Source organism: Glycine max, chromosome 3 (genome assembly GCF_000004515.6).
Source record: "Glycine max cultivar Williams 82 chromosome 3, Glycine_max_v4.0, whole genome shotgun sequence".
Lineage (NCBI taxonomy): Eukaryota > Viridiplantae > Streptophyta > Magnoliopsida > Fabales > Fabaceae > Glycine > Glycine max.
The window spans coordinates 7,056,125-7,128,213 of NC_016090.4; the positions used below are offsets into that span (position 1 = coordinate 7,056,125).

General features: G+C 32.5%; 2 protein-coding genes across 2 annotated transcripts; both read right to left on the bottom strand.

The window, feature by feature from the left end:
* Positions 1-9,756: 9,756 nt before the first annotated feature.
* On the bottom strand, positions 9,757-39,251 carry LOC100801314 (disease resistance protein RPV1). Its single transcript, XM_041014356.1, has 10 exons — positions 39,175-39,251; positions 38,737-38,856; positions 38,546-38,647; positions 37,962-38,066; positions 37,794-37,877; positions 34,511-34,618; positions 15,619-16,723; positions 15,086-15,361; positions 12,117-12,947; positions 9,757-11,030 (listed from the first exon to the last, which is right to left on the bottom strand). The coding sequence occupies exons 2-10, from the start codon at positions 38,847-38,849 to the stop codon at positions 10,740-10,742; spliced, it is 3,015 nt and encodes a 1,004-aa protein (XP_040870290.1). The 5' UTR covers positions 38,850-38,856; positions 39,175-39,251; the 3' UTR covers positions 9,757-10,739.
* On the bottom strand, positions 39,208-40,732 carry LOC121172720 (disease resistance protein RPV1). Its single transcript, XM_041014357.1, has one exon. It carries the CDS (start codon positions 40,055-40,057, stop codon positions 39,482-39,484), a length of 576 nt encoding a protein of 191 aa, XP_040870291.1. The 5' UTR covers positions 40,058-40,732; the 3' UTR covers positions 39,208-39,481.
* Positions 40,733-72,089: the final 31,357 nt, after the last annotated feature.

Sequence of the window (72,089 nt, forward strand, 5' to 3'; positions counted from 1 at the left end):
TATGGGCATCCAAGGTTCTACTTGCTCCTCACTCGATCAAAATGATACGAAACCTTATGCTTCAAAGAAGGTACTTTTGGCTACGAATTTCAATTTAATCTCATTTTGGTTTTGAAAGTGCTTAAGGATAATGCCATATACTAATTCAGTTGTATAAATAACTTGATCTTTCTGGAAGAATGTTCAAGAAGTTGCTGTATTTTTTCTAAAATCTTTTTATTTGGAAGTTTAGAGTTTGGACATTAAAGTTTTGTGTGAGTTTGTAGCAGGTTATTATTTATATTGTTTATTATTATTATTTTTTATATGATCCCTTACAATTGCGTTCAGAGCTTTAGAGTACTCATAACTTTGTGAATTTGTTTCATCTTTCCTTAGTTTGGACATTAAAGTTTTGTCTGGATTTTTTGCAGGATATAATTTATATTGTTTATTATTATTATTATTATTATTATTATTATTATTATTATTATTATTATTATTAAAGACAACCCTTTTATTTATTTATTCAAAAGAAAATCTATCTATTTGTTTGCCCCTAGAATTTGTAAATCTATCTTATTTTGGTTGTGTTGTGAGCTTGTGGCACAACTATTCAAGGGAAAATGTCTGGGACATCCAAGGTTCTGCCTGCTCTCCACTCTATCAAATGATATGACACCTTATGCTTCAAAGAAGGTACTTTTGACTACAAATTTCAATTTAAGCTCATTTTGATTTTGAAAGTGCTTAAGGATAATGTCCTATACTAATTCAGTTGTATAAATAACTTGATCTTTTTGGAAGAATGTTCAAGAAGTTGTTGTATTTTTCTAAAATCTTTTTATTTGCAAGGTTGGAGTTTGGCATTAATGTTTTGTCTGAGTTTGTTATAGGATATTATTTATATGATTTATTATTATTATTATTTTTTATATGGTCCCTTACGATTGCATTAAGAACTTTAGATTACTCATAACTCTGTGAATTAGTTTCATCTTTCCTTAGTTTGGACATTAAAGTTTTGTCTGGATTTGTTGCAGGTTATTATTTATATTGTTCATCATCATTATAATAATAATAATAATAAAGAGAACCCTTTTTATTTATTTATTCAAAAGAAAATCTATCTATTTCTTTGCCCCATAAATTTGTAAATCCATCTTATTTTGGTTGTGTTGTGAGCTTGTGGCAGAGCTATTTAAGGGAAAATGTCTGGGACATCCAAGGTTTTGCCTGCTCTCCACTCTATCGAATGATACAACACCTTATGCTTCAAAGAAGGTATTTTTGGCTACAAATTTCAATTTAAACTTATTTTGATTTTGAAAGTGCTTAAGGATAATGTAATATACTAATTCAGTTGGATAAATAACTAGATCTTTCTGGAAGAATGTTCAAGAAGTTGCTTTATTTTTTTAAAATCTTTTTATTTGCAAGTTTGGAGTTTGGACATTAAAGTTTTGTCTAGGTTTGTTGTAGGTTATTATTTATATTGTTTATTATTATTATTATTATTATTATTTATATTACAATTGTGTTTAAAGCTTCAGAGTACTCATAACTTTGTGAATTAATTTCATCTTTCGTTAGTTTGGACATTAAAGTTTTGTTTGGGTTTGTTGCAGGTTATTATTTATATTGTTTATAATTATAATAATGATAATAATAATAATAATAATAATAATAATAATAATAATAATAAACAAAGAGAATCCTTACTATTTATTTATTCGAAAGAGAATCTATCTATTTGTTTGTCCCAGAAATTTGTAAATCTATCTTATTCTTGGTTGTGTAGTGAGCTTGTGACAGAGTTATTTAAGGGAAAATGTCTCAGACATCCAAGTTTCTGCCTGCTCTCGACTTTATCGAATGATACGACACCTTATGCTTTAAAGAAGGTACTTTTGGCTACGAATTTCAATTTAATCTTATTTTGATTTTGAAAGTGCTTAAGGATAATGTAATATACTAATTCAGTTGTATAAATAACTTGATCTTTCTCGAAGAATGTTCAAGAAGTTGCTGTATTTTTTAAAAATCTTTTTATTTGCAAGTTTGGAGTTTGGACATTAAAGTTTTGTCTGGGTTTGTTGCAGGTTATTATTTATATTGTTTATTATTATTATTATTATTATTATTATTATTATTATTATTATTATTATTATTATTATTTATATTACAATTGTGTTTAGAGCTTCAGAGTACTCATAACTTTGTGGATTAATTTCATCTTTCCTTAGTTTGGACATTAAAGTTTTGTTTGGGTTTGTTGCATGTTATTAGTTATATTGTTTATAATAATAAACAAAGAGAATCCTTACTATTTATTTATTTGAAAGAGAATCTATCTATGTGTTTGTCCCAAAAATTTGTAAATCTATCTTATTCTTGGTTGTGTTGTGAGCTTGTGGCAGAGTTATTTAAGGGAAAATGTCTCAGACATCCAAGGTTCTGCCTGCTCTCAACTCTATCAAATGATACGACACCTTATGCTTCAAAGAAGGTACTTTTGACTACAAATTTCAATTTAAGCTCATTTTGATTTTGAAAGTGCTTAAGGATAATGTCATATACTAATTCAGTTGTATAAATAACTTGATCTTTTTGGAACAATGTTCAAGAAGTTGCTGTATTTTTCTAAAATCTTTTTATTTGCAAGTTTGGGGTTTGGACATTAAAGTTTTGTCTGTGTTTGTTGCAGGTTATTATTTATATTTTTTGTTATTATTATTTTTTATATGGTCCCTTACAATTGCGTTCAAAGCTTTAGAGTACTCATAACTTTGTGAATTAGTTTCATCTTTCCTTAGTTTGGACATTAATGTTTTGTTTGGGTTTATTGCAGGTTATTATTTATATTGTTTATTGTTATTATTTTTTATATGGCCCCTTACAATTGGGTTCAGGAGCTTTAGAGTACTCATAACTTTGTGAATTAGTTTCTGAGGAGCAGTGACATGATTGGATCAGGTAGTCCAGGAAATGATGCTTTAATAGGGGAGGTTGCTAAGGAAGCTCGGGACCGTGCTGCTGACATGGGTGTTTACAATGAGGAGTTAGTGTACAGCAGAAAATGTGTGTCATTAGAATACAGGCCATCGATTGTTGATGAAGACTTAGAATCAATTCCACTGCCCATCCCATCACTTCCAATCTCCTCTAGAGAATGCAGGAGGAGTGATACGACACCTTATGCTTCAAAGAAGGTACTTTTGGCTACAAATTTCAATTTAATCTCATTTTGATTTTGAAAGTGCTTAAGGATAATGTAATATACTAATTCAATTGTATAAATAACTTGATCTTTCTAGAAGAATGTTCAAGAAGTTGCTGTATTTTTTTAGAAGCTATGAGTCTCGGTTGGCAGAGAGAGAGCGGGTGGCATTGATCTTTTTGGTTTTTTTACGTTCATAGTTTAGGTTCTTCAATTCATTATTCTATTCTCTACGTCTTCATTCTTCATCGACATTTTTCCTCTCTCTTCATCTCTTCTTTACTTTATCAACACATGATATGTCTTCTAAAGCGTAGGAGGGTTCCAGATGCGTTGTGGTGGGCATTGTGTTGTGTAGTGATTCTTCTCTTTGTTTATATTTTGAGCAAAGGGAACAACATTGAGTCCAGATCCGCTTTGTCCAAGGTATTGTTTTGTTTCTCAATTGGTTTGATTTTCATAGATTTGTCCTGTTAGGTGTAGCTCAGGATTTTGAGGGGTTTAACTACTGTTAAGTTATTTGATTTTCAGAATGGGGGGTCTCTGAAAGAGTGAATCAATCCTCTCAGTTGGTGTTGCATTTTCTGCTGACACTACCAAGGAGGTAAGCAGAAATTAAAATGGCACATCTGCAAGAAATAGATCGAGTCAAGAATGAAGTTATACATTTAGAGTGCGAATTTGTCATTTCCATTCTGAAGCCTAGGCTCATAATGACACTGGGCAAACTTATTGGTAATGCAATTATTTAGAGTGCGAATTATGTATATATTTTTTAATTTAGAGGAAGAAATTTGGCTTTCAGAGTAGTTTTTGAGTGCCACAGTAAACACTTTTAGTTTTAACATTGCAATTATTTAGAAATCACCCCAAATATTATAAAAGACTATAAATTTATCATATCTTTACATTTACCATATGAATTATTTACTCGCATTTTAATTGTACAATTGCAATCTCTTAAAATAGTTTCTTAAATTAATTTTACAACGTATCTTTCAAAAAGATTTCACACAGGTGAGATAAAAAAAATAGAAAATAAGCAATTCAGTATTTTCTTAAGTGTTCTTTACATATCACATAAAGTGAGAAATTGGAGTTGTCCTAATGAGTATCCACATTGCATCAACTCATAATAGTTGCTTTCAATGGGATCTGCGTGTATTGTGTTCACATAATTTTTTTTTTCAATACAAGTAACTCTGGACAAGAGCAATGTTAAATATTTCCCTATTAGCTTGAAAATTGTGAAAATTATTTATACAATAATTGTTACTTTACCAGGATTCCCTAAGAGCACTTGAGGCTGATACACAGCACACCAATGCTTTGAGTTTTTTTTTTCCTCCCCTATAAGTTTTTTGGGTTGGTTTAGGTTTAAGGTCAGCAAAGAGGAATGATGGTTGATTATGAATTGATGATTATAAGTGTTGGTAGAGTGTGTGAAGGTATGAACGTATTATCAAACCCTTGGGGGAATAGTTTTTTAGATCCTAAAAATAGGGACTTGGGTGTATAGATATTGAAAACCTGAAATTTTTGTTTTTATTTTAATTCTTTATCTTTCATTGGTAGTGCTATGCAAAACTTGCGACATGAACGCCAATGGAGGTAATTTGATTTTTCATTTTTTTTCCTTTCTCTTTCGTTGATTTTGCTTTGTAATCTTTTTGAAAAAATTAGGCTTTTATTTATATTTTTAAGATACTTATAATAAGAAAATTTCAATTTCTCACCTTTTAGAAGAAAATTTAAAATTTCCATTTTTATTTATTAAAATTCTGTTTTAAAATTTCAAAAATTTAAATTTTTCATAAGAAATATCCAAACAATGAATTTTAGATTAAAGAAATTTAAATTCTCTGATAAATTACTTTCTTCCGTTAAAATTTTCTATCCAAACTCACTCTAAATATAAGTAACACAAACTTGTCTAGAGCAATTCGATTCTTTATTGGTAACATGAGGAAATTATCTGAATTGAATCTTTCTAAATGTGGATTTAGCAGGACAATTTCCAATTCACCGTCAAACCTAACAAAACTTGTCCAAATTGACCTGAGTTATAACTTTTTTTTACTGGGAGGATTCCTTCATCCCTTTCTACACTCCCATCACTGCAAGCAATTCAACTTTCAGAAAATGAGTTTAGTCAATTGGATGAAATGGTGAATTTGACATCCTCTAGACTAGAGAGCCTTGATATAAGTAACAATAATCCATCTAGGAGGGTTCCTAGATTCCTTTTTACTAGCCGATCAATTCAGCTTTTCCACAATCATTTTAGTCAACTAGACAAAATCAGAAATGTGTCTAGATTGTACAGCCTCGATTTAAGTAGCAATGATCTATTCGGGCCTTTTTCAACATCTATCCTCCAACTCAATACACTTTTTGTCCTCCATTTTTCTTCAAACCAGTTTAATGGGTCAGTACAGCTGAATAAGCTTCTTGAGGTTAAAAGTTTAACTGAGCTTGACCTTTCATGCATCAACTTAAAATTGATGTGAATGTTACAAATGCTGGCTCGTCTTCCCTTCCCAGCATTTCGTATCTAAACTTGGCATCCTGCAACTTGAAAACCTTTCTTGGTTTCTTGAGAAACTTGTATGCAATAGTTGTTTTAGATCTTTCAGCTAACAAGGTTCAAGGAACGGCGCCCCATTGGATTTGGCTACTACATAATCTTCAAGCCCTTAATATTTCCCACAATCCGTTCATTGATTTCGCAAAATCTTTCTTTCAATTTATTAACCCTTGACCTTCATAACAATAAACTTCAAGAGCAATTACCTATTTTTGCTGAACAAGAAAATTATTTGGATTTCTCAAGCAACAAATTTAGCTCTTTTATCACACAAGATATTGGTCATTAGCTGTCTCTGACATCTTCTCTCTCTTTCAAACAATACTTTGGATGGCAGCATCCCCAATTCCATCTACATTGCTTCATCTCTCCAAGTGTTTGATCTTTCCTTGAATAACATTTATGGAACAATAATCTCATGTTTAATGAGGATGAGTGGCACACTTAAAGTATTAAACTTGAAGAACAACAATCTCACAGGCCATATTCCTGATGCAATACCAGCTTCGTGTAGTTTATGGATTTTAAATCTTCATGGAAATCTATTAGATGGGCCAATTCCAAATTCTCTTTCGTGTTGCTTGAAGTTAAAGGTATTGGACCTTGGATTAAATCAAATTATTGGTGGCTTTCCATGCTTTTTGAAGAAAATATCCACACTTGGTATCCTGGTTTTGTGGAAAAACAAATTTCAAGGCTCCCTAAGATGTTCGAAAACCAATAAGACTTGGGAAATACTTCAAATTGTGGACATCGCTTTTAACAATTTTAGCGGTAAACTGCCAGGAAAATATTTCACAACCTGGGAAAGATATATAATGCATGGTGAACAAGAAACTGAATCAAAGTTTATAGAGAAGGGGTTTCATGCACAAATGGGTAATGTGTATTATCAAAGACGGAGTGACAGTTATCAACAAAGGCTTACCGATGTAGTTGGCTAAAATTTTTACAATCTTTACATCTATTGATTTCTCATCCAACCATTTTGAAGGACCTGTAACAAAGGAGCATATGGATTTCAAAGAACTCTGTATCTTTTTGTCAAAAACTGCTTCGTCTAGTGAAATCCCATTATCCATAGGTAACTTGAGACGACTGGAGTCTTTGTGCCTTTCACAAAACTAGTTGGTTGGAGAAATTCCCATGCAACTTGCAATTTTGTCATTTTCTTTTCATATTTAAATCTCTCATTCAATCATTTGGTGGGAAGGATCCCAATTGGTACCAAATTCAGTCATTTCCAGCTTCTTCCTTTGAAGGAAATGATAGGCTATACGGTTTTCCATTGACTGAAAATCCAGAAGATAAAAAGCCAGCAACGCTAACAAAGCTAGAATTGTGAAGACTGACTTGGAAAATTGACTGCAACTTTGTTAGTGTGGAATTGGGAATGATTTTGGGCGATCGAATTATTATTTTTTTTTCGCTCTTGATTTGGAAGCGGTGAAGGGAATGGTATTGGCAACTTATTAACAAGATTCTTTGTTGGATCTTTCGTCCGATGCATCTAGAATATGTAACCAAGAGAGGACAAACTTATGCAAATTTAAGGTGGCAAGTGTTAGTGATTAACAATGAATGTGCAAGTGAAATCATGACACAATAAATATCCTCTTTTTCAAATTTTTTTTTTTTAAATTCATGTTTTAATGCTAAAAAATAATTTTGCAAAGGCATATCTAATTGGAACTTTTAATCAATGAGTATTATGATAAAATATGGTCATCTATTGATTTAATAGATATACCATTTAAATACCGTACATGAAAAATTATATGTCTAAGACTTAATTCCTTAAATGTTGTAAAATGTGATTTTTATCATCCAAACTTTGCACTATATCTATATATTAGTAAGATTTTCTGAATCAAATTTTATTAAAATTCATTGAATAAGTATCTAATTAAATCATCCATATTTCAATATATTTTAAAAAATTTATATTTTATCGACTTTAATCTATATGAATGAGGTAACAAATAATTTTAGATTAACATGAAATTTTCATATATATGATTTACGTGAAAATAACTTTCAATCTAACAATAGATTTTAAAAAAAATATTATTCGGTTATAAATTATTCAATGGCATAATAATTATTAAGTTACACCAGTGTAATTTGATCCTTCCACTTCATATATATATAGCATGGAGTTTGATCAATCACAAATGTGTGATTTATGTTTTCGGATTCCATTATTATTATTTCACATAGTTCATAAATTGAAATACTCTCATACCTGATGTTGTCTAAGCATCTATTTGATCGTTCAATCATTTGTTTTGTATATGAATTCTTACTTTTTAGAACATTTTTTATATCAAATCTTAAGCTCAAGATCTAATCTTTAATAGATCTCTCAATAAAAGAATTGGACAGATCTCCAATATGGAGAATGGGTTCTTGTACAAGAACTCTCTAGATCTCTATATTGTTCAAAAAAAAAAATTACTCTCTCTCCCTAACAGCAAAATGCAGAACTAATAGAAGGAGTACATAGTAAAAAAAACAAACAGAGGGGGATGAAGAAAAAGAAAGCAAAATAAACAGATAAAAAAAACAAACAAAAAATAGACATACCCGGGGGGTCATGGTGGAGGGGAAGGAGGAAGGGTGTGGGTCGCGGTAAGGGGAAGGGAAAAAGGGGTGGGCCACCAAAGAGGGAAAGAAAGAAGCAACTTATAGATGAGGAGAGAGGGAGTTGAAAAAAAAAAAAAAAAGCAAACAAAGAAAGAAAGAATAAGCACAATATGAGATGAGGAGAGAGGGAGGAGAAAAAAAAACCAACGAGTGAATATTTAATTACTTAATTATAATTAATTTAATAAATATTTAAAAATAGCAAAAAATTATTTAAGATCCAAACATAAATCTACCACTAAAACAACTTTAGTGATAGATTCCAAATTAGGATCTTAGACTCTAAAGACCCTTATTTAAAATCTAAAATTAAAGTTGCACTAAAGGAAAAAAATGATAGAGATTTTGAGAGATCTTCAATTGTACGTGATCCCGTACGATCCCTGATTTAAGTTCTCAATTTGAGATCTTAGACTAAAAATGCTCTTAGTATACTTTAGATAGTATTCTATTTTGGGACAACACAACATGACATAGAAAGCAAAAAAAATCAAGCTCAAATAAGAATCCAACCTATTTCTACTTGCACAAGTAGAATAACAACCTTCCATGACACAAGTCATTCATTCAAATAAAAATAATTGAAAAACTATCAACAATAAAATATTTTTAAAAACAAAACGTATCATATAATTTCAAAGATGTTACCAAAATAAATAAGAAAATAAAATTACAGTATTGGAGGGCCACTTTCATGTGAAAAAAGGGAAACATAAAAAAGATCTACAGGGTATGCAAATTTATTTATCAACATCAAATATATCTATGGTGTCAATCCAAGTTTGCTAATTAACAAACAATCAGGGGCACCAAGTAAAGTGAAAAAGGCATTACCAGAGATGCCAATAATATCCATGTCGAGGAAGTCAGGTTGAAGGAACCAAGAATCTAGCATAAACAATCTTTCCCTTAATTTGGAAATCATGTTCATCCCCGCCACATCACTGCGTACGTGCTACAAGTAAATATAGCATAAACAGTCTTCTCAGAAATAGAACACTTCATAATTTGAACCCAGGAAATCTACTCCACTTGTATGGAGAACCAGAAACAAACATCATTTCTTTTAGTAGAAATTGAAATCTTCCACAAACAAAGTTCTAAAAATTGGGATGAATTGGATTTCCCTATTCCAAAAGAAATCCAAATTTCGGTCTTGTATTCCATATTCTTTTCACTTTATTCTTTTCCAATTCAAAGAAATAAATCCAAACTTGAAAGACAATAAACTACAATGTGCACGTGGTAACTCGCCAAAAAGAAATGAATAAATCCCAATTTCTAGATACAAATTCAAATTTCAAACAATAAACAATACATGATCTCACCAAAAAAATATATTTATTTGAAGATAACTAGATTAAATTTCAAAAGATCGAAGAATTACAGCAGACGCACACTAAGCAAGATCTCTCATAACAGTATTACCATAATAGGAGTCATGCATCTCATGCCGCAGGAAATGAAACATAGGTACATACTTAGATTGCCAAGGTTATCAACTTGTTTGATGACTTCTCTAAAAACGCAGTTGATCCACCTGCCAATTCTATTTAAGCATACTATTCATTTGATTGATCAATTGTGAAGTATTTGGATTACACATATCTTTTTCACTTCAAAGGATTAAAATCAAGGGCATCAGAATCAAGCACAAGTTGGACTCCCTTAGAAACCAAGATCCCAAAACAAGTGGACCTTCCCCAAGTATCCATTCTTTAGCCATCAGATTTAGAGAATTAATAGTAGCCACCAATCTACATGTAAAACAAATCATCCACTGCCCAAAGCAATCTCTGTACAAGCAACAATACAAGATTTGCAGCCACCATAAGAATCAATTGGGACCTGACATTCTTTCACCATATTTTAACCTTGATTTTTCTTATTTTCTGAGTTTGCATTACAAAAGTATTCGCATGATAAGAACTTATTCAATAAGCGCTTAATCAAGCCTTTTTTTGAAACACACCTTAAGTCATCTATGGATTCCACTTGAGGAGAGAACGGCCTGACAACACATGCATTTTCATCACTGCTGGAAACAATTGCATTCTTATTTGATGCATGACAATGCTCCAATATGTCATTTGTTGGCTTATATATGGATTCTACTTGAAGAGAGATGGTCCCAACAACACATTCATTTTCATCACCACTAGAATCCATTACATTCTTATTTAGTGCACGGGAATGCTCTATTTTTTCATTCATTGGTTCATATATGAGATAAATTGTGGTCTTGTCAACAGTTAATTTGCTCCAGAAGACAACAACAATTTGCACTTTGTTTCCAGGCTCTATTTTTTATAGTACCCCCTGCCACTCCTCATCTTCAAAGGAGACTAATGCATTTCTCTTATAAAGTTGAATGATGGCCTTTGTGTGATTTATCACCAACAAATGTTTCAAACCATCTGAAGTTATATTTTCCGGGGAAGAATAATGGACATGGCACATCATTTTCTTCAAGTTACGCCCATTCACTTGAGGGATTTCAAAAGTCAGGGATGAACCTTCGATGTTGAAGGTTAACCAATCTGGATAGCTATCACCGGGGAGCAAACAACCACCACCACCATCACTAGTTGTCATATTCTGTAAAAATGAAGATATATGCTCAAAAGTTTATCATTCAATGTATTAGTACCACCATATAATTAATTCAACAATTTAAGATATAACAAGATAATAACTCATTTTCTCATCATTTAAAATTATGATCTTGATTACCCAAAAACTACTCAGAACAATCATAAATGTGAAAAGTAAATTGTTAAATTATGCATAAATATATTTGCTTGGATAATTTAAACAAAATCCATTGGTCCAAGTAAGAGTTCCATACCCGTAACAAAATAAACATAAAATGAATAAAAAATAGTTCTATACCAACCGAAAAAACAATGAAAAGTGAGAGAACATTTTCAATTTAATATTGAATTTTATATCGTGACAATAATAAATTGTACCTCGCATTAAAGTATATGTATTTTTTTAAATTACGTAGCATTAAATTAAATATGCACTTTGAATGTGATAGCAGTTATTGATGAAATAAAGTATATACAAAAAAAGATGTTACTAGTACCTCACATAAAGTATATATATTTTTTAAATTACCTCGCATTAAAATATGCACTTTGAATATGATAGCAGTTAATGATGAAATAACGTACATATAAAAATGATGTTACTAGTACTACACTTAACTAATGTAAAATTTAGATTTATGTTGGATTTCGTGCTCTTACCGCAATGACAGATTGACTAACACATGATTAGAAGATAGTTTTAATTACTATATACTCGTATCGTAACTTTCTTTCTTAATTGGGTATTACTAACAAAGTTTTCCTTTCAGCAAGACTATATTTTTTAATTTTTCCTTTCAGGTATAACTAATTCCTAAACACAATTACAAAAGTAATTAAAGCCAAGACAACTACTAATAGCAAAATATATGATGACTGTGTCAAAAAAATCTATGTTGGTGTATGACCATTTTAAAATGACATGTTTATATATATATATATATATATATATATATATATATATATATATATATATATATATATAACGTATAATAATATACACTTCCACATATAATCGATATATTAAAAATAGTTCTATTGTCAAAAGATAAGGAAATTAGATACATAAGAGAGAAATTAAGGGTAAAACCTGTAAAATTCTCTGTTTCAGAATATTGGTGACTTGACAACTCGTTCCCATTTGAATTAAAAGTGATCTCCTGAAATTTTTTGATCCTAAGTTGTGTACTTGATTGTTGCATTCAATTAATGTTAAAACATTCATATTATGCATTTGCGATGTGGCTGCAGTTGATTCTAATTCTTCAAAATTTGTGGCATATAAAGCATCCAAAATATTTGCAGCATCTAGAGAAAGTTGAAGTTCTGAGCCACACTCTATACAAAGACTTTGAAGCAGTGGAAGGTCCTTAGAAATATATGATAGATGATTGGAACTACTATTTGGCACGTCTAAAGAAACGAGAGATGACACATCTAGAAATGTTTGAACGCGGGATGAGAGACTATTTGTTGGTGACATCCAAGACCAAATGATTGAAGGAAACACATCACGTGAGAATCCTTCATAGCCGCACAAAGAGATATATCCAATTCTTTTTGATCTAACTATTGAAAATGGCACTCTTGTTATTGCAGTCTTATCCGCAATAAGGGTTGTCAAAGACTCCATTTGTTCCAAATCCTCTTCTAACTTGTCAATCTTTAAACATCCTGAAAGAATGAGTGCTTTAAGAGATTTCAACTTATAGATACTTCTTGGAAGCTTACGAAGGCTAATACAATTTTGAAAATTTAATAGAAGAACTTTATTGAGATGTCCAATGGTATAGGAAATCTCGGACAACCTTGGACAATCTACGAGTAATAGCTTTTCAAGATTAGGCAAATTTGAAAAGTCTGGAGTCTGAGTTAAATAATGAGAATGACTGAGATTAAGAATTTTCAACTTCTCCATTACCTACAAGAAAAAAACAAGCATACAATAGAGAAAATTAAAGTTAGAGGTAAAACTCAAAACATAAATAGAAGCAATTACATTGTGTTATGAGCATCTCAAGTAGAAAGTGAAATATTTATACTTGTGTAATGCCATTTCTTAGTGCCAATATATTTTATATTTTGATAAAGGTTTATTTTTCTTTTGAAGTCTTCCATCCCAAGGATATATATTTAATGTACACACTTCTATTTTTTTTAATATAAGTGAGTTAACAAACTATAACTAGTGAATGTGTCTTAAAATACATCAATAATGTAACTTGTTAACATACTCATACTAATAAAAAACAAGACATCAATTCCACAACTATTTACTAACACACATCTTTATTTTTTAATATAATCATTAGATTTTTAAAAAATACATCAAACAAATTACATCCTAAAATATCTTAATTATCATTAACAATAATTGAAATATCGTAGGATGTGATTTATTTGATAATTCTTGTAAAAATGTAACGATTATATCATTTTAATTTTAATTTTTATATATTTTTACATATTTTAATCTCAATCATCTATTATTTTTAATCATATTTTAATAATTATTCTTACGTAAAAAATTATTCTAAGAGGAGCTGTGCTCTCTCTATATATAAGTTGTTTATGAGCATTTTATGGCTTTTTTTATCAGTTAGTAAAAATTGCAACTCCTACCTTACCTCTCCTTTGTTTTTATCATATTTAATTATTTGAAGAGGAAGTCATAAGCTCCGTCTCTTATGTTTTAACAAAAAACTATAATGTAAGTTCATAATAAACATACAAAATCTATTTGATTAGATAATAGATAATCTTTAAAAAATTGAATTTTGAATTACATTGAGTGTAAAACTTTTAATTTAATGTATCGAGGTTTTACTCTTATGTAATGAAAAAAGACTTTATTGTTGTTATACCAAAGTTTCATACATACAATCATTAGGAAGAATTTTGAATTTTTATATGATGTGGCAATGCAATTTTTTTTAATTGCTTATGCATGTTGAGGATATCACTACAAGAGGAAAATATTCGTAAACTTTAGCATTGGAATTAAAGTTCTGATGCATCATTAAATGGTGGTATCACAAGTAAAGAATAAAATAGCCATAAAATTTAACACCAACACTACAATGCCTACACTATCTATTATAGCATAGCATTGACTTAATTCAGGTCAAATAATCGCTATAGATTGCATATAAATTTATTTTTGTCAGCTATGCCAACACAAAAATGGGGATGATTCAAGGTTTAGATTTGTGCTTGCATGGTCTAACCTTACACTATTAGCACCAATTAAGTCAACACTAAAATTAACATAATCTAATTTGACACTAATAAATGTCGTCTAGTAAATACCACAAATACAAATAGACTCTTAATAGTGTCTGAAGTCAACTTAGTTGACACTATTTAGTGTTGGCTCAAGCACAATTTTTTTTTTACTAAATGTTCATTTAGCCTCAATTTTTGTGGTTTATCATCATTTTTTTTTGCTAAATGTTCATTTAGATATTTTAGGATATGAAAAAAAAATAAATGTTGGTATCTTGATCATTTCCTTTTTTAGGCTTACTGGTTTACGGTATAAAAGGGAGGCTAAAGCTTGTATTAGAATATGAATATACAAACGTTTATTTTATTTAAATTTAATTATTAATTCGATCTCTTTATTTATTTAGAATATTCAATTAGGTCTTTTTATTTTTAAAATTTTCAATCAAATCCTTTTTTTTTAAACTGTCTCAATGTGATTCTTTTCAAAGAATTTGCAACTTAACGTCGTTGTCAGTCTCAATTGGACAAAAAAAAAAATCACATTCAGACATTTAAAAAAATAAAAGACTTGATTGAAACTTTCAGAAATAAAATGACCTAATTAAATATTCTAAATAAATAAAAGGAGCATATTGATAATTAAATCTTTTATTTAAACTTAAACTTTTACAGAAAGTACTAGCAATATAAGAGAGGCTGAGAAAAACATAGATGAAATTTGTCTAAAAGTACTATATAGTGAAATAGTATTCATATTTGAGACAATTTAAATTACATCGATAAAGAAGAAAGAAAGAAATACTCATGAATTGCAAAAAACTAAATTAATACCTGGGCTTCTTTCCACAAAAGATTAACACTGCTGTTTTGTAGCTCAATGGAAACTAGACTTCCTTGATAAAGGTTTGTTGGTATGCATGCTAAAGGAAATCCATGCCAACAAAGCCATCTAAGATCTTTGGAAAGATACTTGAAATCTCCAACCAGTTGTACACCAGCAAGTTGAAGCAACCTGAGTTTTTTCATCTCCTTAAAAGCTTTAGTGCTCAAACATTTTGTATTATTTCTTGGTAACTTCAAAGCCAGACCCTCAATAGCTTTTGTTCCCTATGATAGAAAAAACGAAAGGGTAAAACATGCGTAGCTAAAAAGATATATGGTAGTTAAAACTCTTGTGAGAAAACCCATCATTTGTTTTAGGAGCTAAGAAGCAAAAACCAATTCACAACCAAACCAATTTTCAAAATTCTTGTGACAATCAATCGCACAAATGAATATTAAGAACTGACTCATAAATGTGTTAGTTGTATCCATTAGCTTTGGATGGATATTTTAAATAAAAAAATAATAGATGGAAGTCTTACAGTTTCTTTTGATAATACATCAAGTGCATCTTCATGAAAACATAACCTACTACGCTCCTCAAGCTCCATTGGTGTTTCTGAACGAATGATTTCTCTTCCCATGTCTCGCAGCAAATCATGCATTCCAAGCTTGTTCTTATAATCTACAGTTACAAGGCTTCTTTCTACCAAGACACGTATTCCATTTTCTGCACAAAGCCCACAACCATTTAAGATATGTATAACATCATTCCGGTCCATTCCGATAAAGAAACAAGCTATATCAAGGAATATTCCTTTCTCTGTATCATCAGTTAAACCATCATAGCTTATTTTTAATTTCTCTTGTACTTCATCATTAGGAATTTTCTTGAGTTTCTCCAATACATTCTTCCACTCTGTTACCTCCATATCAAACAAATAGGACCTAAGGACTTCAAGAGCTAGTGGCAATCCCGCAGAATAAGCAACTAAATTTCTAGAAAGTTCAATAAAATCTTCTCTTGGACTTGCTTGCTTAAATGCATGCCAACTAAAAAGCTCAATAGATTCATCTTCATCCAGTCCTTTCATTCTGAACACTTTGTCAACTCTTCTCCCTCTAAGTATATGCATATCTCTAGTTGTGATGATTATTCTACTCCCTGAACCAAACCATTCACGACTTCCACACAAAACATTCAATTGATGCAATTTATTTACATCATCAAGTATAAGAAGTACCTTTTTATGGCGAAGTCGTTCTTTTAACATAACTTTTCCTGATTCAACATTACGTATCTTTGTGTTTGTTTCTTTTTCGATATCAAATAGAAGTTGTTCTTGTAGATATACTTGACCAGCATCTTGCTCCCAAATTTCCCTAATATGTGCGAGGAAGCTTTTTCCCTCAAAATTGCGGCCAATCTTATTGTAAATGGCTTTTTCAATAGTTGTTTTACCAATGCCTCCCATCCCCCACATCCCGAGTAGTAGAACATCGTTTGATTGTTTTTGGCCTAATAGTTCAATCATTTCCTGGACTCGTGGTTCTACGCCGACTGGATTATCAGCAACGAACAACTCTGTCTTGTCTAACAAACGCTTAACATTTTCAACAATAGTTTTGATAGCCTCACTTTCATTCCTATAATAAAAAACATAATAAAAACAAAGAAAAGGTGTGTCCATACATGCATCAAAATTTAAGAGAAATTTGAGTAAAAATTTATAATTGTACAAACGTCTGTTCTCCATTAGGTTCATCCATTGCATGGTACTTACTAACATTTCTATAATAGTTCTTAGAGTGTGTCTTATTCTAATTTTATTTTTTGGTTTTGAAAACTTTTTTTGCCGAACATTTGTCAATACCTAATGCTTAGAATGGGGGAAAATAAAGTTACCGAAGGAAGAAGATGAAGCAACAAAAATAAGAAATGCTTAAATATAATTTTAGTCCACCTGCAATTTTGGTCCTCCTATATTAAAATAAAAATATTTGGTCTCTTATTTTTAAAAAAAATCCACAATTTCTGTATATCTTTGAATTTTGCCTACATTTATTTCATTCACTTTAATTAATTAAAACATTTTTATGGTACCATAAAGGAAGACGTTAGCTCGAGGATTTCATTGAGGACTTTTTAAAATAGATGAACGAAATATCTTTATTTTAAAATAGATAAACCAAAATTACAGATTCAAAAAAATAAGTGGACCAAAATTGTATAAACCAAGAATACAAGTCATTAACTAAAGAGAAAAATCATAAATTGTTCGCTTTCAATTTTAAAAACTAAAACCAAGATTATTTTTGAAAATATTCCAAATTACTTTTATCAAACATTTTTTTTTTGTTATTAAAAAACAAAAAATAAATGTACAATAAACAAACAAGCTCTTGTTTTTGTACTACTTTAAACAATGTTTGCTTGATGATTTCCTAAAAATACAGTTAACCATCATTATTGATATCTAATTAATTATAAATATTAGTTAATTTGAAATTTATGTTTATAGTGTTTTAATCTCCCTTTGAAGGCTTTGCTAGAGTTTCTCTAGTTGTGAGCAGTAAGGCTTTTCTCAAATCTCAAGACAACTGTTCTTGTCTTTTCTCAGGTCTGCCTACTTGAATTTCACAAAATGATGAAAGATGTTGATTTCGAGGAGGAGGGGGAGATAGTCACAATACCTGAAGTGGGAGAAAGGATTAAAGATGAGGGTTTTTGGTTGGTGGGAAAGATTCATACGAAAGAATCTTCCAATGTGATGAAGGAGTTCAAAACTACAATTGCCCAAGCATTGAAGAAGAAAAAGGGGGTGGAGATAAGGAATTTGGAGAGAAACCTTTTAGCGTTCAGGTTTCTATCAGTAAACGATAAAGAGGCAGTGATAAAGGGTTGCCCACGAAATTTTGATAGAAGATTGATTGTGCTGAATGATCTGATGCATAATCGGAACCCTAACAAAGTAGACCTACCATGAACTCAATTCTGGGTGCCTGTCTATGAAATCCCATTAGGGTTCTGTACTAAAGAAATAGAAGAAACCATTGGAAACACTTTGGGATCCTTTATCAAATGGGATCAGTCGGAGGAATATCGAGTGGGAAAGTCCATGAGGGTTAGGATTTTGATGGATATTACTAAGCCACTCCGAAGAGGAGTGATGATGAAAATAGGAGTTAAGGAGGCAAGGGAGATTATTTTCAAATATGAAAGGCTTGGTAATATTTGCTACATGTGCGGATTTCTGGATCATCTTTTGAAGGAATGTGAGGATGATGAAGACGTTGATATCGATAACCTTTTGTACGAACCATGGCTGAGGGCGTCTCCTGTACATCAAAACGAGGCTGCAGGAGTCTGATATGAAGAAATTTTTGGGAAGGTAAAACGTGTTATTGTGTTTGAAAATGAGGTAAAGAAGAGGGGCTATAGTGGAGAAGGAAGCAAAAGCGATGGAGGAAAGTGGGTCTGCACGTGAGGAGGAGGCATAAATGTGGCAGATGTAACTAGAATTTTGAGCCAGTGTCATCTATCATTAGGAGAGGAGGACCAACATTGTCAAGGGGCACCAAACCCGAGGTATGCAAGGAGGACGTAGAAGAGACATATCGTGAAAAGCATGAAGTGGAAAAGGATGAAGAAGGTCATAGCGAAGTGAGAAGCAGAGGACATGCCACAACTGCTGTTATCTGAACCACCACAAAAAAAAAAAAAAAAAAAACAAAGTGGAAAAGGATGGCTCGTGAAGGGGAGACTGTTGTTACCTCTGGATTGCATCCAACAGAGAAGAGACACATTGATGATAGGTTGATGAAGAGGGGGACAAGGAGGGACCAAGGGTCTATTACAAACAATCAAAAAAGGAAATGGTGGGCACTGCTGACCAGCCCCGCCAAGAATCTTGAGAACCTTAAGCTGGAACTGCCATTGGCTTGGGAACCCATGGGCAGTGAGAGCTCTTCGTAAGCTCTTATCCATTGAAGTTCCCACCATAGCTTTCTTGATGGAAACAAGGAAAAAAACTGCAGAATACATTTTTTAAAGGGTATGACAAGGATGGAAAACTTCCATGGTGTTGATTGTGAGGAATTGCGGATCTAGAGGTTTGGCCAGGACAATTCATAAGCTTATACAACCACGTTTTTGTATGGATTCCCAGAATAAAACAAGAAGCATCAAATGTGGGATATTATGAAGATTCAGAAACCTCATGATGATAGCCCTTGGATGTGTGTGGGGGATATGAACCAAATCTTTCATGTTGATGAGAAGAAGGGGGAAATGCTCCAAATATTCGAAGTATTCAACAATTTCAAGATACGGTGGATTATTGTGGTTTGGTGGAGCTGCAAGTGGAGGGCCAATGCTTTACGTGGACAAACCAGAGATAGGGGGATGATTTAAGAGAAGAAAAGCTTGATAGGATTTTGGTTAACCGTTCTAGGCATGATAACTAGAGGGATAGTTGGGCATCATCGGTAGTACGCTTCATCTCAAACCTTAATCCTATTATTCTGCTTGCATCAAAATCGAAATTTGATATAGGTTTGAAGCATTTTGGCTTGATGATGTGGAGGAAGGTGAGGAGGCAATAAATGGGATCTAGAGAAGAAGGGGTGATGTTACACAAAATATTACCTAGCTAGGGGCAAATTTAGATGAGTGTGGGTCACAAAGGTTTGGAAATTTGACTCAAAAAATCAAAAGGTTTTGAAAGAAACTGTATAAGATTCAACGCAACCCCTGGGTCAGTTTCTTAACAAACACAAAAGTTGAGATTGAAGGTGAGTTGGAGGAGCTTTTAAGGCTTGAGGAGGTCCTTTGGAAGCAGAGGTTGAAGGTGGAGTGGTTGATGTATGTGGATAGGAACACAACTTTCTTTAATAGAAAAATATCCCACCGAAAGCAAGTCAATACCATAAAGAAGATTCAGGATGATGATGGAAATGTGTATAGGAATGTAGAGGACATTGGTGAGGTATTAACAAAGTATTTCTCTGATCTTTTTACCTCATCTCCACCTCATGACATGACAGAAATTGCAAGCCTTGTGGAGGGGAGAAATTATGGAGAGATGTGATCCTTTGTGGATGTGGAGTTTTCAAGAGAGAAGATTTATGAAACCTTAGAGTAGTGCACCCCACCAAAGCTCCTGGGGAAGATGGCAATCCAGCTTTATTTCTATCAGAAGTTTTGGCATATATTATTAGAGAGGACGTCACAAACATGACCCTGAATATTTTGAATGGTGATCGACCAACACCCTTGTGTGATAAATAAGACTCTTATTGTCTAGATTCAAAAGGTGAAAAATCCCTCTCATGGTGTTTAGAGAAGGAGGAAACAACGATTCATGCTTTGATTGGCTGTGAGGGTGTCAAGAGAATATGGTTTGCATCAAATGTGGGGGTATATCCTGTTGGTAAATATTTGTGTTTTAATTTAAAATTTATAAATATATATTAATTCTATTTTATAAAATAAAATATTTATTTTAGATTTTCTTAAGATTTTGTTTTAATGAGTCAACTAGTTTGTTATGTTTGTTGTGACAACTGTAAGTTAGTTTTCAAACGGTCATATTTCCAACGGTCATATTTTGTTATTGCAAAATGCCTATATATCTCTTTCCTCTTTTCTAAAAAAAGAATATAGAGCAACATCTGGTTTCTTTCTCCCAAAAAATTATCTCTTTCTTTTTCCTATAAAAAACTTATTTTTGTGAGAGTAAGAGCATTGGTGTTCAGAAGGTTCGGGGATCCTTTTGCTGCATACAATCGGAACCAACGGGTTGTCGTATCTTGGGAGAGGAGCGCAATCAAATTTTCCTGCCAGTGCAGTGGGGCGTTTTTGTTAGAAATGATAGTAATTCTGACTTTGCTTGTTAAGCCTTTCTAATATAGGAAGTTAGTTGGTTAGTTAATAATGATTTGTTAGTGAGGGACCAAAATGCAAAATACAATTCAGTCCTTGTCCTTCTTGTATAAATACTGTTTCATTGTTCTTTCAATAATAATTTTTCAGATTCTTTCATTTTCCTTATTTGTTAGTTTTGCTTCTCTCTAAACCTCTCTTACTTTTCTCCATCCTCAAGTTACCTCTTTTGATTGTGTGTGTGAACAAGAACAGCAAGTTCTAACAGTGGTATTTCAGAGCTAGGTTCGAAAAAGGGACCAATTCTCCAATCATGGCTTCCAATAGTCATTTTCCCTCAAATCTTCCAATTCTAACCGGCAAGAACTTCAACAGATGGAGTGTGCAAATGAAAGCCTTGCTTGGATTTCAAGATTTGATCGATGTGATTGAGAATGGAATAGAAATTCCAAAAGAAGGAGCCTCAGATTCACAGAAGAATGAATTCAAGGATATGAAGAAGAAAGACTGCAAAGCCTTGATGATCTTGCATCAATGTGTCGATGATTCTCACTTTGAGAAAATCGCAAATGCTAAATCCGCAAAGGAAGCATGGGACATTCTGAACAAGGCTTATGCAGGAGCTGATAAGATCAAGAAAGTGAGACTTCAGACTCTTCAAAGGCAATTTGAATTGCTGTAGATGGAAGAGACTAAGAGCATTGGAGATTACTTTGGAAGATTGCAGGTTCTTGCAAATTCAATCACTAGTTGTGGTGATACAATTACTAATCTGACGTTAGTTGAGAAAGTTCTAAGAACCCTGAATCCAAGATTCGATCACATTGTGGTTGCAATTGAGGAATCAAAGGATTTGGAATCATTATCTGTTGATGAATTACAAGGATCACTTGAGGCACATGAACAAAGATTGCAAGAAAGATTGCAAGAAAGAGCAAATGATAAGGCTACAGAACAAGCCCTGCAAGCACACCATCAGTCAAGAAATGGTGGTTCTGATAATCGCAGAGGCAAGAAAGGAAGAGGGAGATTCCAGAACACAAGAGGTAGAGGAGGTTACTCCAAAGATAAAGGTAAACCTCAACCTGATCAAAGAAGTGGAGATAACTGCAGTAAAAGAAGTGGTGGTTCTAGTACTCGTGGAAGAGGAGGCAAAAAGAAATGGGATAAAAGAAATGTTGAATGCTTCAATTGTGGAAAAAAAGGTCACTATGCAGAAGAATGCTGGTATAGGGAGAAAAATGTTGTTGATGATGCACAATTAGCCACAGGAGCTGTTTCTGACACTGAACTAGTGTTGTTGATGGTCACAACAAAGACTGGAGCTGATGCAGAAGATCAATGGTACTTGGACACAGGATGTTCAACACATATGACTGGTCACAAGGACTGGTTTGTTAGCCTTGATGAGTCAGTAAATCACAAGGTCAGATTTGCAGATGACAACACTATAAGAGTTGAAGGTCATGGCAAGGTTGTGATTAAAAGAAAGGATGGTATAGTGTCATACATTGAGGATGTGCTCTATGTTCCAAACATGAGATGCAATCTTCTGAGTCTTGGCCAACTACTTGAAAAGAAATACAGAATGGTGATGGAGGACAAAGAAATGAAGATCTATGACAAGGACAGAAGGTTGATCATCAAAGCTCCATTGAACAGGAATAGAACTTTTAAGGTTGGTATTCAAGTCATGAAACTCAATTGCTTGCAGGCTGAGACATGTAGAGAGGAATAGTTGTGGCACTACAGATTTAGGCACTTGAATTTCAAGGATTTAAGTCAACTGCACAGAATGCCTCAAGGAATACCTCAGCTGAGACAGATGACAGAAAATTGCAGAGAATGCCTGGAGTGCAAGCAACCAAGGAATGCATTTCAGAAATTTGTACCAATAAAGTCAACACAGAAATTGGAGGTGATCTATTTAGATGTCTGTGGTCCTCTTCAGGTTGAATCCCTAAGAGGAAACAGGTACTTTGTAACATTCATAGATGACTTGACTAGAATGACTTGGATTTATATAATCAAGAAGAAAAATGAGGTGCTTAGAATTTTTAAAAAATATAAAGCCTCAGTAGAAAAATGTAGTGGCCACTGTATAAAAACATTAAGAACTAACGGAGGTGGTGAATACACCTCCAAGGAATTTGCTGAGTTTTGTGATGAGGCAGGTATCACTCACGAGTTCACTCCACCTTATACACCACAACACAATGGTGCTGCTGAAAGAAGAAACAGGACTATCCTGAATATGGTGAGGAGCATGTTGAAGACTAAGAAGCTACCTCATTTCCTATGGAGTGAAGCAGCTGCAACAGCAGTCTATATACTTAACAAATGCCCTACCAAGAGACTGAAAGGAGTGACACCTGAAGTGTGTCCCTGAGCAGCTGCAACAGCAGTCTATATACTTAACAAATGCCCTACCAAGAGACTGAAAGGAGTGACACCTGAAGTGTGTCCCTGAGCAGCTAAGGCAGAAACTGGATGATAAAGGTGAACAAATGATCTTTATAGGCTATCATGCAACTGGAGGTTACAAGCTACTTGATCCAAGGTCAAAGCAGGTCTCTGTGAGTAGAGATGTGATATTTGATGAACTAAAGGAATATGAGTGGAAGAAGGACCCTCCTCCACAATACAGCCAAGATTATGCCCCCTTCATTCATTCCAGAAGAATTGAGTGACACTACTGATGAACTGCCTACAAGGAACACTGAAGGAGGAACCATGAGGTCTCAAAGGGTTATGCAACCCTCACAAATGTTGAAAGATTATGAAGTCATGAAAGACAGCCAAATTACATATGAAGGTGATATTGTACACTTTGCCCTTTATGCAGATGATGAACCTATGAGTTTCGAAGAAGCCTTGAAGAATGACAAGTGGGTCAATGCTATGAAAGAGGAGCTGAAATTAATTGAGACAAATCATACCTGGCAGCTAATGGAGTTACCTAAACTTAAAAGACCTATTGCTGTAAAATGGGTTTTTAAAGTGAAGAGAAATCCTGCTGGTGAAGTAGTTAAACACAAAGCCAGATTGGTGGCAAAAGGATTCCTACAAAAAAAAGGTGTAGACTATGGTGAGATCTTTGCCCCTGTGGCAAGGATTGAAACAGTGAGACTTGTAGTTGCAATAGCAAGCATGAAAGGCTGGTCAATGTATCAGCTTGATGTAAAATCCGCATTTCTGAATGGTCCTCTTGAAGAAGAAGTGCTTGTCAAACAAACACCTGGATTTGAAGTTGTTGGACATGAAGGAAAGGTATACAAACTGAAGAAAGCATTATATGGCCTGAAGCAAGCTCCAAGAGCTTGGAATAAGAAGATTGATAGTGTCCTAATTCAAATTGGCTTTAGCAAGTGCATATCTGAACATGGAGTATATGTAAAAGGAGAATATGAGTCAGACTTAGTAATACTGTGCCTCTATGTTGATGATTTACTCATCACAGGAAACAACAAAATAGAGATTGACAAGATTAAGCAACTGCTGAAGAATCAGTTTGAAATGACTGACTTAGGATCTCTTTCATACTTCCTTGGAATTGAGTTCAAGGAAACTGAAGCTGGAATTGTGATGCATCAAAGCAAATATGCTACAGACCTGTTGAAGAAGTTTCGAATGACTAACTGTAATGCAACAGTCACCCCAACTGAAACAAGATTGGCATTGAGTTTGAGAGATGAAGGAGAACCTGTTGATGAAACTCAGTACAGACATATTGTGGGTTCATTAAGGTACTTGTGCAATACAAGACCTGATTTGGCATTCAGTGTTGGACTGATCAGTAGGTTTATGCAAGCTCCAAACACTCCTCACATGATGGCAGTAAAGAGAATTCTAAGGTATATTAGAGGTACAATTAACTATGGTATTCTACTTCCAAATACCATCACAAATTCAAACATGGAACTGGTTGGCTATACTGACTCAGACTGGAGAAGAGATAATGATGATAGAAAGAGCACTGCTGGATATATTTTCCTACTTGGAGATGCACTGGTGTCATGGAGTTCAAAGAAGCAAGATCCGGTTGCCTTATCAACTTATGAAGTTGAATACATAGCAGCATCAATGTGCTCGTGTCAAGGCTTATGGCTAAGAAAACTATTGAAAGAAATGAAGATCCAGAAGACTGAAGCTATAAACATACTGGTGGACAACAAATCTGCAATCAGCTTTGCTAAAAATCCAATTGATCATGGTGGAAGCAAACACATAGAAACAAGGTACCATTTTATTCGGGACAAGGTGAGCAAAGGGAAGGTAAAACTGCTATACTGCAAGTTAGAAGATAATCTTGCAGACTTACTGACCAAACCTTTGAAGAAGAACAAATTTGAAGACTTGAGAAACAAGATGATGATCATGATTGAATAAGAGTCAGAATTATGGGGGAGTGTTAGAAATGATAGTAATTTTGACTTTGCTTGTTAAGCCTTTCTAATATAGGAAGTTAGTTGGTTAGTTAATAATGATTTGTTAGTGAGGGACCAAAATGCAAAATACAATCCTCTTGTATAAATACTGTTTCATTGTTCTTTCAATAATAATTTTTCAAATTCTTTCATTTTCCTTATTTGTTAGTTTTGCTTCTCTCTAAACCTCTCTCACTTTTCTCCTTCCTCAAGTTACCTCTTTTGATTGTGTGTGTGAGCAAGAACAACAAGTTCTAACAGTTTTCTCTCTAAGGATAGCGTTTACGCGCTTCAACCCAGGCTATATCATTTTTCTCCTAATTTATTTTTTCCTTGTGTTTATTGTATGTTATAATGCATTATTCATGTGCTGTCAATTAAATTTATTTTGCTACTGTTATTTTGTTATTTAATTTAAGACTGTGCATCTCGTATTTATTTTCTTTCATTTTTTATTTTATTTTTCTAACAGTCTTAGAGAGAAAAGTTAGTTATCACTTTCTTCTTGCATAGTCTTTTCTAGAGTAGCATTCTGTTTTATCAAAAATTTATGTCGTCAATATGATTGAGTTCCTTTCTAGTAAGCATGAAAAATTAATGGATGAAATTGCAATGCATTATGTTCCATTAAAAATGTTTTTATTATATTATTTTATTTCCTGAAATTTTAAATTAGTATGAGATTGTTGAAAAATATTTTCCTTGTCAATTGTATTTTTGTTTAAGATAAAATCTTTTAGAATTAGTTTATGTGAAAAACTAAAAATATCTCACTACTTTCATTCTTGCCTTAGGAAGTTATATTTTACTTGGTCAAATGATCATGTGAACACAAGTCTTTAAAATTATGACATTTGTTGTTTGGTTTTTTAATTTCTATTGTTTAATGTTATTATTATTACTGCAAATATTTTGTTGCTACATGTTGACTTATTATCTCTTTATATATAACTCACTGATAAAAAGATAAGCTTGTGAAACTTTATATTCTGCATGTTGTATTCTTAATAGAGTACCTTATAAAAAAAATTATGAGTTATGGAAAAAAAGAGAACCAAATCTGAAATATCTTAAAGTGTGGGGGTGTCTAGTAAAGGTTAACATCCTTATTAATAAGAAAAGGAAAATTAAAAAAAATGTTAATTGTATTTTGTTGGATATTTTTTACATAATACTACTTATAGATTCTTAGTTGTTAATTCAAAATTAATTGAAATTTCTAATGTTATTATTATGCAATCTAGAGATGTCACTTTCTTTGAAAATCTTTTTCCTTAAAAAATAAATTGTTAAATCTTTGTATGGTTTGAAACAAGCTCCAAAGCATTGACACAAAAGTTTGATTAAGTTATTCTTTTGTATGATTTTCGAATTAATGATAGTGATAAATGTGTGTATGTGAAACAATTTGATGATAATGGATGTGTCATTTTATGTTTGTATCTGGATGACATATTGATATTTGGTAGTAATATGCATTTCATAAATGATGTGAAGTCCTTATTGTTTAGAAACTTTGACATAAAAGACCTTGGTCAAGTAGATGTGATTTTGGGAATTAAGCTTATAAAGAAAAATGATGGCATGACTTTTACCCAATCTTATTATGTTGAAAAGCTATTGAAGAAGTTTAATTATTTTGATGCGAAACATGCTTTTACTCCTTTTGACTCATCCATCAAGTTAAAGAAAAATTTGAGTAAAGGATTTTCTTCACATAAATATTCTCAAAGTATTGATTCTTTGTTGCATTTGACAAACTTTTCTAGGCATCTTTGATATTGCACATGTAGTTGGTAGATTGGAAAGTAATTGAGGAATTTAGTGATACAAAATTGAAGTTCTGATTTTGATGAAATAAAATTGACAAGTGGTCATGTCTTTGCTTTAGCTGGTTGTGCAGTATCATGAAAATATACTAGACAAATTATTATTTCACATGAAAGCAAAATTTATTGCTTTAAATACTGCTACTAGTGAGGCTAAATTTCTTAAAAATATATTATGCAATTTGTCATTGTTGAATAAGCGTTTACCTCCAATTCCAATGCATTGTGATAGTCAAATTGTTATATCTAAAGTGACTAGCAAAATTTTAATGAAAAAAGAAAACACTTAAGAGTGAGACATAAGTCTATAAGAAATTTGATTTCTCATGATGTCATTTCTCTTGACTTTGTCAGGTCAAAAAAATAATATTGCGGATCCGCATACAAAAAGGTTGACATGTCAACAAGTATTTGAGTCATCGAGGGGAATGAGATTAAAGCTCATTATTTAGTTACAATAATGGACACCCGTCTCCGTGTGATAGGTGATCCCATGAATGGAGTTCAACGGGTAACAACGAAATTGTTTGTTGACTAAAGTACACCAAAATAAAATTTGGCAGAGTTGTTCTGTTTCTCATTCCTATGACGAGGAGTATTATAAATTGTGGCAATATTAAGGTTGAGGTATTTATATATGTGTATTTTTGGTTTTAAAAAAATACCTCTTAATGAGTCCGATGACAATTATTGTAGGGGTGGGGGTCACAACTCACTCTTTGAGGATTCACCTAGTGAGTGGTGGTGGGGCCGCCACTGTGAGATATGGACTAATCTCTAAGTGACACTCACGAAACAAGATACAAGCACAAGGCCGTGTAACGCGCTACCACTGATTAGAACCTAATTGAACGCCAATATTGTAGGGGTTGTGTACTAAAGTCCGGTTAAAGAATATGTAGTTCAAGACAATCAAGTCACTACATTTTTCTCGGATGGAAGTTCATAAACACTAGGTATAAGGCTCAAACCCGGAAGGTTCCTTATACCGAAATACAATATCACATGCTCTTTCTCTTATGTTTTTATACAAATTATCTTTTAGAAAATATATTTTAAAATTTTAAATTATGTGGGGGAATGTTGGTAAATATTTGTGTTTTAATTTAAAATTTATAAATATATATTAATTCTATTTTATAAAATAAAATATTTATTTTAGATTTCTTAAGATTTTGTTTTAATGAGTCAACTAGTTTGTTATGTTTGTTGTGACAACTGTAGGTTGGTTTTCCAACGGTCATATTTTGTTGTTGCAAAATGCCTATATATATCTCTTTCCTCTTTTCTAAAAGAAGAATACAAAGCAACATCTGGTTTCTTTCTCCCAAAAAATTATCTCTTTCTTTTTCCTATAAAAAACTTATTTTTGTGAGAGTAAGAGCATTGGTATTCAGAAGGTTCGGGGATCCTTTCGTTGTACACGATCGGAACCAACGGGTTATCGTATCTTGGGAGAGGAGCGCAATTAAATTTTCCTGTCAGTGCAGTGGGGCGTTTTCTCTCTAAGGATAGCGTTTACGCGCTTCAACCCAGGCTATATCTTTTTTCCCCTAATTTATTTTTTTCCTTGTACTTATTGTATGTTATAATGCATTATTCATGTGCTGTCAATTAAATTTATTTTGCTACTGTTATTTTGTTATTTAATTCAAGACTATGCATCTTCTTCGTATTTATTTTCTTTCATTTTTTATTTTATTTTTCTAACATATCCAAGCTCTGCCATTTCAAATTTCGAGGCTTGGATGAGTGAAATTATAGCTTTAAGCAACCCAGACTTCACAACAAGGGTCTTAGAATTGATTTGGGTAATGTGGAAGAGAAGAACCCTTTGGGTTTTCTCATAGAAGGAATTGCAGCCAAGACAAGTTATAGATATAACGGTCTCGTTGGCATAACATAAAAAATAGATGCATAGCAGGCAACAAAACCAGAACATCAGTTGGAATCCTACCACAGGAAATCAGACCAAGGTAAATTTTGATGCATCTATAAGATTAGGAGTTGGTACAGGTTTGGGAGCTGTGTTCAGGGACAATGTTGGTAACCATTTGGCTTCAGCCTGCCTCTTTATTACGTATTGCTACGATCCTCTTATTGAAGAAGTGATAACATTCAGGTGGGATATTAAGATGTTGGGGCACATGTGTTTTTCAAACACCACATTTGAGACTAATAGTTAACTTCTGCAAATGGCATGGAAGAATCATAGAAGACAAGATTTTGTTGGTTTTTTATATTACCTTTGTAACCGCTCTTTTAATGGCTAATAATCATATTTATTATTAGAATATATGTTACAACTATTGGATTTCTCCCTTTTATGATAATTTGATGTAATGTTTGCCTATAAAAGGCCTCATATTATTCATAATAAAATTATCCACTCTTCATATCTCTACTTTCTCTTTATTCTACAGTGGTATCAAGAGCTAGGTTAAGAGAAAGGCAGCAGTCCAAGGGAATGAGAGAGACAGTAGTCCAAAAGTGTGAGAAAAAAAAAGGGATAGAAAGAGAGAAGAAAATAATTGTCCCACCAATGTCTTTTGAAAATTTTGTTCAACCAACCATTCCACGTTTTGATGGTCATTATGATCATTGGAGCATGTTGATGGAGAATCTCTAGCGATCCAAGGAGTTCTGGCAGGTTGTTGCAGATGGTGTGGCAACACCAAGTGATGACGTAGCTCTTATAGAGGCACAACAAAAAGAGTATGAGTGATGAAATTGAAAGACTTAAAAGCCAAAAATTATTTGTTTCAAGCCATTGATCGTTCTATCCTTGAAACTATTCTTTGGGATTCAATGAAGAAAAAATATCAAGGCTCCTCACGAGTGAAATGCGCTCAACTTCAAGCATTGAGAAAAGACTTTGAAGTCCTTCAAATGAAAGAAGGTGAGTCAGTAACTGATTATTGTTCAAGAACCATGGCTATGCTAACAACATGCGATTTCATGGTGAGGAAATGACTGACACAACCATTGTAGAAAAAATTCTACGCTCATTAACACCAAAATTTGATTATGTTGTATGCTCAATTGAAGAGTCAAATGATATTAATGATCTTTCTCTTGATGAGCTTCAAAGTTCTTTATTAGTGCATGAACAAAAGATCAACAAAAAATCAACAATGGAGGAGCACGCATTAAAGGCTTCTACCAATAGTACTCATTCCAACAACTCTAGAGGAAGGGGTAGAGGTAGAGGTAGAGGAAGAGGGAGTGGAGAATGAGGAAATAGAGATTTCAACAATAATTTTAAAGACAATAATGATCAATCTCAAGGCAATGGTAGAGGAAGAGATCATTATAAATCAAAGGTGCAATGTTATAGATGTCATAAATTTGGTCATTATGCCTCTAATTGTTATACAAGATTGCCTAATCTTAAGGAAAAGGGGAAAGCTCAAATTTTATCAAGGAGAAAGAAGTGGAAACCTTATTGATGGCTATTAAAGATGCAAAAGACAGTGAGGTAGAAATCTGGTATGTAGACACTGGTTGTAGTAATCACATGAGTGGAAGTAAGTCCTCTTTCTCATATTTAAATAAAGATTTTCATTCCACTGTTAGCTTTGGTGGTTGTTCTATCATAAAAGTGATGGGAAAAGGTGATATTAAGATGAAAACCAAGAATGGTTTTGTAGAAACAATTTCTAATGTGCTCTATGTCCCTAACTTGAAAAACAACTTGTTAAGTGCTGGTCAATTGCAAGAAAAAGGTTATGATATTTTTATTAGCAAAGGTACTTGTGAAATTTTTGATCCTGTTCGAGTTGCCATTGCAGTTATAAAAAAGAATTCAAACAGGTTATTCCCACTAAAAATTGAAGGCATTCTAGTTTAATGGCCAAAGATATTGTTTCTACTTGGTTGTGGCATTATCGTTATGGTCATTTGAGTTTTAGTGGATTGAATACCCTTGAACAAAAAAACATGGTGATAGGCCTTCCTCAAATTACTGGTCCCTCTCAAGTTTGAGAAGAATGTGTTGTTAGCAAACAACATCGTTCTCAATTCCCCAATGGAAAGTCATGGAGAGCAAAATGTGTTTTGGAATTGATTCATTCAGATATATGTGGTCCAATAAATCATTCTTCCAATGGAGGTAAAAAATACTTCATTACTTTCACAGATGATTTTTCTAGAAAAACTTGGATCTATTTTTTGCAGGAAAAATCTGAAGCTCTCTCTTCATTTAAAAGCTTTAACGCTCGAGTTGAAACAGAATCCAAAAAGACTATTAAGTCTCTTCGAACAGACCGTGGTGGAGAGTATTGCTCAGATGAATTTTCTACTTTCTGTGTAAATCATGTTATCCGGAAGGAGTTGACCACAGCATATACACCACAACAAAATGGTGTCTCAAAGAGGAAAAATAGAGTCATTCTCAACATGGTACGGTACCTCTTGACTAAGAGTGACATTTCAAAAGAATTTTGGCCTGAAGCTGTTAATTGGAGCATACACATTCTAAATAGAAGTCCTACATTTTCTATGAAAAATATGACACTAGAAGAGGCATGGAGCGAAAGAAAACCAATAGTGGACCACTTAAGGATATTTGGATGCATTGCTTATGCCCATAATCCAGATAAGAAAAGATAAAACCTTGATTATAAAGGTGAAAAATGTATCTTTCTTGGTGTTAGTGATCAGTCACAAGCATATAAATTGTATAATCCTACCACTAAAAAGATCATTATTAGTTGTGATGTTGTTTTTGATGAAGAAATATTTTTTGAAAATAACATAGATGAAACAAAGCAAATTCTTGCAAACTTTGATGAAGATAATGAAGATGAAGAGTTGCAGACAAGGGAGCTAGAAGAACAACAAATTCCAGCAATCACAGTTGAAGATGAAAGACCTCAACGAGCAAGAAGAAGGCCTGCATGGATGTCTGATTATGAAGTAACAGAAATTGAAGATCCGATTACTCATTTTGCTTTGTTTTCAGATTGTGACCCTACGACCTTTGAAAGTGTTGTCAAAGAAGAAAAATGGAGAAAAGCGATGGATGATGAAATTGATTCCATTGAAAGAAATAATACTTGGGAGTTGTGTGATCTTCCAAATGGACATAATACCATAGGAGTGAAATGGGTTTTCAAAACAAAATTGAAAAGAAATGGTGAAGTGGATAAATATAAGGCATGCTTGGTGGCCAAGGGTTACAAGCAACAGTATGGGGTTGATTACACGAAAGTGTTTTCACCAGTTGGAAGACATGATACAATCAGGTTAGTAGTTGCACTAGCAGCACAAAATGTGTGGCCTATATTTCAACTTGATGTAAAGTCAGCATTCTTACATGGTTATTTGGAGGAACAAGTATTTATTGATCAACCCCCTGCTTATGTGAAAATTGGAAATGAGCACAAAGTTTACAAATTAAAAAAGGCTCTTTATGGACTAAAACAAGCCCCTCGAGCTTGCTATAGTCGCATTGAGTCTTATTTCATAAAAGTTGGTTTTACAAAATGCCCCTATAAGCATTCATTGTTTATTAAATTTGATGAAAAAGGAAAAATGCTCATAGTATGCTTATATGTTGATGATCTTATATTTACTGGATGTTGTTCTCTCATGTTTGATGAATTCAAGAAGTTTATGATGAATGAGTTTGAAATGACTGATTTTGGCATGATGCATTACTTTCTGGGTATAGAAATAGTGCAATCAGATGTTGGAATTTTTCTTTCTCAAAAGAAATATGTGAGAGATATTTTGGACAGATTTCATATGCATGATTGCAATTCTGTAAACACTCCAGTTGAGTGTGGTTTGAAGTTTCACAAAGATCCTAAAGGAAAGAAAATAAACAATACACTTTATAAACAGATTGTGGAAAGCTTAATGTATCTAACTGCAACTAGGCCTGATATAATGTATTCTGTAAATTTGATTATCAGGTACATGGAGAATCCTACAAAAATGCATTTGCTTGTTGCTAAAAGAATCCTTCGCTACTTGCAAGGAACAAGAGAATTTGAGTTGTTTTATAAAAGAGGTGAAAAGTTTAATCTATTGGGATTCACTGATAGTGATTATGCTGAAGATTCAGATGATAGAAAAAGTACTTTTGGATATGTTTTTATGATGGCGTCAACAACGATCTGTTTGTCATCACGGAAGCAACCTATTATCACTATCCACAACAGAAGCAGAATTTGTAGCAACCTCAACATGTGCTTGCCAAGAAATTTGGCTAAGGAATATTCTTGAAGAAGTTCACTTCAAGCAACAAGGTCCAACTCTCATCTATTGTGATAATAGTTCCACCATAAAGTTGTCAAAGAATCCTATTATGCATGGAAGAAGCAAGCACATAGATGTGAGATTTCATTTTTTAAGGGACCTATCAAATGAAGGAATTATTGATCTTATCTACTGCAAGAGTGAAGAGCAAATTGTTGACATCATGACCAAACCATTGAAGTTGTCTGCATTTCAGAAGCTAAGGAATTTGCTTGGAGTCTGCATGCTTAATGAATCTCATTAAACTAATAGTTTGCAAACTTTCAGTTTAAGGGAGGGTTTGTTGGCTTTTTATATTCTATAACCTTTGTAATCACTCTTTTAATGGCTAATAATCATATTTATTATTAGAATATATGTTACAACTTTTGGGTTTCTCTCTTTTATGATAATTTGATATAATGTTTGCCTATAAAAGGCCTCATATTATTCGGAATAAAAGTATCCACTCTTCATATCTCTACTTTCTCTTTATTCTACAGATTTGTCTTACCAGGCAGAAATTCTAAAGGATTGTGAAGCTCTTACGAACAGAAGGAGAAATATTCCTTTAGTTTCACAAAGAGGAAAGGGAATTTAGTGACTGATAAATTAGCTATGTTAGCTTTTAATTTTCTTGAAAAGTACTGGCTCCTCACCAGATTTTGGCTCTTTTAGAATCAGATGTTATTGCCTTTGGCAACCTTGCTTTAGTTCAATAATAGGAAATATTTATTTAACCTAAATTTTTTTTATATTGTTTTATAAACACTAAATTGCCATAATTAGTCTTACTCTGCTAATCTGCCATGTATATTAACTCTCTTTCCATCTTCTAAATATTTCCCTTTCTATAAAATGCTTTAAACATGACCTCTGAATAATAAAAGTAACGAGGAAAAAAAATTAGAAATGACGGTTGATTAATTTGGTTGATAGCCAATTTAAAATTTGTACAATTACGGTACTAGCTCGTACATAAACATTTGAAGTATTAAAAAATGTTGAGTGTTAGATAAAGAAATGTGAGAAGGCAGAAGTGTTTCATTACCTGGAATTTAGGACTACAATCCCTGAGATACTAGCAGCCTCACGAAGTGCCTCTGCCCAACGTTTCACGAGGATGTTTATCTCTTTATCAACAATCTTCACTTTTCCCCTTCATAGATGTTATTTTTTAAGAGACAATTAAAACGATTAAAGAATAACAAATGGATAATTCATACAAAGTTGCTTTATACAGTGGCCTATCTAAATCGGCTATAGCAGGTTATAGCAAACAAATAAATCCGTTGAATCAGTAACCAACTAATATATGTGTAATATCCCCCCTCGTCCCGTGGGTTGGAAAATAGCAATCAATCCCAGCTTGAAAACAAATTTCTGAAAATGCTTGGGATGTAAACTTTTGGTGTAGAGGTCTTCAGTTTGGTCAGTGGTGTATAAGGGTAGCAGTGGCATTAATCCAGCCATACATTTCTCACGGATAACATGAAAATAATCTCGAGATGCTTGGTCCTCTCTTGAAAAATGGGTTTGGTTGTGATGTGCAAGGCACTTTGGTTATTGCATCAGATCACCGACTGTTTGGAAAAGTGATGGAGAGATCTTGAAGAAGAAAAAGCAACAATTGCAGCTCACAAGTAGCTGAGCTAAGGCTCAATATTGTGCCTCGGATGAGGACTTTGCCACTGTTGGCTGCTTCTTGGATTTCCAACAAACCAGTGACCGAGTCTCCCAAAAAGAAACAATATAGAACAAATAGTATCGAGACATTCACCCCAATCTGTGTGTGTCACTGAAATCAGGGAGTTGTATTATAGATGACAAGGGAAATTAAGAAAAGTCCTTTCGCTGGGATTCCCTTTCAAATACCAAAGTACGCTTGGGCTGCTTGATAATGACTCAGTGTTGGGAGGGCTGAAAATTGACTAAGTTGTTGGTCAGCATGGGATATATCTGGTTGTGTGAAAGTCAGGTATAGGAGGCGACATCTTGGCGAAGTCTCAAGGTAGGTTCAGAAGGGGTGCTTTCAGGTTTGGCACTGAGAACACCAGCATCAATTAAGAGATCGAGACAATATTGGCCTTGGCATAAAGAGACACCTCTTGGTGAGTGAGAAACTTCAAAACAAAGAAGGAACTTAAGAATGCCCAAATTGATTATCTAAAATCTGCTTGAACGAAGTTATATCCATAGAGTTTCCAACAATGACTATGTCATCTACATACACGAGTAGTAAGGGAATCAAGTGTGTGATGGATAAAAAAGGAGTGATCAACTATAGAATGTTGAAATCCAAGTTGGAGAAGCAAGAAATTCAACTTCTCATACCATTTGCAGCTAGCTAGTTTAAGTCCATAGTGTTCTTAACAAGCTTGCAAACCTCTTCTTCTTTCCTGACACTTGAGGCACTTGCACATACACATCTTCTTTTAGATCCCCATGGAAAAATGCGTTATTGACATCCAATTGGTGAATGAACCAGTTGTTGATAGATGCCAAAGCCAAAAGGTCAAACTCGGATTATGGTTAACTTTGTCATTGGAGAGAAAGTATTAAAGTAATCACACCCTTAATTTGGTTGTAATTAACCTTTGGCCACCAACCGAGCCTTTAACCTAGCTCTCAATAGATCCATCCGTTTTCCTCTTAATTTTGTACATCCATTGGCAGCCAATGGGCACAACATTGGTAGGGATGGATCCAGGAATGCATTAAAGGGGGTGGGGGTTCAATTTTTTTTACATAATTATTTAACTTTTAATAAATAATTAACTAATAAATAAAAGGCTTAAATATGTTTTTGGTCCCTGATAAATACCCTTTTTTCATTTGGTCCTTAATAAATTTTTCCTTTGGATCAAGTCCTTAATATTTGAAAAATTTTGTTTCAAGTCCTTACCGTTAGTCTGAAATCGTTATCTGCATATGTGGTCGTTAACCGACCACGCAAGCATGCCATGCATGGAATCATGTGTGATTTTTGTCTGATTGGGATTACATGTGGAAAAAAAAAGTAAAAAAACAACATCATTTTGCATGTTAAACAATTTTCTTTTTTTTCTTTCTTTTCCCAATCTGCTACCCCTATCTCTGTTGAGCCTAAACCCTAATATGCTCCTACTCATCGCCACCCTTTTGGTCCTCTTCACCTTCACAACCGCTTCTACCATCACAATCGCCACTAGTCACAAAAACTTTCACCATGACACAACCACCACCACAATAGTATGCAAACACCCCAAACCCCAACAACTTCCAATATCAATCAGAGCGACAATCTGCAAATATTCCGTTCAAAATGCTTGCTTCTAATTCACAACTTTCATTTGACTAAATCTCAACCATCTATCAACAATCTTCAAAATCAATAAATTTCGTATGTCTCAAATGGATGTTCAATTCCAATGACCACTCACTAAATTGCAACAAGCAATGAAAAAATTGGGTAAATAATTTGTGAATGGGAATAAAATTCAGAAACTCAACCCAACAAGGGGGAGGGTGAAGGTAGCGCAACAGTTCACAAATCTGGTTTATTGTAGTCGCATGCATGCCCTGAGGTTATAGGGTGGGTCACACACGTATTCAGGTGAGGGATAGAGAGCGACACGGGGTGTTGGGAGCAGAGTTTGTGCACGACACAGAGGTATTGGTTGGGTTGTGCAAGTCTAGATAGAGAGAACATCGCACGTATTTGGTCTCGGATCCTGATTCAGTATCAGAATCTTTCTCGCAAGTTCCTCCTAGCATCAAAGATCATAATCCAGGAAAGTACCAAACTGTTGTTGCATCTTTCCCATGTTTTGTAAATCTATCGGATCACACCGATCAGGTTTTCCGATGCTTCCATCAACAAATTTCTTCTTGTTCTTTGTAATCAACGCTTACTGCATCGCTTGAGCCCATTTGTGGTGATTCGTACCAATCAATGGAGAAGAAACGATTGATGTTGTGGGATTTTCATTTGGATTGGCATAGAAAAGGCTCATAGGATCTTGTACAGGATTCAGAGTAGAAGGGGGATTATTCACATTCAGATTGTTGCAAGAAGGCATTTTGGAAGATTATGCACCACAGAGTTCAAAAAGGAGCTCTGACAGTGATAGTGTGATACCATGAAACGATTCAAGAATAAGAAATGGCTAATTCTTTTATTGATCAACACAGCAAAGTGGATACAATTGCTTTGTATAATAGGTTTATAGGTTATAACAAACAAATAAACCCATGAACCAGTAACAAACTAATATATGTGTAATAACGATGTTTGGTAAAAATACAGAGAAAGCGTAAAGCGTTTCAATTAAGTTGGATTTAGGACTACAAACCTCAAGATGCTAGCAGCCTTATGAAGTGCTTCCTTCCAATGAATTAGAAGGACCTCAAAATCTTTTCTGATCTCCTCTTCAACACTTGATACATGTTATGAATTTCATAAGCGTGATTTCTAGAGACATAGTTCAGTAAGAAATGAAAGCAGAAAGTTTCTAAATTACATGGAATTTAAGACTACACCCCCTGAGATGCCAGGAACCTCACAATGTGCCTCCCTCCAATGCTTCACGAGGAGGTTTATCTCATAGGCAAGCTTCATTTCCCCTCTTCATACATGATATGAATTTCATAAATGTTAGTTTTAGAAACAATGTTCGGTAAAAGCCTAAAGGCTTATATATGTTTTTGATCCCTAATAAATATCAAATTTTTGTCTTTCCTCCCTACTAAATTTTTACTTAACATTGAGCCCCTAATAAAACGACACTTTTGTTTTTTGTTCTTGATATTTTGTTTTAATCCCTGATAAATTAGCGAATTGTGTTTGCTCCCTAATTAATTAGCAAATTTTGTTTTAATCCCGACTAATATCAAATAGAAAAAATTTATCAAAGACCAAATACAAAATTCACTAATTTATCAGGGACTTAAAATTAAGTATCAAGAACCAAAAATAAAATAGTTGTTTAATAAGGAATTAACGCAAAACAGAAAATTTATTAGGAATCAAACACGAAATTTAAATATTTATTATGAATAAAAAACATATTAAGCTAAATCTAAAAACAGAAATTGTCTCAATTACTTGGAATTTAGGTGTGCACCCCCCGAGATGCCAACCGCCTGGCAAATTGCCTCACTCCAATGCTCCACAAGCAGTTCTATTTTAAAACCGATCTCAAATTCTCTACTTGATACACGTTATGAATTTCATATAAGTTAGTATTTTCAGAGACCATTCAGTAAAAATCTTAAAGTTGGAAGTGTCTCAACTACCTGGAATATAAGTATGCACCATCTGAGAAACTAACAGCCTCACAAAGTGCCTCACACAGTGTTTCCCTCCAATGCTTCACTAGGAGATCTATTAACTTTTCAGCAATCAACATTCCTCTCCTTCATACATGTTATGAATTTCACAAATGTTATTTTTAGGTATGGTTTAATTACTTATTTTGTCTTTATAGATGCAAAAACTTTACATTTTAGTCTCTACTTGAAATCATCTCATTTTAGTCCTTACACATGTAATTTTTAATCCTTTGACAATGACTAAAATGGATTAAAAATGGTATGTACAACGACTAGAATGTGATATTTTTAAGTATAAAAGCTAAAAGGTAATGTTTTTATAACTATACACACCAAATGAGGACCAACTGAGGAATTAAATCTTGAGACAATGTTCAGTAAAAAATATTTGAGTCTAAATACCACGGGATGCGAGTGGCAACACAAAGTCCGTCCTTCCAACGCTCCACAAACTTGTCTATTTTATTAGCAATGTCCCTTTTTCTACGTCTTACATGTCATGAATTTCATAAATGTTATTTTCAGAGAGAATGTTCAATAAAAATCTGAAAGCATAAAGTGTCTCAATTACCCCAAGATGCCAGCAACGTCACAAAGTGTCTCCCTCCAATGCTCCACGAGGAGATCTATCTTATCCAAAATCTCACTTTGACCACTTCATACATGTACATGTTATGAATTTCATAAACTAAAATTCCAGAGACAATGTTCAGTAAAAATACGAGAAAGCTGGAAGTGTTTTTATTACAGAAAGCCCTGAGATGCCAGCGGCCTCAGCAAGCGTCTTCCACCATCGTTGTAGCTTTTCCTCTTCCTTTTCCTCTACCACTTTTAAAAGTCTGTTCTCAAGGTTTCGAAATGCTTTTCCAAAGTGGCCTGTTTGATGACGTACTTCAGAGGGATCTACATCATAGAACACTGGCACTACCACTTGCCCTGTTGTTCTGTGACACTCCATTATTTTCTCCAACTCTTTCAAACACCACCGCGACTCTGCATAGTTTCTAGAGAAAATAACAACAGAAAGTCGAGACTCTTCAATTGCTAACCGCAGCGAGGGTGAAATTTTATTTCCCCTTGGAAGTGTCTCATCATCCTTGAAAACAAAGATTCCCAAGTTGTGAAGAGCTGTATAGAGATGTGAAGTGAAAGAAGCACGCGTGTCTTCCCCTCTGAAACTCAAAAACACATCATAGTTTATGTTGTCCTCCTTGTACCGATCACGCAGAAAGTCCATCTCGTCATCATCATGGAGATCGTAGTCATAACTAGAGGAAGAAGACATGGAAGAGATGAAAGGATATTATTGTCTAAGAAGAATGGAGCTTCAGACAAATGTTATGCGGCATAAATAACCATTCTTTTCTTTTCGGATTCCCATGGAGATCCCCTGGATGGAAATTCAGTCAAGAAACCATGGAGATTGTTGTTCCAAGATATGTCAATAACCGACAATGTTCCAATGTTGAAGATCTTATGTGGAAATGTTCCAGTCAACCCGCAATTATTAAGACTAAGGATGGTGAGATTTTTGTAATGGGAAAATGTTTCGGGCACTGGGATGATAATTTGTTCCAATCAAGAACAATGATTGATAGATTATCAACTCTTTTCAAGGAAGGATCCAAGGGTCATGAGAGACCGCACCATGACATGCTCAATTCTTACAGGTTAAGCAGTGGCATCAGCACACTACACCATTAATCTAGATACAGTTGCCTAATACTGGTGAGATTCTGGCCAGAAAAGGGTCTAGTTCAACATGGGTTTTCACCAGGAGACCCAAAAACTTGAGATTAAAAACTTACAGCTTCTTAGGATGGAAGTGATGAGACAAGCTACATTTTCATTGTATAGATAATTACTATTGTGACAACTGCAATTACAAGTACAAGTTTAAATGGTAGGAAAACTAAAATAAAAATGGTTGTTTTTTGAAAGATATAGTTAACAACACTCAATTTATAAGAAAAAAGTCTTACTTCAATGTTGGCTTTCACCACTCAGCGTTGGAAACGTAGAAGTTTTACTTTTATGCTTTCTTAGTTATTTTACTGCTATTAACTTTTTATTTTTGTTAGCTGTTTTATTCTTGTAAACAAATTTATGTGCTTAATATCATTTAAATTTTATGTAGAGAAAAAAATGCATGTTATGATGACAAATACTTTTGCCAATGAATTAAATATCGTTTTCCGTCTTGAGTTTAGCTTTTTTGCTTTGAGCTTTTGTCTTTAATTTGGCTGTCATTGTTCTTTTTTAAGGGTGTTTTTTCTTTTTTCTTTTTCGAGTTACCATTGTTAGAATTGTTTCAGAATCATGTATTAGATGGAATTGTTTTAATTAAGGGACATAAAAGTCAGTAAAACATAACAGTGCACAATTATAATACCAAGGTGATTTAGTCTTTGCACTTTTAACAGAGGTCGTAAAGGTAGCTCAGGAAAGATTCATATGTTTTTTTTTTTTTTTTTTCATGAAACCGTTTGCTAGAAAATTCCATTTTATTGTGCAGTCTATGAATAGACAGCCAGAGAAGACAGCTTGGGAATGGTGACTAATAAGAAGTTAGTTCATTACTACAAAAATGATCTTCTACGGTTTACGATAATTTCATAAAAATCAATGTCATTTAAAATATGGTGATATTTTTTTGTAAATAATTAAGACACAGATGATGAAGACCATTTTGCGATGACGGCACCACCATGGACACCAACGATGCCGTGATGGCCAGAACCCAAATTTCTCGAAGAGGATTAAGGATTGGATGTCAATGGTTATGGTAATGGTTTTGATCTCCACAGGGGGACACCAGGAGGAGGACAACGACAACGGTTAAGACACAAATAACGAAGACCATTTTTGCTCATCATATCTTCCACGGTTTGGTCTTTCTTTTTTTGTTGCCTTTTTTGGTTGTTTTATTATGCTTTGTTTTGTTTTTCCCCTTTTTTCTTGATCGCATAATTCCTCCATTTTTTCAGTTACCTACATTGACTCAGTTTTGAACCCTGAACTCAATTGCCATCAACAGCTGTTTTCCGCCACTTCAACCTTCTCCGCCCACTTTAGGTACCTATATGTGTGATTTACGGTTTTATTCAAAGTTTATTTTCTGTATTTTTTACTTGAATGACATTAATCTTTTTCGTTTCGTGCATTTGAAAATATTCAGATTACTTATGCAAAGCTATTAGAATTCTCAGATTCGTATTTCAGATTCTTAAATTATTTAGTTGTTAATTTAGTTTACATAATTAACAAAGGGAGAAACATTGTTTATGCCCTGGCTGGCATATGCTGCAGGATTTTAGCGCTAATTAGGACTGCTATTAGGGTTTCTATGTGGTGACTTGGTTTCTTGTTCGTGTGTTTTGAAAATGTCCTCTCGTGTTTTTTTATCAGAATCATTGTGTCCAGCAGAAAAAGTAGTTCTATAATTACTTTGTTTAAATAAATTTTTCAAACGTGTTTAACACATTACACTACAATTTAACACTTCAGGTCCGCATAAACAATTTTCTCAAGGTAAACATCAGTCGAGTTATTATATAATTTATAACTCACAACACAAGGAATATCGCATCAAATATTAATCACACACTTATTCACAATCACATCCTATGTCCACAATTTAACATCTCACAGATTAACTATCTATAAAATATACTTAACAAAACTATATTTCTTGCAGCTTAAAGAGCTAAATAACAACAATTATGAGGTTATATTGGTGACTAGCTTCTACAAGGATTGAGGTCTGTGCCATTGACTTGAATAATCATGTTAATGTATCATTTGAGCAAATAATTATAATTTCTTGAATTTGGAAATGCAGGGTTTGTGAGCTTTCCTACCCAAAGCCGAGCTTATCAAAAGAGTAAATAACTTTTTTGAGTTGAAAGAAAATGTGAGCTCCAGCCCTATCATTTTCCTCCAACAAAAAAGGTATATACACAATACAATCTTATTTTGGGACAGCTAATTTACTTATATGCTTCCATTGGATTTTGGTACTCTATTATTGTATGATATACTATTGAGTGGATTAGCATATCACAATATTTATAGATTAATTGATGTGGATGGCGTTATTAGGCTCAATTAAAATCTTCTGTAGATTCGATTTCCTTGAATGTGATTGGCAGAAGCCTCTATGAGCTATCCTGATAATTCACTGTTGGTTTTCAACTGAAGCAATTATCTTTTCAAGCTTTAGGCATATCTGAGCCTTAAGAAAGTAGCCAGAGATTTCAATAACTAATTAAATAGAAAACTTAGTTTTGACATGTATTCAAAATATATTCCCTAATACTTCATTAAGATCACAATGTTTTTCCACAAACTTAATTTATTTTATTTTATGTTTTCTTAAATGTATAGATTCATGTAGTGCATCTACTTGACTATTTGGTAAGTCATAACGTTATTTAACATATTCATGTAGGTGCAATTCTTATTTCCAAGGAAATAATTCCATCTTAGGGTATCACTTAGATGCTTGAATGCTTCCAATTTCCCTTCTTTAATGTTGAAAATTGTGAAGAAAAGAAATGTTAATGCAAGTTTATCCTATTTATGGCTTACAGAAAACATAGAAACCAAACTAGATAATTCATGTACAACAACATGAGTGCTTTTTTAGGTAAAACATACTTAGTAGATTGCCACTTTGTTTCCTGTTCACTTTTATATTTTCCTCATTTTCTGTAGTAACAGTATTTACCACTGTTGAATTGAGTGGAGTACTATCATTAAAGAATTAAATTGAATGTTTAAGTGTTTTTCATTTTTCTTTGCCAACATATTCTGTCATTACCTTGTGGTTGTATTATGAAACTTGCTTATTGAACTCTAGATGTCATTTATTGCCTTAATAAATAAGTCGCCATATCAGTTTTCTGATTACAAAGAAGAAATATACCTTAAATTCTTATGACCAAAAAGAAAAAGGGGGGGAAAGGACTAAACAAGTATGTTTTTCCTGTTTATCTGCAGCAAGTGGGGATCACTCATTTGAAAGGAAACCATGTCTTGGTGGACCACTGTTAAAGGAAAATATCGCAACCACGATACTTGAGAGATCAAGGTCAAATTCTATTTATTCTTATTCTAAAACCAAAAACAATTCCTTCTATGGACAAAGACGTCCAATGCTGAAGTTTGGGGCAAAACTTTTGTGTGTTAATGACTTGCTTCTATTAGGAAGAGCAACCATTGAAAAGTATTTATCCATATAATGAAAATATCTAGTGTATAATGTAAATATTTACTTAGATAATTTAAATATTAATAAGATACTTTTAATTCTTCATATTTCATTTATTTATTTTGTGACAGTTTATTATTAATGGTGTACTTACTTTTTTCTAATAAATTAAAATTTAATTTGTATATATTTATAACCTTTTAATTATATTTAAATAAAAATGAAATAATTTTAGGTCATTGAGATCATGTCTATAGACAAACCATTGAGTTCTAAATCCTTCTATAGTTCCTTATCATGTTGATTTTTAATTTTTGGTCATTAAGATTTTAAGGATAAATTCTTTGGACTTATTGTACTACTGTTGGTTGTTGTTTCAATTTTTAGTTTTATGCATCTAATGTATATTTGCCTTTTGTTTTTTTTTTTTTGGCTATATTCTCTCTGTCATGAAGTTTGTAACATGAAAAAAATAAAAAAAATAAATCTTTATGTTCGTTGGTATTTGTCAATTTCTAGTGCCTTAAAATTATTCACCGTCTCAAGCTAATGATTAATTGAAAGTATGCATTTGTTTGCATGAAAAAAAATAATAAAAAAATCTTTATTTTTTTAAAAATATATTGTATGACAATTCTCTAAAAAAATCGTTTTATTTTTAAGATGATTTTTTATAAAAAAAAAAGTCTTAAAATCCTTAATATTTTAATTTTTTAAAAAAATATTCTAAGATTGTGATCTAAAAAACTATCATATAAATTTTATTTTCTTAAACAATTTTTGAAAAAATCTTTTTAGAATCTTCAATTTTTTTATTTTTTTAAAAAAATATTTTAAGATGTTTTTACATAAATTAATATAAAAATCAAATTTTTAAGATAATTTTAAAATAGTCGTAAAAAATTAATATTTTTTATGACGACAATTTCAAAGATGATTGAAAATCATCATAAAAAATGTAAAATTGGAAATTAAAGTAAGCTAAAGGAGAATGCATTATTTTACTTTTTCTAATTAATGGAATGCTTTCCTTTTGTTTTCTAATGGCCTTGCAATGTGAATCGGAATGAAAAGAACTCATTTCGTAGTAATGATTATAGTGGAAATTAAAGTAAGCTAAAGAAAGAATGCATTATTTTACTTTTTCTAATTAATGGAATGCTTTCTTTTGTTTTCTAATGATCATGCAATGGGAATCGGAATGAAAAGAACTCATTTCGTAGTAATGATTATAGTGGAAATTAAAGTAAGCTAAAGGAGAATGCATTATTTTACCTTTTCTAATTAATGAAATGCTTTCCTTTTGTTTTCTAATGGTCTTGCAATGGTAATAGGAATGAAAATAACTCATTTCGTTTTCTTTTGACCCAAGAATATAAAAGCCTCCTTATAATTAGCAAGTGGGGGGTGGAAGAACTAAAAAGTTTTTAGGAACTTAGGAAGAAGTGTCCTTTGATTTTGGCAATGCATGAGAAATGCCATGTACAGTAGTTTTGTTTAGGTTATCATGTTATATTATAAGTGTGTAATATTTATTGATTTAATAAATGATTAGTTTTTATTAGAAATGTAACTAATTATTTTAGTGATATCTTCTCTTTTAATGATATTTTATTTGTTTATAATAATAGAGTTTGAAATCTTGCTTAAACAATTCATCTTACTCACACAAATGACTTATAAGAATAAAAATAAAAATAATGAAAGTGGGAAAGAGAAAAAAAAAAGAGATATAATATGAAAGGAAAAAACGTAGAAAGAGTATATATATATATATATATATATATATATATATATATATATATATATATATATATATATATATAAAATATAAAAGAGGTCCCATTTAAATGATTTATTTATTTAATAAATTAATCAATTTTTAAATCATATTGAATCTATACATTAATTTTTTTTATTTCTAAACTAATTAATAAAGAATAACGTTCAATGATTATTCACAAAATTCTGTATAATTGACTAAATCAATGAATACTATTTTTAGTCAAACAATTTATCAATCACATATATTCACAATTAAATTACTGTCCAAATTAATGATATTTTATAAGTAATTTCTTCATCATATATTTTGTGATTTCCTTAATTAATTTCCGCTTGCAATACCACATTTATTACCTCAAGTTTATTATTATTATTATTATTATTATTATTATCATTATTATTATTATTATTATCTCTGCATGAAATGTGATCACTCCACCAACAATTAGGATATGTGTTGTGATTTCATTGTGCCTTTCATATTATTTTTAAAAATGATCGAATGCCTTGTTCACTTTTGAGTTATGTTTTCTATTGTAATTATGTCTCATATAAAAGTTTGGTTTAAATAGTACTCTTTTTTTTATTTATCCTTTTTATAAGACTTTTTTACGTCATTTTTTGTTTTAATTATATTTTGAATTAAATATCCTTAGTTATTTTATAATAAATATTTTGTATTAAAAATATAAATGTATTATCTTTGGTAGGATTAGATAAAAAAAAAAAGACTGACACACATTAATTAATTAAATAAATAAGAAAGTAATTAAGAGAAAAAGAGATTATGAGTTCAGAATAATTTTAAGGATAATTTTAATAAAAAAACACAAATAATTAATAAATTTAATACTACTCATTATATTAATTAATTTTTTTTAAAAAATATGAATTAGTTAAGAAAATCATTATAAAAGGTGTGAATTTTGATTTTGGTACTTATAAAACTTTTTCTTTAATTTCATTCTTCAAAAATATAAAATCATTGATGGTATCAAATCAACATGTGATTTTAGATTTTTTTTTAAATTTCTAAAAGGCTAAAATATATTTTTCATTTTTATAAATATTAATGATTGAAATATTCAGAATTTATCTGTATAAAAATTTTGGCCTAGCAAAATTTAAATGTATTTCTTTTTGTCCTCGGTTAGCTTCAAATATGTGTGAACCTGCGTGTCTGGTGATCTAAGCTAGTCCATTGGTCAATTGGATGATGACATGTGTTGAAACTCTAACCTATCTCTCTCACTTGAAACCATAGATATATAGACGCCGTCGAGAAAGCCAAAATCCCATTCTTCCCGGCGTTGGCAACGCCTATATCTGTTAGCGAAGGTGAAGGCATCAACGGGGATTGTGGGGCTGAAGGTGGTTCAGAACGGGGTAGGTGCTGATTGGGCTATATGCTGAAGTGGATCCAGAAGGGTCCCAAAGACGAAGGTACTGCATATGGAAGCATCTCATTTCTGCCAATGCGAAGCTGCAAAAGGAATATGAAGATTGAAAAAAGTATGAATTGAATTAAATAAAGAGATAAAAGGGAAAAGTGAGTGCAGATTGGGAATTTTTTTGTTCACAATTATTCTTAATACCTTTCAGCTTGACCTTTGTTAGGGGGGCAAAAATATTCGTTAGGCATTTACAAAACATTTGCATAAAGTCTTCTTCAGAAAACAAAAAATGATTTTTGGACACCAAAATGCTATTTGACACTTAAGAGAGAAAGATAAACAAGACAAATATATATATAATATAATTGATAATCTAGTCTGAGGAAGTTCAAAATAGGTTTTTATTGTAATATTGGTGAGGTTTTTACACTTGTTGTCAATTTAGTCGTTTTTAATTGTTAGTATAAGAACATATTTATTATATAATATTTTTTTACTTTTTCTTTTCCTAATCTACAAATACATCTCTAAAAGATAAAAATATAAAATTTAGTCTCTGAAAGAATAAAAATACGACAGATATATCCGGATGTTACTAATAAATTATGATAAAATTCTTGTAAAACTAGTCTGAACGAGTATTTAATTGTTTTTTAAAAAAAATCATAAAATATGAATGTCTATTAGTATATGTAATGATATCAAATTTCAAATTATAATAATAAAAGTTTATTGATTTTTAAATTATTTTTTTAAATCATACAAAATTATTTTTTTATTAACTAATCATTTAAAAAATCATAACCTAAAAAAAATCATTCCAAAGGAGGTGAGCGTCTTTCACAAACTAAAAGTATCATTGCAATTTTTTCTAAAAATTATTTATGATCTAATTTAACCATAATGTTTTACCATAAGCATTTTTTACTTGAACCTTTCATCAAACTTGAGAGTGTAAAAAAATTATTTATAATTTATAAAGCGAGTATTCTTTTTTCTTTTAGACTCAATTTAATTTACGAATTTGTTAAAAAAAATTATCGCAATCATTATAAATTTTTTCAAATTATAATAATTAGTCATAATTTATTATTAACGTTCAGATATATTTTTTGTATGTGTTATACGTTCATGACTGAATTTGATAGTTTCTTCTGTTAGAGATACATTTGTGATCGGAGTGGGAAAGGTAAGGTTAAAAAAATAGTATATGACAAATATGTCTCCGTGTTGACATTAGATATGATTTCAGTGACAAATTTGTCACTCTGTGTCACATAGACTATTTTATTAATGGTGACAGACGGATAAAAAGTTAACGACAAAAGTTAACGACAAAATATATTAGTCACACTTTTTATATATTTGAGAGACTAAATTTTGTATTTTTATTTTTAAGATATATTTATCGGTGAATGGCACATTTAGGAACAAAATTGACTATTTACCAAAAAACTTATTCATAGAAATTCGGATTACAATTATCATATTCCAATATTTTTTTAAAAATCATTTCTTTCATTTCACTTATAATTTTGTTAACGACAATTTTACAAAGTTGATCAAACCATGACTTTTATAAACTAATTGAAATTAAATCCAGCAATAATGGTTGATTCAATTCAAGTGGTTGGGACTTTCACTCCTTAATGCAATCATATGCACAGCCAAAAAAGTTGAAATTAAATCCTAACAATGTTTTTCTATCTATAAATGCAACGTAAATAATCACAATTGTAAAAATAAATATAATACTAATATTGATAAGTCAATGTAGTTCAGTTTTTGTCGTGTATATATATATATATATATATAACAAAGCCATTTCCATTCTTTCATTTCTCACATCAGATTTAGCAATACTGAATGAGTACAAAATATAAAACAAACAAACTGCATAGTTGAAACATATTGATACAGAAAGAGTTATTACTCCACATATGACCTTGAACAAATTACGACAATGTTACCGAGCAGAAACTGTTTCCACCGGCACTTATCTTATTTGTTAATCCTGGAATACAAAACACAAGAACAGAGAATGAGATTGAAACTATATATGGAGAAAATATAATTATAATCATTGGCAGTCATGTACTCATTGATTTTAGTTACCCAAAATAAATGTAATTGAACATCACAAAAAAAGATAGTTCAAGGACAATGCGACTAATATTGTAACTTTATATTCATAAAAGCTCTCTCAAATATGCATTAAACATTTGATAAAGTGGATGAGAAAGAAAAGAGTTTTTGGAGAACTTAACAAATTACCAATATCAATGATAGAATAATGGAATTTTTTTATGTTGTTGATATGTCTCATTGTACTACATTTGCTAACTTTATATACTACAGATAGATAAATATTTATTTTACAAGAAAATTTAACAAGTATATCATAAACTACTCATTTAATCATATCAATTAATAGCTATTATTTATGAAGAGACAAAATTACTTTATCATAGTAGTGACTAAAATGTAGCATATATAATATATTTTCAAGCTTCCGATACATATTCCTTGCAAATTTATCTTTTAGGCATCAAGGCATAGAACCAAATCAACTATCAAATTCGGAAAACGAAACATTTAGAAAGAATATTGTATCTAGATTTCACTTACTTGCAAACTTGATATAAATTACTAATGCCTCCACCTTAAAGCTTCGTATGTTTGTCCTCTCCAAGTTACATATTCAAGATACACCTGAGGGAAGATCTGACAAAGAATTTTGTGCACAAGTTGCCAATACCATAGCCTCCATTGCTTCCAAATTAAGAGTGGACCAAAAATAACTCCGTGGCCTAAAATCAATCCCAATTCAACACTAATAAAATTCCAATCAATAGTACACGCTAACCTTCCACATTCTTGTTGTGGCAGCACCTCTTGCTCTTTATGATCTGGATTTTTAGTCAATGGAGGACCGTATAGTCCATCATTGCCTTCAAAAGAAGAAGTTGGATGTTGGACATTTTAGTGTAATTGATCTTTTTATTATGTTAAAATAAGAGTGCACGCTTATTTTAATGTAATAACGAGATGTTCGATTTAGGCAAATTTTGGAAATTACATGGAACTGACTTTCAAGAAAAGGCAGTTTTAAAAAAAAAAAAGATAAAACTTCCATCAACCGCCAAAAATCACATGTTCTTTGATCATAAATAATCATTCTGGTTCAGAAAGCATTACCGGTGACAAAACATACAAGACCAATACAAAACTCTTGAATTATAATCTTCTGATTTTATCCGATTGAACAATTTTGGTTGAACCCCGAAATTTGATTCAATCTGAAAGTGTTATACACGACTTCAGATTTATCCAGTATTATCTCGATTTTCAAATTAACCAATAAAAGATTGAATCAACATTTTTTCGAGATGACAAACGATAGTTCGAAGATGACAAACAAGTTTGCGAAGTTGGACAAGTTTGAAGGGCATGATTTCAAAAGATGGCAGAAGAAGATGCACTTTCTCTTGACAACATTGAAGGTGGTGTATGTGCTGAGTACACCAATGTCGGTGTTTATGGAAGACGAAACTCTGGATCAAACAAGGAAGCGCTCGAAATGGGAGAACGACGATTACATTTGTCATGGACACATTCTGAACGGTATGTCTGACTCTCTCTTTGATATTTATCAAAATGTTGAGTCTACTAAGGAATTATGGGACTCTCTTGAATCCAAGTATATGGCAGAAGATGCCTCAAGTAACAAATTCTTAATTAGTAGTTTCTTTAATTACAAAATGATTGATTCGAGGCCTGTTATGGAACAATATAATGAACTGCTGCGAATTTTGGGTCAGTTTACTCAACATGATTTGAAAATGGATGAATCCATTGCAGTTTCATCTATAATTAATAAACTGTCTTCTTCTTGGAAAGACTTCAAGCATACCTTGAAACATAAGAAGGAAGAGTTGACTCTGGTTCAACTCGGTAGTCATTTCATGATTGAGGAGTCGCTGAGGGCTTAGAAAATTGACAAAGTCAATGATAAAAACGTAGCAGGTTCCTCTTCCGTTAATATGGTAGAGGAAAGTGGAACAATTAAGCAAAATTACAATGCTAAAGGTAACAAACAAAAATTTCAAGGAAATAAGAACAAAGGTCCAAACAAACAGACAAAATTGTCATGTTGGAAGTGTGGGAAACCTGGTCATTTAAAGAGGGATTGTCGGGTGTTCAAAGGAAAGAACAAGGCTGGTCCAAGTGGGTCTAATGATCCTAAAAAGCGACAAGGTCAGATTGTAGTGAATAATTTTAATTCGAATACGAATTCAAATTATGTATCACTAATATCTGATGCATTGTATGTGTAGGATGATGACGTTGCTTGGTGGTTTGATTCGGGAGCAACAAGCCATGTGTGCAAAGATCGTCGTTGGTTCAAGGAATTTAGACCAATCGATGATGGCTCTATTGTGAAGATGGGCAATGTTGCAACTGAACCAATCCTAGGATTAGGTTGTGTGAATTTAGTTTTTACTTCCGGAAAAAGTTTGTATTTGGATAATGTCTTATTTGTACCTGGTATTCGTAAGAACTTATTGTCTGGTATGGTTTTAAATAATTGTGGTTTCAAGCAAGTACTTGAAAGTGACAAGTACATCTTGTCAAGACATGGTTCGTTTGTTGGATTTGGTTATCGTTGTAATGGAATGTTTAAATTAAACATTGATGTTCTTTTTGTTCATGAATCTGTTTGTATGGCCTCTTGTAGTTCTATAACTAATATGACAAAATCAGAAATTTGGCATGCTAGATTAGGACATGTTCATTACAAAAGATTAAAAGATATGTCAAAAACAAGTATGATTCCTCCTTTTGATATGAACATTGAAAAATGCAAAACTTGCATGTTGACCAAGATCACTAGGAAACCTTTTAAGGATGTTAAAAGTGAGACTAAAGTCTTAGACCTTATTCATAGTGATTTGTGTGATTCGCATGCTACTCCATCATTAGGTCATAAAAAATATCTTGTTACTTTTATTGATGATGCATCAAGGTATTATTATGTATATTTATTAAATACAAAAGATGAAGCTCTTGATAAATTTAAAATTTATAAGAAAGAGGTAGAACTTCGTCAAAATGGGCTAATCAAAACTCTTCGTACGGATAGGGGAGGTGAGTATTATGATCCGGTTTATTTTCAATCTACTGGAATAATACATCAAACTACAGCTCCCTATACACCACAACAAAATGGTGTAGCCGAAAGGAAGAATAGAACCTTGAAAGAAATGGTGAATTCCATGTTATCCTATTCGGGTTTAAGTGAAGGATTTTGGGGTGAGGCTATGTTGATAGCCTGTTACTTGTTGAACCGAAATCCTAACAAAAGGAATAAGGTTACCCCATATGAACTTTGGCACAAAAAGACACCAAATTTGAGTTATCTCAAAATTTAGGGATGTAGGGCTGTAGTCAGGCTTACAGAACCTAAAAGGAAAACCATAGGTGAAAGAGGTATAGAATGCATATTTATTGCTGAACATTCTAAAGCATATAGATTCTATGTGCTAGAATCTAATGATTCTGTTGTTGTGAACTCGGTTATAGAGTCACGGGATGCTATCTTTGATGAACAAAGTTTTACATCTATACCTAGGCCAAAGGACATGAATTCCATGTCGAAAGTCTCAGTTAATATTGAGGATATACCTTCAACTAGTACTGAAACTAGAAAGAGTACGAGAGTAAGAAAGGCTAAGTCATTTGGTGATGACTTTCAACTCTATTTGGTTGAAGGGTCAAGGAATGATATTGAATTTCAATATCAATATTGCCTTAATGTTGAGGAAGACCCAAAGACTTTTAGTGAAGCAATGGCTTCAAGGGATGTTGTATTCTGGAAAGAAGCAATCCAAAGTGAGATGGATTCCATCATGCAAAATAATACCTAGAAATTGGTTGACTTACCTCCTGGATGTAAGCCATTAGGATGTAAGATGATCTTTAGGAGAAAGATGAAAGTGGATGGTACTGTTGACAAGTACAAAGCCAGATTGGTTATCCAAGGCTTTAGGCAAAATGAGGGTATTGATTTTTTCGATACATATGCTCCTATTGCTAGGATATCCACTATTAGACTGTTGTTGGCACTTGTTGTTATCCACAATCTGGTGATTCACCAAATGGATGTGAAAACTGCATTCTTAAATGGTGAATTGGATGAAGGGATATACATGAAACAACCTGAAGGGTTTGTTATGCCAGGAAATGAAAATAAGGTGTGTAAACTGATGAAATCTCTTTATGGCTTGAAACAAGCGCCTAAACAATGGCATCAAAAATTTGATGAGGTTGTGTTGTCTAGTGGTTTTGTTCTAAACCAAGCAGATAAATGTCTATACAACAAGTTTGATACTCATGGCAGAGGAGTTATCATTTGTCTGTATGTAGACGACATGTTGATCTTTGGTACCGACCAAGATCAAGTTGATGAAACTAAGGCATTTTTGTCTTCTAAGTTTGATATGAAAGATATGGGGGAGGCGGATGTGATCTTAGGAATAAAGATCAAACGTGGAAACAATGGCATTTCCATCTCTCAATCATTATATTGAGAAGATATTGGAGAAATTTAATTTTAAAGATTGTTCTCCGGTAAGTACTCCCATTGATCCTAACCTGAAGCTATTACCTAATAAAGGTGTAGCAGTGTCTCAACTTGAATACTCAAGGGTGATAGGATCACTCATGTATGCAATGATTAGTACTAGGCCTGCTATAGCTTATGTTGTTGCTAAACTTAGTAGGCTTACAAGTGATCACAGTTCTCATCATTGGCAAGCTATGAATAGAGTATTCAAGTACTTAAAGGGAACCATTGACTATGGTTTGACATATACTGGATTTCCTTCAGTTATTGAAGGTTACTCTGATGCAAGTTGGATAACCAATATGGAAGATTATTCATCCACAAGTGGTTGAGTATTCCTCCTTGGAGGAGGTGCTATCTCTTGGGCATCCAAGAAACAGACCTGCATTACAAATTCAACAATGGAATCTGAATTTGTAGCTTTAGCAGCAGCTGGTAAAGAAGCTGAGTGGCTAAGAAATCTTATCTATGAGATTCCATTGTGGCCCAAACCTATACCTCCCATGTCTATCAGGTGCAATAGTCAGGCTACTTTGGCTAAGGCATGTAGTCAAGTGTATAATGGGAAGTCTAGACACTTGGGTGTTAGACACAACATGGTTCAGGAGTTAATCATGCATGGTGTGATATCAGTGGAGTTTGTGAGAACTCAGCATAATTTGGCCGATCATTTAACCGAAGGGTTAAGTAGAGATCTCGTGAAAAGGTCGGCTGTGGGATTAGGATTAAAGTCCATCTGAAATCTCTTATGTTAAGATACCCAATTCCCATCTAATATGACATTTGGTGCTGAATTCAATGTGGAAAGCTTAACATGTAGAGATTGGAACACATAATCAAAAGTATCCCAAAAGGTATGTGTTCAGTTCTGTAAGTTAGGGAGGTTGAAGTATAACTCCTCAATGGTTCTTTTGAAAAATTGCATTTGCAGGTGCAAGAAAGAAAATGACTACCTATATAAGCATGAAGTTTAGCCGCTTCAAGAAGCTGGGACTTGGCTTTGATATGCTTATGAAGGATAGGGACACAGGCTAGTAAACTAGTGTCGAGCAAGAGTAATGTTATAAACTATTGTGCAGATTATCTTCATGTATTCATTATGAATAGAAAGGGTTCAATCCTTAGTGACACCCTGATATTCGAATATTTGAAACGTGTAATTTGCTAAGATGAAATTCAATCGTCACGATATTTCATCTATGCAGTAGTTTGTGGTATGTTATGACTTTGGTGATTTGATCGGTAATTACACTAAAATGGGGGAGGTTTGTTGGATATTTTAGTGTAATTGATCTCTTTATTATGTTAAAATAAGAGTGCACACTTGTTTTAATGTAATAACGAGATGTTCGGTTTAGGCAAATTTTGGAAATTACATGGAAGTGACTTTCAGGAAAAGGCAGTTTAAAAAAAAAAGATAAAACTTCCATCAACCGTCAAAAACCACCTATTCATCAACCGCCAAAAACCACCTATTCTTTGATCATAAATAATCATTCTGGTTCAGAAAGCATTACGGGTGACAAAACATACAAGACCAATACAAAACTCTTGAATTATAATCTTCTGATTTTATCCGATTGAACAATTTTGGTTGAACCCCGAAATTTGATTCAATCTGAAAGTGTTATACACGACTTCAGATTTATCCAGTATTATCTCGATTTTCAAATTAACCAACACTCGAAATGATTGAAGTTGGGTACTTGTTGGGATCTTCCCCATCAAATGGTTGAAGGAGAGATTTAAATATGAAAGGAATGACAAACTTGCAAGCTGCACTTGAATTTCTCCACCAAGAGAGTTTTGTGAAAGGTCCAAGGACTCTAGTTGTCTCATGTTACCTATGGATGATGGGATTTTACCAGACAAAGCATTGTTTGACAAATTAAGGACATGGAGTTCTTTCCAATCCATTAACTCCTATGGTATAGGTCCATCAAAATGGTTAGACGAGAAATCACTGGATGTGAAAATTGGCAAAATTTTAACCAACTCCATTTTTTTACCTTTACTGATAACTGTGATGTTATCTGCATAATATAAATCACCACCAAAGGATATAATTTGTTTCTTTATGAACTTTAACCCAGCTTCCTCTTTGTTACCCTTTATATTTCTTTTCCAGGTTGTAAAATATTCTCTTGGCAGTTCGCCACTAAAATTGTTAAAAGCAATGTCTACAATTTGAAGCATCTCCCAAGTCATATTGACTTTCAAACATTTTGGGGAACCTTGAAATTTGTTGTTCCTCAAAACCAAGACACGAAGCGTGGGTATTTCTTTTAAGAAGCATGGAAAGCCACCTGTGATTTAATTTGATCCAAGGTCCAATACCTCTAACTTTGAGCAATAAGCAAGACACTTTGGAATTGGCCCATCTAATTGATTTCCACGAAGATTTAAAGTCCACAGACCACAAGAAACTTTGACTGTATTAGGAATAGGGCTTGAGATATTGTTGTTCTTCAGATTTAACACCCCAAGGTTCTCACTCACTGTCATTAAACATGAGGGAATTGTTCCAGAAATGTTATTATTGGAAAGATCCAGCACTTCAAGATATAAAGCATTGCAGAGGGAGTCAGGGATGCTGCCACTCAAAGTATTGTTTGAGAGAGAGAGAAAAAATGGGAAAGACATGTAATTACCAAAGTCTCGTGGGATAATAGAGCTAAAATTGTTGCTTGAAAAATCCAAATACAACGTCTTTCCAGAAAAAGCAGGTATTGGCCCCTGAAGTTTATTCTGATGAAGGTCAAGGTAAATCAAATGGGAAGAAAGATTCTGCAAAGGTCCTTCCAAATGAGTCAACAAATTATGAGAAATATCAAGGCTTGTTAAATCCAGATGGGATGACAGAATTAAAATTATTAGAAGCCAAATTCAATTCCTGGAGATGTTGAAGACTGAAAATAACACTTGAATCATCAAATCCACCACTGATGAATTCTCCACCCAGGTCAAGGCCAATGACACGTCCCTCATCATCACAGCTTACACCGCTCCAATCACAGCACTCAACGCTTTGATTCCACAACCTGAGTTTGTTGGAATTTTCAGGGTTGAATGTGAGGTTGCTCTTCAGTTGAAACAGCAATAATTGTTGATCCTCGAGACATTTCCCAGCAGTGACAGAAATGTAGATACTAAGATATATCAAGTGACAGAGAAAGAAGGAAAGCACTGAAACTAATGTAATTCTCATTGGTGTCTACTCGTAGTGACAACCACACAACACAACACTAAAATAGCCAAGGAACAAATGGTGGCCAAAAAGACTCATGAACAAGACCCTTATGGCCCGTGTTCTTCACTCTTTATCTTCTTAAACTCTCCTAAATTTTGCAAGGGATGGTGGTCAAAAGTGTAGAAGTTGTGTTGAAGAAGTGTAGAGTACAGAAGAAGGTTAAGAGAATTAGCTTAGAATGGGATATTTTGAAAATAGAATGCAGACAATAGATTGGTCAGAGACACAACCAACTCAGAGTTACTACACCGTTCAGAGTAAACTGTGACACCCTCTACCCCTCACATATATACTAATAAGGAAAAAAAATTCAAATATTAATTAAAAGTATTTTTAAAACATTTTTTTTACAAGTCTTTCAAAGGGGAAAAAGGCTCACATTCATTTTCTTCTACATCATATTCAAACTTGTCCAAATAAATAATAAAGTATTCTCGACTCAAACAAGTTTGTCTAAGCTTCATACAATTAATATAGAACCTATATCCTAATGTCACATCCTATCAGAGCGTTGTGTTCCCGTGTCCTCTAGCATGAGGTTCTTCATAGTCATCCACCTATTCATCTGCTCCCCCGAACACAAGTTCAAGATCATCACAGGATCCAAACACAACAACACACAGGGAGTGAGTTATCACATTCCTAGCTAATAGAGAAACAAGACAATTAAATATACATATTATATAAATGAGATACCACTTGCTTAAACATAGTTCACGTAACTTCACCACTTCGTCATTCAAAATTCACTTTTTAATCATCAATCACATTACACAAGAATCCCACACTTCGATCAAGATATAATAACACATCAATTAGCAAGCATATGCAACAGTTATGCTAAGACTCAATCCTATATGCAATGTGGTACCATGTCAGTGAAAAATCACCCTGGGGCGCTTAGGAGTACATAACAAGACACACCACACCATGGGTTTGTCAGGTCACTCCCACTAAGTAAGATCATAGGGAGACCAGTCAGGGTCACGATGCTTTGCAAGAATACTCCAACCATATGGGATCAACATAGGCTTAAAGGAGTACTCAAACCCGGTGACCCCCAAGGCCTACACTCCGAAGAGTCCGTCAGGGCCTCTCCCTCTTGATTCAGGTCCAACCCCTAAAACAATTTTGCATGCAGACACTGCTCATGAATTATACAATACCCACGACCTCACGCTCGTGTTTTAAACACGTTCAACACAATTGTACTACGATTTAACACTGGTTCCTAAATAGGAAACCTACACTTTCTCTTTAACACTGGTTCCTAATTAGGAACCTACACTTTCTCTTTAACACTGCGCATCAACGCTTTTCTCAAGATAACACTGGTCGGGTTATTGTACAATTCATAGCTTACAACACAAGTAATGTCACATCAAGTGTTAACTACACACTTATCCACAACCAAAACTCATTCACAATTTCACATCTCATAATGTCACAATCCACCATCACATGTTTACACGTATCTCACAAATTAACACATGTTCAACTTTACACTTATACTCAATCTCAATAACAATATTATAATCTCAAAGCAACATGTTATTTCACAATTTATCACATATTCCATTTATAAACACTGCTAGTGAATTACACAATACCATGACCTTACACTCATGTTTCAACACATTTAACACATTACGCTACAATTTAACACTGGTTCCTAAATAGGAGACCTACACATTCTCTTTAACATTGTGCATAAACAATTTTCTCAATATCAACATTGGTCGGGTTATTGTATAATTCACAGCTCATAACTCAATACACACATCTCAATACACATGTATCTCAAATCTAAACATAGTATTCTCGAACTCCAACATTTGAATAATTTTTGGAATCACACAATAACAACACTACAATATTATTTACATAAACTATTAATATAAATAAATATATAACTATATATATATATATATATATATATATATAAATCCAACAACGTATATCATATTTGATCATGAATTTAAAGAAAGTTTTCAATGTACCAATTTTAAATAATTATATAAACATTTTCTCATATATATAAGTATACATGAATTCATATATATATTATCTAAGAATACAACACATAGTCTATTAGAATTCTTTTCTCAATTTCAAATATAATATCAATTTTAAACTATAAAAAAAACTAAACAGCATGAAAAGGAGAAAATACAAACTCAATATCTCCTTACTTAATTTCATCAATTCATACTACGGTTCACACTCAATACAAGAGCACATTAATTTCACAAAAATTTCTCATTGGGACATCAAATGATTCATCAAACATATATAATTTATATATAACTCATAGTTATAATTATAAGGATAAAGTAAAAATTGTAGAAACACCTTAAAACTCATCCCAATTGATACTCTAAGGATCCCTACACATGTTCTCACTAATCCCCAATCGTGAATAACTCATCCCTTACCTCTGAGCGGACTCACGTGTCTTCAGCCAAATAGCAACATCTCTAGTGGTTCCCGGAAATTCTTTCATTATTCCTTCGACTGTTCCGATAGAATTCTCAAACGTCAGAGACGGAGAAGAGATTGAAACCTCCATTTGTACTGTCTTCATGCGATTCCTTTTTCTCCCTCCACGAATATTATCTCGAAAATCCCAACGGTGAAAGCGTGTGGAATTGAATTTCGAACAACATATCCAAATTTCATGAAAATCCAACGGCTAACGAAACCGGGATTGTAGTTTTACCGAGACAGTTTTGGGTTTCTGCGGGAAATTAAAATTCTACAATGCGAAGGGTTTTCCTCTAAGCTCACATATGATTTTGAAATTCCCAACGGTGAGAATGTTCGGAATTGGGTTGCGAACATAATACTCAAATTTCACGACGATCCAACGGTGAACGGGTTCGAGATCGTCTTTTTTCTGAGACTGGTTTGATGGACTGCGGGAAAAAGAAAGAGTTTTGAGGAGAGAAGGGGAAAAACGAAAATGAGGCAAAAAGGAGGCAGCTGACTTAACATAACTATTTATACCTAGAGTACTCAGCCTATTATTTTCTCTATATTTATTTATTTATACTAAAAAGCTTTTTAAATTTATTGACGAAAAAATTGGAATGTTACATAAACCATGGAATAAACCATGGAATAAGTCAACTGGATTTTGTGAAATGGTGGTGGTTTACCAGAAAGGACGAAAAATTAGGCTACCTTAGTTTGAAGAACAAGAATTTTTTTATTGCATTCTACGCGTTTGGATGCTGACCCGTCTAATTATTTATTCACTTTTTTGGTAGCTTCCCATATGGGACTCTTAGCAATTTTGGATTATTCAAAACAATGGACCCAACCTTACATAGAATACTAGTATAATTTTTATTTTTATAACTAGTTGGTATTTGATGTTTTCACTTAGCACCTAACTAATCTCTCTTTTACAAGGTTGGGCCATTATAGAAGTAAAGTAGTCTTTTTAGTCGCAAATTTATTTCCGAAGGATATCAAATTTTAATGTTTGATTACGAGATATAATTCTCGAATCACTTGTCTCAATGACTTTTTGGCACAGAATATTGTTATGAATGATTATACTTTTGTCAGCAGCATGATAACGAAGATTTTCATTTCAGTGGATCGACCTAAACGGTAGGTATCATTCAATTATGCATAATCTTACCGTTGAGTGTCATAAAAATAAAATAAAAAGAAAAAACTTAAAGTTGAGGTTGCTTTTCATTTATAATTATTCTTTTTCGAGAATGACATTTTGATTTATAAAATGTATTTTTTTCTTTTAAAAGTAATATATTTCCCATCAATTATTATGAAAAGCTTGGAATGATACATACAGTCATTTAGTCGTTTATCACGAGAAATTCTATTTCTACTTTTGAAGATAAGAAAATTTTATTTTTATTTAGATTAAATTACTCATGTAGTTCTTATAATTTCACGATTCTTATTTTTTTGTCCCTATAGTTTGAAAGTAGTTTTTTTAGTTTCTATAGTTTATATTTTAATTCTCTTTTAATTCTCATAGTTTTGAAATTTAGTCATTATAGTTTTGAAAGTGATTTTTTTAGTTCTTATAATTTGTATTTTAATTTTTTTTAGTCTCTATAGTTTGAAAATGATATTTTTAGTCCCTATACTTTATACTTTAATTTCATTTTAGTCCTTACCATCAAAATATGAGTAATATTATCAATTACAATTAAATAAAAAATATTAACAAGTAATTCATAAATAATTTATTGTAAGATAATTTGTAATAAAAAATAATTAATAATTTATAACTAATTTGTAGCTAATTATTTTTATATTTTTTGTAACAAGGACTAAAAGATAATTAAAATATAAATTTTAAGGACTAAAAATATCACTTTCAAATGGACTAAAAGAGAATTAAAATATAAACTAATAAGTATACTCTTAAATTAAAGGACTAAAAGAGAATTAAAATATAAACTATAGAGATTAAAACTACCACATTCGGACTAAAAAGGTAAGAATGTGAAACTATAGAAAAGTAACTTTACCTTCTATTTATTTGTCTATTAATATTATTGAGAATAATTTATGAGTAAATGACTCCTTTAGTCACCGAAGGGTAAAGCAGTAACAGTTTAATTGTTAAAAGAATAAATTTTTTTATTTCGTCCAGATTGCATAAAAAATGCAACAATTATATTATGTTCTTTCTTGAGATTAGTTTACCTGAAATTTTTAAGGATTAATTTAATTTTAAATTATAAAGTTGGAAAGAAATTTGTCCTTAAATTATACAACAAAATATAATTGTTTTACTCTTTACGCATTCAATTACCAAATAAAAAAATTTGTTTTCTTTTGAGAAACTAAATTGTTACTGATTTTCACATCCATAAACCAAAATGGTAATTACCCAATCTTTTATTCTTAAAAATATTATTATTCTCTTTTATCAAACATAGATGCTTTATTTCCAATTCATTTTTACAAAAATATTTAAACATTTCTTATACCAAACCTTACCTAAAAGATGACAAAATATATGGAAAGACAAATATTTCCTTGCTTTATTCTATGTTTGCTTTGTCTTTTATTGTTCAACTAACAACGATGTTTGTAATGCTATACTTGCTAACCCAAATTGTCGTTGGAACTTGGATTATAAGATAAATAGTGTGTTTGTCTTACCATAAACGGACGTTAAAAAAATGTTGCTTCTCATGAAATGATACTTTAGAACGATGTTAGCTTTTTTATTTTAGAGGGAATTGAACGATGTTAGCTAACGAGTAAAACATGTATACAAACATGCTTTAAGCGAATATTTGGATTTATATATGTTGGGTAATCTAAAATTTTGTCGAAATAACAGCTAATATAATTTTAAGTAAATATTTCTATATTTGGATTTACTTTCGATAATTTTATATTCGATAAAGAATTTCATATAGAGATTAAGAGATTTATCACTGACTTGATTTACTTTTAAAATAAAACATTTAAATATAAATTATTTTATTTTAAAATCAATTATTCATAATCAGTTTTATTTAAAAATGTTCTCTCGTTCAAACACACACAATTGCACATATATGGATGAAGGGATAGATTGAGATTTATCACTGACTTGATTTACTTTTAAAATAAAACATTTAAATATAAATTATTTTATTTCAAAATCAATTATTCATAATCAGTTTTATTTAAAAATGTTCTCTCGTCCAAACACACACAATTGCACATATATGGATGAAGAGATAGATTGATCTCTATCGGTTTTCTTTTTTATGAATGCATGTAAGCCAAAGTCAAAATACCTTATTTACTGGAGTCGAACTCAACACATGATGCATGGGAGTCATGTGAATTTATTTATTGTAAAATTAGTACTACACCTAGGAGTGGAAATGAGCCGAGCAGCTTATCGAGGGCCTTTGGCTCAGCCTATGTAAGGCTCGGCTCGGCTTGTTTACTATAAAAGTCAAGCTCAAGCTTTTTAAAAAACCTTTTTAGATAAAAAGGTCAAGCTCAAACTATAAAAAAAAAGCTTATTAAGTTTGATAAGCTGGCTTGTTTAACTAATAATAATAATAATAATAATAATAATAGCTTTATTTTATCAAATCTTATCTTATCCAAATTTTATTCTATCTAGATTTTATTCCATCTAGATTTTATTTCGTTCAGATTTTATTTCATCCAATCTCATTTTATCTTGTCCAAATTTTATTTTATTTCATTTATGGGCTTGGACTTAAAATAAATTTATGAGCTTTGGGGCTGAGAACCTATATAACAGCACCAAGGTTTTAGTTTAGGGAGTTTTTTTTCGAAGAGGAGAATAATTCTAAGATTTTAGAATTCCAGTTTTTATTATTGTTCATCCACACTATTCACGTAGATTAAAATTCGTTTTCTACAATATTGTTTCGGCTTCAATCTACAGTTTCGTTTCGACTTCAATCTACAGTTTCGTTTCTACTGATTAATGGAAGGCTAAGTCTCCAGCATTGTTTTCTCTTGAGGATCAAACACAACTCTCTTTGAGATTTTGTTATTACTATACTGATCAGTTTTTCCTCTTCACCAATTACTTTGTATTTGTTGCTATTAATCCATGCATGCTTAGTGCTTGATTAATTGTCTCTGTGCTTAATTTGCGTTCATGCTTAATGATTAGTTTCGTTCATGATTAATTAGTGTATGTGTTGATTAATCACATAACGGCAGTCTTATGTTAATTTTCGCTTAGTAATTTAATTTAGGGTTAGATTAAGTGGTTGAACTGATTAAGGATAAATTCTCGTAACCTAGGATACGAGACTTGCTTGTGAATCAAGGGGAAATATGTTTTAATTTTGTTATTTTCTAATTCAAATTTGCTTGCTGTTTAATTTACAAAAATAAACAACCCCTCAATTCGTTACTGTTCTATTACTATTTGTTATGAACGTTTGGTTGATCATTGCTCGTTGGGAGACGATCTAGGATCATTTCCTAGATATTGCATTTTTAATATTTATTTGATTCGGGTACGACCTCGATCAATAGTATATAAGATATGGCTTGAGTAGACTAAGATGAAATTATTGTAGATATCTTTTTTTAAAAAATATTTCATATAATTATATATTCAAAAAATTGTATTAAAAATTGTTAATTTAACTAATAATAGTTTTTGTTTGGCTATCTATATTAGTGTAAATCATCTCTAATCCATACATTTTTTAATATTATGTTTTTTTTATTTTCTTTTGATATACTTTGTGCTTTAACGACTTGAATTCAATATGATTTTGTTTATCAATTATTTTTGGATTTGTACATTACTTATACGAAATTTTATAAGTTTCTTTTTTTAGTTAGTATTTCACTAGGTTTTAAAATAATTAATTAATCAAAGACGTCTTTAAGCAAGCTTTTAAATAGGTTCGTGGGCCAAGTCAGACTTTTATGTAAGCCGAGCCGAGCCTTAAAAAAAAGCTTATGACAAGCAATGAGCCAAGCTCAAGCCTTACGTATTCAACTCAAGCCGAGCTCAAGTCTAGTAAAGCTTAGCTTGACTTGACTCATTTTCACCTCTAACTACACCTACGCAATAGGCCCACAAGGAGGGACCGATTCAGAAGTCTATTTAAGGAGTTGAATTTTTTTTTGTCATTTTATAATTATTTAAATATTGTTCATTAAAGATTCTACTCATTTTCTTGTTTCAAACTTTGGAAGACTATGATTTTATGAACATAATAACAATCAATTTTTTTATTCTTGAAAATGAAACTGAAGTATTATTAAATTTATGATTTAGGTATATTATTTAACTAATTGAATTAGTCTCTCTTATACATAATAACAATAAATAAGACTCACATTAATATGATCTCACAATCTAAAAAAAGAATAAAGTTATTTTATATATTAATAATTGAAAGTCATCAAATCTTATCATAATGATAGATAATAATAATATGATATCTATATAAAATATATTTATTTATATATATAGGAAATATAACTTATGTTCACCATGACAAAAATGAAAAAGTTTTAGCTTGCAAGCTAAATTTTAGGATATTAATTTTCTTTGCAAGCTAAATTTTAGGATATTAATTTTCTTTGCAAGCTCAATTGAGAGTTTTAAATCCTAAACATTTCCATGTAAGAAAAAAAATACATTAGGATATTAATTTCTGTTCTAAATTTTATGGCTGCTATATTGTTTCATGGTTAATATTCTTTGTAATAATTTCTAAGTTATTGTAGGCAATTGATCGAGATCCAAAATTTCTAGGAATGTCGCAAGACAATATGTAATTGTTAGAACTATTGTGTAAGACTATATCAAGTTACACAATTATATTTCATACTTAACAACTAAATGAACCATCTTTTGGGGGGTTGAGGCCCTGCTTTTCATATTTGAACATTAGCCTGAAATATATAATAGTGAACACCCCTCCACCTCTTAGATTTTTCATATATTTAATTGAATGTTCAACAGTGTATATCGTTCGATCTAGTTGGCATATGAAAAAAAATGCCCATATGAGCATGCCTTGGAAGAAAGAAATTGTCTTGCGAACACATTTGTTTGTTTTTTTATTTATTCCTATTGTTTAAGTTTCTTCCCTTATTTTATTGATTTATTTAAGTCAGACGATTGTTAGTATTCGTACGATGAAGAATGACTAGAATACAATGTATTTAAACACTATTGTTGATTATTTTTAAGAATTTAATTTCATAAAATATTTAGAAACTACTTTTGAATAATCATTTTAAAAAAAGTTTCAAGAAAATGACAAAAAAATAATTATTTTTTCAAAATAACTTGAACAAAATTTTGTTTGGATGATGTATGATTTTAGTTTTCTAATTTTTTTACGAGTCAATTAAAATTCTTTACTTTCAAAATTAAGCAAATTTGATTTGTCTGTTAATTTTGTTCCTCTTAAAACTTTCAAATTCTATTTTTTACTTAAAATATTTACAAATTGAATCCATTAAACTTTTTTAAACATTTTTTTTTAATTAGATCTCATCAATTAACACTATAAGAAAATTGTGATTTAGTGTCGACCATATTAGCCAACAGGAAATTGCGAAAGCCGATGCTAAATTAACGTTGACTTTGCATCAGTTTTTCAATAGAATCAATGAAGCTCAAAGCAAAATATTTGTGTTTGCATTGGGGCCAACAATAGCTTTGAAACTCAATTAAAAAAATGCAGTCAACGCTACATGGCAAAATCTAAATCAACGCAGCCAACATCGACTTATATGCTAACGTTAGTTGCATCTGCCTGTTGGTCGACACTATCTAGCTACATTGGTATTTATCGTCGACACAAATAACGTTGGTCATGGTCGACGCTAAATAATGGAAACCACTAAAACCACCCACCAAACTCAAATCTTCATCCCAGCTTGATTCTCCACCCTCATTGACCATTCTTGAATAGCCTTTATTGGAATTCAAAGTTGTTCAGATAAACGACATATTCCTGGTTGCCGAAAAAAAGAGATGAAAATAATCGACCTCTTGAATTTTGAAGTTAAGATAATACACACAGACATGCAAATTTTGTTTCTGATCATAACTTGTTAAATCATTCAATTGTTCTTAAAGTATAAGAGGATATATCATATGCATATTAAGAGTGCGTTTAAATTTTGAAGATCAAATATATACATTTGAAATTGATTTTTGCCTTTTTGTTATAACTTGTTTAACCATTTAATTAACCATATAAAAAAACATGAGAGGATATATCTGATGCATATTAGGGGATAACTTTATGAAATGAGAGTATTTAAAAGAAGGTGAATGTAAGGAAGCAGGGAAGAAACCAGGAAATTTTATTACGGTGAAAATTTAACACATGAATTATGATTTATAATTAAAATTATTTTTTATTAAATTAATTTATCTATCAAGTAAAAGTATTGCAAAACCTTACATATAAATGAGAAAATCTATTTGAAAGCAATTAATATAATTGAAATTGTGTTACACAGTTAAAATATTTAATGTAGTTTTTTTAGAATAAAAGCTTCTAATGTATAATTACTAAAATTATATAAAAAATGAAATAATTAGTGTTGTTATAATTAATATTAAAAAAATAATCACTGTGCTCGAGTAATTGATTCGGTTTAATGTCAGCGCTAGTTGATAGTATAGTAGCATCCAAAACCAGGGTGGAATTTGTAATGAATTCCTATTCCTATTATTGTACCTTTGAAACGCAAGAAAATCGAGTTTCTATCGTTCAATGATAATAATATCAATATGCAAAATATCGTTAAGACTCTATCTAATGAAAATAAATTGCCAGTTCGAAAACCATTTGAAGTTTTGCTATCGTTCAAAGCCTCTTTCTTTCTGTCTTCCATTTTTAACTCTAAAAAACATTACCTCTGAAAATGCATGGAATCATATATGGTTCTATGGCTTTCTTCCTCCTTACTACTTTTTACTTGTTTCTATTGGCATTAGCTCCACAATTTTATCCTTCATTTCCCACGGTTTATCTAATATGTGCAGGTTGAGGAGCGATTAGTGTCAGTGGATGAATTGCTAGATGCTAATGAGGGCACGGGAACAAATGTGGTTGCATCACCGGTTGACAGTATTACTTATCTTGACAAGAGGTAGGTTGTAGTAATTGCTAATGATAATTTACATTTTCTACATTAACAAATATGTTGACTGAGAGCAAAGCAAGACTAATTAATAATTTAGATGCGGTAATTGTGTACCTTGAAAGTGTACAAAAGTATGCTCTTCATCATTGTAGGAAATGGAATTTGGTTTGGAGGGAAAGGAATAAGGTTGCTCCATTAGAGCTTGATGAAGTAGAAACATTTTTGGGCTTTCCAAGGAACCACATGTAAAAATATACATATACTGATCTAAACATGCAAATCAATTAAAATGACATATTTAGATCAAACAGCGGAAATTAAAAATATTACTTGCGTACCTCCAGCCATTGCAAATTGAATGGGAAGCGGCGCACACACGAACCTGAAAGATAGTTTTGTTCTTCCAGACCCTTACTCACTCTGAATAGATGGTGTATTTTTTCTGAATAGAGAAGTGGGTTTGGTGATACAAAACTGAGAGCACCCCATCCTATTTATAGAGTCTGTCCATCACAGAGCTCTCAACTTGTTATCAGAACGTGAGATAGGAAGTTATTAGTACGTGAGATAAATGATGGGTACGTGATTTGTTACTGAAGGTGGTTGCAAATATATTTGCAAAGATATGGGTTGAATGTGGATGAAAAATGGACCAGATTCAGAAATAACTAAATTTTCCAAAATAATAAAATGTAGAAAGAACGTGCAACGTGAACGTAACGTGCACTTCCAACATTCTCCCACTTGGTCCATTTAACCCAACATCAACCATAACAAGAAACATAATATATGAGTCATGGCGATATGTCCTCTGATGATGAGTAGTATCTTCCATGTACCACAATATATAAAGTCTCTCAACACTAGCTCTCAACTTAATGAATAAACCATATTTTATTCTATATCTAAACCGAATGATTTTTCTCGAAATAAATAAATATGTGCACAAAACCATATGAGAAAATATCTAACTGAATAAGAGTTTCATTGAAAATAACAAATGTACGTACAATGAAATTACATCATGGAACCAAGTCTCATTCGTACTACATCATCCTTAAAATTCTTTGGTGGCATGCCTTTAGTTAAAGGATCAACAATCATTAACTCAGTGTTGACGTGTTCAATGACCACTTTCTTTTCTTCAACTCGTTCTCTTATGGCTAAGTACTTAATGTCGATGTGCTTACTTCGACTTCCACTTTTGTTATTTTTAGCCATAAACACCGCAGCAAAGTTGTCACAATACAACTTTAATGGCCTAGAAATAGAGTCCACAACTCTAAGGCCAGATATGAAACTCTTCAACCATACACCATGCGAGGTAGCCTCAAAACAAGAAACGAACTCAGCCTCCATAGTGGAAGTAGCAGTCAAGGTTTGTTTGGCACTTCTCCAAGATACAGCTCCACTGGCTAACATAAAAATATAACCAGATGTTGATCTTCGTGAATCAACGCAACCAGCAAAGTCTGAGTCGGAGTAGCCAATCACTTCCAGACAATCAGTTTGTTTGTACATGAGCATGTAATCTTTTGTTCCTTGAAAATATCTCATCACTTTCTTTGCAGCTTTCCAGTGGTCAATGCCTGGATTACTTTGATATCTTCCCAAGACTCCAACAGCGAATGCAATATCAGGTCTAGTGCAAACCTGAGCATACATAAGGCTTCCAACTGCTAAAGCATATGGAATATTTTTCATGTGTTCCCGCTCAAAATCATTTTTGGGGCATTGACTCAAAGCAAGTTTGTCACCCTTCACAATGAGAGCTACACTTGGTGAACAATCTTTCATATTAAATCTCTCTAAAACTTTGTTGATATAGGTTTCTTGAGACAAGCCTAAAATGCCTCGAGATCTTTCTCTATGGATCTTTATGCCTACGACATAAGATGCCTCTCCCATATCCTTCATATCAAAGTTCTTTGAGAGAAATTGCTTCACCTCATATAGCATACCCTTATCATTAGTCGCAAGCAGAATATCATCTACGTATAATACAAGGAAACAAATCTTACTCCCACTGACCTTCTGGTATATACAGTGATCCATGACATTCTCTTCAAAGCTAAATGAAGAAATGACCTCATGAAATTTTAAATACCATTGGCGGGAGGCTTGTTTCAATCCATAGATGGACTTATTAAGCTTGCAGACTAAGTGCTCACCAACACTAGATAAGAATCCCTCAGGTTGTTTCATGTAAACCTCTTCTTCTAGATCACCATTCAGGAATGTCGTTTTCACATCCATTTGATGCAACTCAAGATCAAAATGAGCTACTAATGCCAAAATTACTCGAAGAGAGTCTTTCTTAGATACAGGGGAAAAGGTCTCTCTGTAATCGACTCCTTCTCTTTGAGTGAATCCTTTAGCAACAAGTCTTGCCTTTTGTCTCTCAATGTTGCCTTCTGAGTCTTTCTTTGTTTTGAAGACCCATCTACATCCGATGGCTTTTACACCAACAGGCAACTCAACGAGATCCCAAACTTGGTTAGATGCCATAGAATCCATCTTATCTCTCATAGCATTATACCACAAATTTGATTCCTTAGAACTCATGGCTTGTGAAAACGTTTCAGGATCATTTTCGGCTCCAATGTTGTAGTCTGATTCTTGTAGGTACACTACATAATCACTAGGAATTGCTGTCTTTTTTACTCTAGTAGATCTTCTTAATGTTGTTTGGTCATCTTGCTGAGGAACTTGTTCAACTGGTTCTTCACCAGTTTGTTCAATATCATCATGTTGTTCCTCACAAACAACTTGATCTACATGATCACTTTCAACAGCTTGTGGAACTTCAATCACTAGTTGTCCAACACCCATTTTAACTTGAGGGTGGGAATGACTACCAACCTATTACTTGTCCTAGAAGGTTCAGCTTCATAGTGATCCCTTTCAGAAGAAATGTTCTGAAATTGATCACTCCCACTGATCAAGTCATTTTCAAGAAACTTTGCATTCCTTGATTCCACAATCCTAGTGTTGTGGGATGGACAATAGAACCTATACCCTTTAGACCTTTCAGCATATCCAATGAAATACCCAGTAATAGTCTTAGGGTCTAGTTTCTTCTCTTGTGGATTATAAATTCTTACTTCAGACGGGCATCCCCAAACGCGTATATGTCGCAAACTTGGTTTCCAACCCTTGAATAACTCAAAAGTTGTCTTTGAGACAACCTTGGTTGGAACTCGGTTTAATAAATTCTTACTTCAGACGGGCATCCACAAAAATTGAGGAAGCTTTACATTACTCCTTATGCTTCTCACCATGTCTAATAAGGTTCGATTTCTTCGTTCTGCCACACCATTCTGATCCGGAGAACCAGGCATAGTGTATTCGGCAACAATCCCATGTTCTTGAAGAAATTTCGCAAATGAACCTGGTGCTTGTCCATCCTCTGTGTATCTACCATAGTACTCCCCACCTCTATCTGATCTCACGATCTTAATTTGTTTTCCACATTGTTTCTCAACTTCAGCCTTAAAAACTTTAAAGGCATCTAAAGCTTCATTCTTAGAATGAAGTAAGTAGAGATACATATATCGTGAATAATAATCTATAAAGGTTATGAAGTATTTCAGACTATTTGCATCCATGTCTGGACAACATATGTTTGTATGTATGATTTCTAATAAATTAGAACTCCTCTTTGCACCTTTTTTAGACTTGTTAGTTTGCTTACCCTTAATGCAATCTACACAAGTCTCAAAATCAGCGAAATCCAAAGTACTAAGTACTCCTTCATTTACTAATCGCTTGATTCTATCAATAGAGATATGTCCTAATCTCTGGTGCCACAACATAGATGATTCTTCATTCACAATACATCGTTTTAACCCAACAGAAACGTGCATAGAAGTAGCGTCGTTTTTCAATTCAATCGAATAAAGACCATCAACCAATTGACCACAACCAATAATTTCAGATTTATTTAGTAAATTATTACCAAAGTCTGTAAAATTAAAATAAAATCCCAAAGGTGCAAGTTTAGAAACATAAATTAAGTTTTTACAAAAACTAGGAACATAAAAAACTTTCTCCAAATGTAATTTAAAGCCACTATTTAAAACTAAGACGCACGTTTCAATGGCCTCTACATGCGAGCTCATCCTACTCCCTGAGTAGATGCATTGCTCACTTCCCACTGGCTTCCTTAGGCTTTCCATATCCTGCAAGGTATTAGAAACATGGATTGTAGAACCAGAGTCAATCCACCATGTATTATGATTCACATTAATCATATTAGATTCATAACAAACGAAAGTCAATGGTGTACCTTTCTTCTCAAACCAACTTTTAAATTTGGGGCAGTCCTTCTTCATGTGTCCTTTCTTTTTACAGAAGAAACACTTTGACTCCTTTTTAATTGTTGGTTGAGTCGGAATCCTTCCTTTATTGGTGCCTACAGACTTCTTCCTATCCTTTCCA

Excerpts from the sequence above, each read along its gene's own strand:
- LOC100801314 (XM_041014356.1), bottom strand. The coding sequence starts at position 38,849 with ATGTTGATTGCTGAAAAGTTAATAGATCTCCTAGTGAAGCATTGGAGG. Across the intron at positions 38,067-38,545 it reads GGTGCACACCTAAATTCCAA|AGGGGAAATGAAGCTTGCCT; the intron begins GTAATTGAGACA and ends TCATGTATGAAG. Across the intron at positions 16,724-34,510 it reads ATTGTAGTCCTAAATTCCAG|GAATGAAAGTGAGGCTATCA; the intron begins GTAATGAAACAC and ends TTTTTATTATAG.
- LOC121172720 (XM_041014357.1), bottom strand. The coding sequence starts at position 40,057 with ATGTCTTCTTCCTCTAGTTATGACTACGATCTCCATGATGATGACGAG.